The following is a 72,089-nucleotide window of genomic DNA, read 5'->3' as shown; positions in this document are numbered from 1 at the left end:
GTTTATAAAATTTATCTTCATAATAAAATTAAAGACTCTACTATGAAAATGTCATCAACATATACCAAGACTAGGTGAATGTTTCCCTCTTGCAGACTTTCTTTGTACTGCAACTCATAGCTCTTAAGTAGTTCTCTTTGGATATCGGGCAATACATGACTCTTAAGTAGTTCTTTTTGAATATCGATTAGGTATATGTCCATTTAATTTCAGGCTTTTGAAACTGAAATTTTATTTGATTTGTCAAATAATTTATCTTGCAAGTGCAAGAGGCATAAGTTGTTTAGGTGATGCGTTAATTGAAGAGAAAACTATAAATATTTATACACGGTGAGTTCCTCCATCTTTTCTCTTTATCACTCATTTTCTTGTCACTATCTTCCTTACTTTTGCTGAATAAATATTTGTAATAGTTATTTATAAATGCAGAGAAACAAGTTATTTTGAGCAAGTTTGATTTGTATTCGTTTCTGCTTCCTCTCATCATGCATAATGTTTTCATGACCATATTATATTTTTGTTTTTTTGTTTATTTCCAGCGCTCATTATATTTGCGTGTTTGTGAGTTGTTTGTGGACGTGCATATACAATAAATAGATTAATTCTTATTTATTTCAAGCTTGTATTTTTATTTTATTTTAAATTGTGTTATTCATCACACATTTTGTTATTATTTATGTTATTTTTAAAAGTTTATATTGAATAATATGGGATTCACGTGCAAAGCACGTGCCCAGAGACTAGTAGAATATATGCATGAATATTATGGAGGAATCAAGTTATAGGGAGAATAGTGTAGGATTTTTTGTTGAATATTTATTTTGACATATTACACATTTAATATAAAATATTTAATTTACATTATTTACTTATTTTTAGAAAAATAAAGGTTTCCTCACTATTGTGAGAGTTAATTTTGTAATTTAATGTTTCGTTGATGTAAAATTTAAGATCCGCATTTTTATTTAACATTCTACCATGTATAAAATAATATATAAGAAAATCATGGCAATCACCAACAATTAATCCTTAAAATTCATCTTTTCAGTAAAAATGAAATGTCATATGAATTTATTTCACCCATTTTTGTTCTGAAATCACTTGAGTGGACTAATGGGCGTTTGGTAGTTATTACAACTCTATGGAAAATGAAAAAAAATATACAATACAACCCTTATAACTAAGGGTGTTCACGGGCCGGTTTGGATCGGTTATTGGTCAAAATCAAAATCAAACCAACTTAATTGATTTTAAAATGATCAAAACCAAACCAAACTAAATATAATATACATTTATCAGTTTGGTGGTTATCGGTTTCATTTTGGTTTGGTTCGGTTATTCGGTTATTAACCATACACAAAAATAAAAGAAACAATTCATTCAAAATGTGAAAAAAGTGACAACAATCCATTCAAAACAAAAAATAGTTAGAATGACTTAAAAGTACCGAACTTTCTATCACTGAATTTACTATCAATAAAGCTTTAAAATTCACTATATTGGCCTAGAAGGAAGAGACAATAACATTTTCAGTCCCATAAAGAATTGTCATACACACTCATATACACAAAATCAATAAGAAAAATGTTTTCACCTTGGGCATCTTGCTTTCAATAAGTAAAGTTTAAAGAAATTTTAATGGAAACATATATAAGATCTTTAAAATTGTTTATAAAAATAATATATTAAGTATGTAAATTAATAAAATATATGTATATAATTCATCGGTTCGGTTCGATTACTTCTTTGGTTTTTTCGAATAAAATCATAACTAAACCAAATACTACCGGTTTTCAAAAATCCAAAACCAAACCCAAATAAAATCGATTTTATTTTATCGATTTGATTTAGTTTTTCGATTTGGATCGGTTTTTATGCAAACCGTGAACACCCCTACTTATAACCATAAAAGTGTGGGTTGATGGGAAGTTACTTATGGTGGAGATACCCTATTCAAGTGAGATAATGAACAAAGATATAACAAGGTAAAAAAATCATGTTATTACACAGAAACAGTTTCTGACTTGCAATGTAAATTATCTTTGGAAAAATCCAAGATGATGGATGGAACTAGGGGTGTTACTAGGCGGGCCAGGCTGAAATTGGAGAGGTTAAAATGGGCTGCATTAAAAAGTGGGTTGGGCTATTATGCACCCAAATTTACTTTGGGCTCAAATGAATCGGGCTCAAATTAGCTAAAAATCGAATTGGGTCATGACCCGCTTAATCTAAGAAAAATCTTAGAGTGATACAACACAATATTAAGTAGCAAGTAGAAATACAACACGATATTAAAAAACAATACAACACGATACTAAAAAGCAATACAACACGATATTAAGTAGCAATAATAACACGATATTAAGTAGCAATATAATACGATATTAAGTAGCAATAATAACAAGATATTAAATAGCAAATAAGTGCGGTATTATATGAACTTTAAAATCTCAGAGTGATACCATATTTGTTTGTGTATATGTGATGATAATAACACTTCCAAATAAAATGTATCAAAATCTGCAATTGGACCAGTTCTACGTATTTAGAAGACGGAACGAAACCTATTCTCTTCACCACGGAAAGGCTGGACACAGTGAAGAACACAACTGGACTAACTGAATGATATAACAAGAACAATCCTTTGATCCCATACAAAATGTATCAAAATCTACATATATCAGCACACTCCTTTTCAATTGAATTAGTGATAGCAGAACTTATAACAATCAAAAGTAGCTCATGAACAATACATACATTGAGAAAACTAAAACACAATCCATACACCTTGCAAACTTCAACTATATAAAATATGTCTAAACCATCGCAAGTAAAATTTTACAATCTTATATACATTTTCATATGTCTAAGCCTTGGTAAGTAAAATTTTACAATTTCGTACGTATTCACATCTATCTAAGCCTTGATAAGCAAAATTATCAAATATTTTCTTAGTAGACGGTAATAGAAACCCGAAAAAGTAATATTATTAAAACACAACATCTGAAAGATAATTGTTGATCTGTACTGTAACGCACCTGCCTTGCCATTAGCTTTTTTTGGCCTTAGTAAAGCTACTAGGAAAGTATAAACATTATTTGGTTGCCAGAAATGATTTCCCTCGCATATTCAGAAAGGAAAGTAAATAGAAGTATATATAAAGAACACAACTACGGGCAAATTCTATAGTTACTATTCACAAATCAGCAAAATCTAGAAAACGAGTTCTTCAAGATTCTATGTCTGAAATAGGACATTTGCCATTTATTCCGTTTAAAACACCTTATTCCCTACATGATAAACAGATAATCTAGTTCATAATGATCTAATATGAATTTAATCAATTATGAATATGATAGGAAGAAATAATTGAAAATAAAAAACCTGCATAAACAACAAACATGACTACATACATGCATGATGAAATGATAAAAAAAACTATGAAATTCTAATTTTATATATACTTAAAGATATAGAAATAGTTGAATTAAGAAGAATAATATGGAAAAAAATATTTAATAATAACGGATCAGAAGATATATTAAACCAACAATGGTATGAAATAGACCTACATGATTTAGACCTCGAAAGAATAGAATGGTATGATTTAGAAATAAATTCAGACTAAAACGAACTACGAATATTTACAATATTGGACAGAATCTATGGAAGATATAAAACTATTAGAACAATTAATGGAAGAAAATTTATATATGTACCTAAGAACCCAAGATATGTTATATCTAGAATATATCATAAATAATATTAAAGAGATATCAAGATTAAAACACTTAGCAAAAGAATATTCTAGTAAAATCTTTAAAATAGATTCCTCACCTACCAAAAATGGTACACCTACCAAAAAACTCATGAATTCCACACCTACTACACTACCAAAAATATCATAAAAATATCGTGAATCCCTCACCTACCAATAAGATGAATTCCGCCTCGAAAAATGGTATCAGAGGTATGGATGAAAAGAAATATAAGAAGAAACAAACTAGTAGAAAGTTAAGAAAAATGAGAAGAAAGAAATTTAAATAAATTATATCCGGAATATAAACAACTTAATATCACAAAAACTGATAACGACAAATTAGATCAATTAATAGATAATATATCTAAAATAGAATATAAATATATTCAATATTTAAAAATACAATGAATAACGAGAATAGCGAATATAGACAAAAACTTACTGAAATAATTATAGCGAAAAGACAAGAATTAGCACATAGACAAAGTAGACTTAACAGTAATATATTCGCAGAAATTTGTAAAAAATCTATAATAGCACAGAGAAAAATTATTCTATATCTACAAATACAAATAGAAAGTTTATAATATAAACTTCAACACAATCTATAAATGAATAAGGAAGAATATGCCATAGACGAAAAAATATATGAAAACTATGACAAATTAAAAATAAAGATAATATTTTCTAATCTAGGAAGAAGATACAAGAAAATATGTGACAATATAAGTTTAATGTTAGAAAAAGAAACGGTAAAACTAGAAGATAGTTTAACTGCTATGATAAGAATAACAAAAGAAAATAAAGAAATAGATAAAAAAACGAAAATTGAAAAAATAAAACAACAGGCAAAAAAGGAAGTACAACAATTAGAAGAAGTAAAAAATACTAAAATAATAGAGCTAGAAAAAGAGTTGGCAATATTAAAAGAAATGTATGAAATTAAACAAAAAGAAAAAGAACAAAAAACAAAATTAGCAAATGAGATAAATAAATTTAAAGAAAAATTGCAATTAGAAGAAGAACTAGAATAAAAAGAAGAAAATAACCAAGATAATCTACCTGAAATAAGAATTGATGAAATAAACGACGATGATCTAGATGGACAACATTCAGAAACAAGCGAAACATATACGGAACTTTTAGCAAACATAAATAACACAAAGAATTTAGAAATAAATACAGGAGACGTAGACATGGATGAAAAACCTAGCACATCAGGAGTAAAAAACCCAAAAAATTTAAATCCAAAATATTATAATAAAAACTATGAACAATATGATAGAGAAAAAACTATATGGGATAAAAGATTAAATAAAAAATTGACACCTAAACCGATAACTGAACAACATGATTTTTTAGATTTAGACTCTGTAGCAGATATAAATAAAACAATCCAATTATGGATAAGATATATATCAAAACAATTAATAGATAACAAAATAGGAATGACGGAAACACCAGGATATATAGAAAGAACACTTATAGGAACAGTAAAATTATGGCTACAAAATTTATCAGATGAAAGTTAAAAAACTTTAAGAAGTAATAAAAAATCTAATGGTGAATTAGCTACTACAACTATGAAAATATTATATAAATACGAAGTAGCTATAAGAAATGAATTTAGTAGTATGACAACAGAAGTAGAAGAACAAAATAAAGAAAAAATCATAAATCGGAATCTAATGACAAAATTAGCAATATGTAATATGTGTTATATAGATGAATATACATGTGCATTTAGAGAATATTATTATAAAGGAACATATAGCACAAATTTAAGTAAGGAAATAAGAAAATTATATTTTACAAAATTACCAGAACCTTTTAATTCAAAAGTAATAAAAAGTTGGAATGAAGCAAGATTAACAGATACCTTAGGAGCTAGAATAAAATACTTACAACGATGGTTCATAGAACTATGTGAAAAACATAAAGAAGAAATAAAAATGAAAAAAATACTAGTAAAAAACTTAGCATGTTGCAAAAATAAAACGGCACCCCAATTTGGTTGTACGGACAAATACTATAAAAAGAGATATAACAAAAAATATAAATATAAAAAACCAAGAAGAAGATACTATGTAAAAAACTACAAAACCGAAAGACCATATAGACCAAAAAGAAAACTAACGGAATGTACTTGTTATAATTGTGGAAAATTAGGACTTATAGCTAGAGATTGTAAATTACCTAAATATCCAAAGAAAAAACAACTATCAGAAATAATAATAAACAATGAAAAATATACGCAGATAGAGTACATAGATTATGAATTAGAAAGCAATGATAGTATATATGAATTATCGGAAAATGAAATGGAAAATAATTTAGTAACAGAATCAGATAATGAACACTATATAAATGACTGAAACAAATATACAAATAATAACTAAAGAAAAATATCAAGATGAAGAATCGGCAGAACAAAAAATAATATTTGATAATAATACATTTGAACAAATAAAAGGAAAAAAATTAGACCTAAGCGTAGAAAAAATATTCGAAATACCAATAATAAGAAACTGGTTTAAACGACAAAAAGAAGAATATTATGTAGTAAGTCAAAGAGAATATATCATAGATTGCAAATACACCAAAGGAAAGGCCAAAATACCAATAATAAACAAATGAACAATAAATAAAGAAATACAAGATATTAAGGCTAAAAATTCAATTAAATATGTACATTTAGGAGGAACATAAATACTAATAAAAACATGTTTTAGAGAAGGAATAGATACACCCATAGAAATATACTTAGCGGATGATAGAATTATACAACCCATAGAAAAAAGTATAATAAGCACAGTAAAAGGTAACCTCATATACCAAACATTTAAATTTATAATAAGTGCTAACTACTCAGTAGCAATAAATGACGAAACATAGATAAATCACTAGTATTATATTGGAAAATGTCAGGAATAGAACTAGCCCCAGGAAGTAAAATATTTATAGCTAGATGTAAAAACTTATATGTTTTAACAACAAAACATAAAATAACAGCAAAAAATAAAATAAAAAAAAGAAAAAAAGAAAATCCTTTTGAAAGAATAGTTACAGTCATAGATAATAATGATTATAGCTATAATGATATTGATATAGAGGAAGATTTAGAAATAGTAAAAGAAAGATTAAGCACTTCAAAAAGAATAAACTGTGAAATACCACAAATATCATAAAAAATGAGTACCTCAAGAAGAATAGATAAAACTCCACAAAAATCAATGGAAGAAGAAATAAAACCACATCATTACTATATAACGAGAGATAATGGAACAACGAAAATATTTAATATTAATAAATACAGGACAAGAAGAAAACTATATTACAAGAGAATTAGTGACGGAAGATGAAATAATAACTACTGAACAATCATGCCCCGAACTACCAAAAGCATTAATATATACCGAAGAAACTACAGAAAAGGAAATAATCATTGGAGGAGTACCAATAGTATTAAAGTTTAAAATATATCAAGGAAATGAAAATATCACTTTAGGAATAAAATGGTTAGAACAAGTAAAACCATATAATCTAGAAGACAAATAGTTAATAATAAATGATGAAAATAAAAGAGTAATAATAAAAAGGAATTTAGTATGATAAAAATATGAAAATATATATACTTGCAAAGATAATAATAGAGGGATATTACAACAGATATTATACACCAATGATAGATACAAGAGCGGAAGCTAATATATGTAAATACAATTGTTTACCAGAAGATAACTGAGAAAAATTAAAAACACTGATAGTAGTAACATGATTTAATAATGAAGGAATCATGATCACATATAAGGCAAAAAATATAAAAATACAAATATGAGATAAAATATTAACTATAGAAGAAATGTATAACTTCGAACTTACAACAAAATATATGCTATTAGGAATGCCATTTTTAGAAAAATTATACCCACATATAATAACAAAAACACACTGGTGGTTCACAACACCATGTAAACAAAAAATAGGAGCAAAAAGAGTAAATAACAAAAAACGAAAGACAACAGAATGGATAAAAGGAAGTGAAAAATTTACACAAAAATTAGAAAATATAAAAGAAGAAGACCCTAAAATAGAATTAATTATATTCTCTATAGATAAAGTAAAAATAATCCAAGATAAGTTAGAATTATTATATAGTGAAGATCCTTTACAAGGATGGGAAAAACATAAAACAAAAATAAAAATTGAGCTAATTGATAATAATAGTATAATAACCCAAAAACCATTAAAATATAATTTTAATGATTTAATAGAATTTAAGATACATATAAGTGAATTACTAGAAAAATGGTACATACAAGAAAGCAATAGCAAGCATACAAACCCATTATTTATAGTAAATAAACATAGTGAACAAAAAAGAGGAAAAAGTAGAATGATTATTGATTATAGAAATTTAAATGCAAAAACTAAAACATATAATTACCCAATACCAAATAAAATATTAAAAATAAGACAAATATAAGGATATAATTATTTTAGTAAATTTGACTGCAAATCAGGATTTTACCACTTAAAGTTAGAAGAGGAATCTAAAAAACTTACAGCATTTACAGTACCACAAGGATTTTATGAATGAAATGTATTACCATTTGGATATAAAAATGCACCAAGTAGATATCAACACTTTATGGATAACTATTTTAAACTACTAGAAAATTGTGTAGTATATATTGATGATATATTACTATATTCCAAAACACAAGATGAACATATAAGATTATTAGAAAAATTTATACATATTATAGAATATTCAGGCATAAGTCTAAGTAAAAAGAAAGTAGACATAATGAAAAAACAAATAGAATTCTTAGGAATACAAATAGATAAAAATGGAATAAAAATGCAAACACATATAATACAAAAAATAATTAACTCAAATGAACAACTAGATACGAAAAAGAAATTACAATCATTTCTAGGACTAGTAAACCAAGTAAGAGAATACATACCAAAATTAACAGAGAATTTAAAACCACTACAACAAAAATTAAAGAAAGACATAGAATACCAGTTTGATAAAAAAAACCAAACACAAATACAAAAAGTAAAACTATTGTGTAAGAACCTATCTAAACTATATTTTCCGGATGAAAACAAAAAAATTACTTATATAGTAGAATCAGACGCCAGTGAAAAATGTTATGGAGAAATCTTAAAATACGAGTATGATGGAGAAAAAATAGAACACCATTGTAGATATTATTTAGGAACATTTACTAATACATAAATAAAATGGGAAATAAACAGGAAAGAATTATATTCAGTATATAAATGTTTATTATCATTTGAACCATATATCGTATATAAAAAATTTATTATAAGGACAGATAACACACAAGTAAAATGGTGGCTAACAAGAAAAATACAAGATTCAGTAACGATAAAAGAAATAAGGAGATTGGTATTAAATATATTAAATTTTATATTTACTATTGAAGTAATAAAAACTGATAAGAATGTTATTGCAGATTACTTATCAAGACAAAGCTACTCAGACTGAGAAAGAAAATACAATTGAAGATATACTCAAAGCCATTACTACACTTTGTATCAAAGTGGATAGTATGGACAATGAGATACAAAAACTAAAGTCTAAAGCTATTGTTGACTAATTTACACTACACTTTCTTACAATAAGACTAATAATTTACAATAATAGTACTATATGTCCCTATCTTCTTTACATCTTTTCTTGTTCATCCTCGTGCTCTCTTATCTTCTTGTCTTTTGTCTTCTTATCTCTTTGTCTATCTTGTTGCCACTTGTTCATTCTTATCTTCTTGTCTTTGTCTCTTATCTCTTTGTCTATCTTGTTGCACTTTTTACTTACTTTAATAATGTACTACAAAATAATACATATTTTATTTGTCTTTTTGGCCATGCATTATCTTCTTTTTATCTTTTTGTCTTTTTCTTCTTTTCTTTATTCGATTATTCTAGCTGGACATCTGGTATCACATTATCTTCTCCGTTGCATTTTGAACATATATGATCTGGATATTTGTGTCTAATTAGCTTACAATATCTGGTTAATAGTTCATTTGAGATGAATCCCTTCTTTAATGCTCTGGTAATAGGCTGTTCTTCTGGTTTGAGTAGAGATAATATCCATTTTGTACTTCGTCCATATCTGCTTGCCTTAGCTCCCTTGAGTTTGAATATATCATAAGTTGGTCTCATGAATAATAACTCCATATTGCATTCCCATTTAGATAATTATTTGCTAGTTCTTGGATAATTGTTGGCATACCAATTATTCTCTTATTAACATAGAAACTTGGTATCTCAATTTCTTGTATCTCTGGTTGTTGTCTGATATCTTCTGGAATTATCATATCTCTGGTTAATCCTATTTTTACAACTTGTATTATTGGTTTTATTTCATCATATAGTATCTCTGTCGGGGCCGCATAAAACTTTACATAAAATAGATTGCCTTTGGTTACTCTTTTATAGGTTATGAATGCTCTGTGTATCTCTGGTATACCGCTTAGTTCTTCTCCATCGTATGTATAAACTGTGCTTAATAATTCATAGTTATAACAGGTTTTGACTAACTTTGCTTTAGTTTTTTGTTGAGCTATCAACCTATAGTACCCTTGTAATTTTTGGGTTAAATAATCTTGGGTTGGTTCTTTAGTGGTGGTAGATCTGGGATTAAGATTCAAATATGTTTGGATTTTATGTATATTCCTAATATAGGTTTGTGTGATATGGTTATAAATTTTTTTGTCTTTGTTTAGGCTTTCTGCATACGTTGAGGTTTGCGGTGATATAATCAATGGGTCTTTTGGTATTTTTGGTGTAAATGGTTTTTCAAATATTTTGTTTAGATTAGTGCTTGTATATTGTTTCCTAACTGTTTTGCTTGTACCTGCAGCTGCATTGAAACAATCATTATGGGTTTTTTGGAGTATCCCAACGTCTCCTTCTAGCTCTGGATGTTTAGTGTCTTCCGATTGACATATCTCTGCATGTTTATAGTCATGTGACTGACTTATAGCTTTAGACTTTAGTTTTTGTATCTCATTGTCCATACTATCCACTTTGATACAAAGTGTAGTAATGGCTTTGAGTATATCTTCAATTCTATTTTCTTTCTCAGTCTGAGTAGCTTTGTCTTGATAAGTAATCTGCAATAACATTCTTATCAGTTTTTATTACTTCAATAGTAAATGTAAAATTTAATATATTTAATACCAATCTCCTTATTTCTTTTGTCATTACTGAATCTTGTATTTTTCTTGTTAGCCACCCATCGACTATGTATACACATTTTTCCCGTAAACGTCAGTTTTAGCCAAGATATATGTGACTTGATCTCTTTCACTCAACGCGAACTATTAGTTTCATCCATGAATTATTGATAGCTTTAAACATACTCCTTTACTTGACTAGCTGATCTTAAATACACCTCCGATCTTGCAACATGAGTTAAATACGCCTTTAATTTCATGGGGAGTTTAAGAGGGTTTTCAACACTTTTGAAAAATTATCGTAACAGGAACTAAAATGTGTACCTCTTAACAACAACGAAATGATAATGAAGTCTTGTGAAATAGTAGCTCCAAGTCCAACTTTGAGTCTCAAAGAATCAAAGCTATATTTCACAAACTAAGCTTGTCACTTTTGTTTTGTTAATAAGATAGAAATTTCTTATTATGTTTTTCTGTTTTTGTGTTCCTCCCTCTTATCCTCTGAAAAGTATTCAATATTCATTTTAAAAAAAGGAAATCAGTATATGTTGGAACAGCTACAAAGTAACTACTTCCACCCTTTTTAAAATTGGTACTTATCTTTGTTTTAGAAAGAAAAAAATGGGTCGGGTCATATCGGGCCGGATCGATCCACATGAGCAACCGACGACCCAAACCTTACATCACCCACTTTGCACATTGTGGACAAGATCCAAATCAATATGATATCAACTAAACACACAATTCATACGACAAGTAGTTCGTGCAACTTGTGAGTACCAAGGCTTGCCTTCAAGGGTTTTACATGCCCTACATAGGAATTCAATCACATGTGGAAATAATTCACTACTAATTTAAGGATACTATTACTCACTATACCCAAAACTTCATTCACTACTTCCATAGTTACTTATTCATTCATTCATCCTCTTAAAGAGGTTAACTCGAGTTCATGTTTAACTTTATATATACAATTACGTACACTGAATACAATGTGGTTAGTGTAATAGCTGACATGTGCATACAAGTTTATTACTAAAGTAATCGTCTTTCCTTTCTACTCGAATCTATCTGTTCTAATTCAATTGTTTACCTAGACATGTACTGCATTACCGAATCATTCATGGCTATTAGTAGTACGCTAAAATAGCAACATCGATTAAGACTTCAGGAAACAACAACAAGGTCAAAGTGTATTTCATTGAGAAGTTATATTAACTTTTCGGGGTCTCACACAATGAAGAAACAGGGAACCATTCGTTCATTAACTCATTGATCGCTTGAAACATGTTGTAAGAAACACTGCTACGATGCTTTCACCTTATACTAGTGTATGTATCTCATTCTTTTGACTATGTAACATTGTACAGACCTTGGTCTAAACACCTCCAGATGTTTAACCCTGGTTTTTTTTTACTATTTAGTGATCCTTAAACTCATTTTCTTAGAGGAACACTTATATGGCTGTCATAATACAGTGGTGAAACTCATCTCTTCACGCTCCTCGACATAAGAGGTGATTGATTGTGTGAGAGAGTCGATCTCGCGACTTGTTCGACACACTTTATTTCTTATAAAATATTGCATGCATACTACATTTGAACATAAATTCAATAGTATTATATGGAAGAGAATATTATAACAATCAAGTTATTTTACAATACTGAAATATCATCAAATCCTATGCAAACCTAGAGCCTTAACATTTTTTTCAAACAAGTCTCTAGAGATGTCCTTCGTAAAAGGATGAGCTAGCATTTCATGCATAGGATCGTGTTGCAAAGTTTTTTTTTCCACTTTCCACTACATCTCTCACAAATTTATACTTGATGTAAATGTGTTTGGTTTTGATGTGATGCTTCGGATCCTTCGTGTATCCAATGGCCGCTTGACTATCACAATATAGAATCATGGGACCCTTAGAATTCTTTGCAACTTTTAAATGCTCAATGAATCTCTTTAACCAAACAACTTCTTGTACTGTAGACGTAGAAGCCACGAATTTAGATTCCATGGTTGAAAGAGTTGTGCAAGTTTTCTTCTTACTTTTCCATGAATTAGCACCACCATTTAGTAAGAAAGCATAACCAGACATTAATTTTCTATCATTCCGGTCACCAGCCCAATTAGCATCTGTATAACCTCTTATAAATAAATCAGATCCACTATAAGATAGTGTATGATCCCCAGTTCCTTTCAGTTATTGGAATATTCTCTTTACTGCTTTCCAAAGATCTCGATTGGATTGATATCTTCTAACTAGACTCAAGACATAACAAATGTCAGGGCGAGTACACATCATAGCATACATCAAACTTCTAACAACACTAGAATATGGAACTCGAGTCATGTATTCCTTTTTTTTCCCAATCTTTGGACACATTTCAAGGCTTAAAATTTCACCCTTTTCTACGGGAGTATCCATGGATTTTTTACTTTTCATTCGAAAACATTTCGATATTTTCTTTATATAAGTTTCCTGAGATAAACTTAAAAATTTCTTGGAACGATCTCTTTGGAGCTTTACCCCAATATATAGTATGTTTCACCCATATCTTTCATATCAAATGATTTTGAAAGCCATGACTTGATGGTTTTTACATACTCCAAATTATTTCAAGCTAATAAAATATCATCTAGGTAAAGAGAAAGAATTATAAAATTTTCATAGAACTTTTTCACATAGATGCAATTCTCTTCTTTGATCATGATAAAATCAAATGACATCACCTGCTAATTATGAAATCTCAGGTACCATTGCCTTGAAGATTGCTTTAGGCCTAAATTGATCTTTTCAATTTACAAACATTCTTTTCTTGGCCTTTGATAATGAAACCTACTAGTTGTTCCATGTAGATTTCCTTGTTCAATTCTCCATTGAGAAAAATGGTTTTTACATCCATTTGATGTAATTCTAGATCTAAACGCGCAACAATAGCTAAAAGTGTTGGAGACTAGAGTAAAAAGGCATAATTGTTATAGCATTAGGAGTATGTATTGCATTAGGAGTGTAAGTGTTGTTATGTAATACTAGTAAGAGTTAACTTACAAAGTAGAATTCAAGTAGAACTCTCCTATATTTTAACCTGCCAACAACCTATATAAGGAGGTACCGTGTAGTAGTTTTACACACAAAATATATCAATATTATCGAGCTCTTCTTTTCCTTTCTGTACTGTGTTTTCTACATGGTATCAGAGTAGTAAAAAAAAAATCAATACTGCGCAATCAAACCCACAAAAATCTCGTAACAATTGCCTTAAACACAACTTTCATGTCCGTATCAACTTCCTGCATCATCTTATTGCTGCTTATCCAGTCAAGCTTAAGCCTACTAACTACTTGATATGGATAACTCATATCATGCAGCTTATGCAGGTCATGAAAGTAACCAAATTGATCAAAGGAGAGAGACAATCAATTACCACAAATGGGAAGGAAAAAATTATTGAAGGCAAGGAGAAAGAAGATTTGGAGAGTCTTTGGGAAGAGAAAGATTTGTTGTTGAGTCTTCGGGAAGAGAAAGATGTGTTGTTGAGAACATGGATCTCAGGGACTATGACTGAGGAGAGCATGTATCTCATTGTCGGTTGTTCGAAAGCCCAAGAGATGTGGGAATGCTTAGAAGAAACATATCTTCAAGCAACTAAAGACAAGGAATTTCAACTCAAACAACAACTCCAGAACATCAAGTTGGGAGCCAAAAAACTTGATGAGTATCTGAAAGAGTTCAAAGAAATATGTGATGGCCTTGCATCCATTCATAAACCTCTTGATGAGGAAAGAAAAGGAATCAACTTTGCTCGAGGTGTAGACCTTAAATATAAGACCTTCAGGACTGTTATGCTTGGAAAGGCACCATATTCCACACTCAACCATTTTGCCAATGCTCTTAGAGGCTTTGACATGAGAGAAGATGATGAGGAAGTGCCATTGGAGAATCATAACATGGCGTTTTCTGCACAAAGAGGTAGAGGTAGAGGTAGAAGAGGCTATAATCACAATCAGAATAGAGGCAACTCTAACTATAACTCAAGAGGAAGAAGTTTCAAACCTGCTGGACAGGGAAACTATAGTCAAAATAATTAGAATATGCAGGCATCAAACCACGTGAAAGACAAGGACTTAGCCTCCAATGCTTGCCAAATCTGTGGAAAGAATAACCACACTACAATCAAGTGCTTCTATAGATGGGACAACTCATATCAAACTGTAGAAGACCTCCCACAAGCCTTAGCAACAGTCAATTTTCAAGATACACAGACTGAGGACAATGCTATGTATGTTAAATCTGGAGCAACCAACCACCTAACTAACAACAAAGGCAACTTATCTGATCTGAAGAGTTACAATGGAACAAATAATAATTATTGGTAATGGATCTCGTCTAAACATTACACATGTTGGGAATACAACAAGGTCAGGTATGAAGGTTAACGAGATACTAGTAGTTCCTGATATTAATAAAAAATTATTAACTATTAGCAAGCTAGCAAAAGACAATTGTTGCACCCTTGAGTTTGATGAATCTGATTTTGTTGTTAAGGACAAGAAGTCAGGGAAGCAACTGGCCAAAGGAACTAAGAAAGGAGGACTCTATGCACTTGAAGATAACAACATTTATGCTTTGATAGCAACCTTGGACTGGAGAAAGACAAATTGCATTTGGCATGCTAGATTAGGTCACCCTAGTTTGAATTCTTACTATTTTTAAATAGAAATAACCATATAGATGTTAAGAGTTGGAATAAAGTGCCTACCATTTGTACTTGCTGTCAGATAGGGAAAAGTTGTAAGCTTCCTTTTGCATTGAGAAATAAAATTGAGAAGGAACAATTATTCAAAATTCATTGTGCTCTTTGGGGTACAACCCCTATTGAATCTTCTCAACACATGAAGTACTATGTATTGTTTGTGGATGATAATACTAGATACACCTGGTTGTATCCAATAAAAAAGAAGTTTGAGTTTTTTGAGATTTTATGTACGTTTCAGAAAATGGTTGAAAAACAGTTTTCAAGATCAATTAAAATCTTTCAATGTGATGGAGGTGGTGAGTTCATCAACAATGAATTCATTAAACACTTTGAAAACTATGGAAATATAAGACAATTGTCATGTCCAAATACTCCTGAACAAAATGGAATCTTTGAAAGAAAACATAGGCATAGAGTAGAAACTGGTCTCACTTTACTCTTTCATGCAAAACTACCTATGTTCTTGGGGGTGGAAGCTTTTTTCACTGCTGTATTCTTGATAAACAGACTACTATCCTCGGTTCTGAAGAATGAGATACCTTTTGTCAAACTTCATGGAGCATCTCGAGATTACAATAGTTTGAAAGTTTTTGGATGCAGATGTTATCCACACCTGAAGGGATAATCAAAGTTTGCACCTAAACTTACCCATGTGTGTTTGTTGGCTATAGCAGTTTACACAAAGGCTATAGGTGCTACCAACCATCCACAAAAAAGGTTTTTATATCAATACATGTGATTTTTGATAAGCATTTGCTTCCTTATGTGCAACCTGCATAATCCTCCCTGAACACCTCTACTCACCTAACTACTTTTCTTGAGTTTTTCTTTACTATGCAGGATCACTCTCCAACAGATGGTGGTTCAACTTTAGGGGAAGTGTTGCCAAAACCTCCCAACATTGATGGTGTAGATTCAAATCATGTTGATCCTGATGATGTGCTACCAGATAGTACTCATGATCCAGAAAACATCTCTGATGGTGAAAGTGATAATTGTGTTGATGATCTAGAAAATGCATTGGCAAGTCAGGATGCAACTGAAGTTCTGGAACATAACCACATCCTAGTGCGTACTACACAAGGTATAAACCTGGAAGGTGACCTATTAGGTTAGTTTAATGAAGAGATACATCAAAATTTGGAATCTACAAGCAGGACTGCAGAGCCACAAACCTCTAGCACTACAGAAGAACATCATATGATGACTAGATTAAAGGCAAAAAATGTTTCAACCCCTCGCACAACTTTAGTAGGTATTGCTGAGCCAACAATTGTGGATCAAGCACTAAAGGTTCCACTGTGGTATGCAACTATGAAAGAAGATATTAATGTCTTACATGAAAATCAAACATGGACCTTGGTACCTAAAATAACAAAAATGAATGTGGTTGGATCAAGATGGGTATTCAAGACCGAGTTAAAATCAGATGGTAATATAGACAGACATAAAGCTAGGTTGGTTGTGAAAGGATACTCTCAGCTTGAAGGAATTGATTTTGAAGAAACTTTTAGTCCTGTAGTTAAGGTTACCACTATAAGGGTAGTGTTATCCGCTGCTGTTAGTCTAAAATGGCCTATTAGACAACTATTGATGTCAAAAATGCCTTTCTACATGGGCATCTACAGGAAGAAGTCTATATGGCACAACCTCCGGGTTTTGTTGATCCTCAGTATCCAAGCATGTTTGTTTTTTGAAGAAAGCACTATATGGCCTCAAGCAGGCACCTGAAAGGTTCAGCATGTTCCTTCTGCACCTTGGGTTCAAATGTAGTAGAGCAGACTCATCCTTATTTGTACTTCATTGCAAAAGTGGTAATATCCTGCTTCTTTTGTATGTAGATGATATACTGATTGCATGAAGCTCCCATGTTCATATTTAAGAAATAATTGTTTCTCTTGGGAAGGAGTTTGCAATGAAGGATCTTGGTCCTCTTCAATTCTTTCTTGGGATTGAGGTTACATACTTTGATGAAGGTATTCACCTAAATCAATGTAAATACGCCACTGAACTCCTCAAGAAAACTAATATGGCCATGGCTAGAGCAGTAAATACACCACTTGAACAAAAGCATGACCTATAGGAAACTCAAGGAAGTTCTGTAGATGCCTCAATTTATAGAAGTATTGTGGGTAGTCTGTAGTATCTCACACTAACTAGGCCTGATATAACTCATGCAGTAAATCTCACAAGTCAGTTCATGTAGAATCCAAACGGTGAGCACTTTCACACTGTAAAGAGGATTCTTAGATATGTGAGATAGACAGTTCAACTTGGACTTAGGCTAATTACAAAGTCACCTCTAAGGCTGTGTGGATACTCTGGTGCAGATTGGGGAGGTTGTTCTACAACAAGACGATCAACTACAAGTTATACAATATACTTAGGAGCTAACTGCATTTCATGGGCATCAAAGAAACAACATACAGTTTCCAGGTCAAGTGCTGAAGCTGAATATAGAGCACTAACCTCCACTACAGTCGAGATTACATGAATCACCTATATACTCAAAGATATTAGCGTCACACTTACCACAACTCCAATACTATTTTGTGATAATCTTAGTGCACTTTACATGACTGTGAATCCAGTATTGCATGCTAGGACTAAACATGTGGAGATGGACTATCACTTTGTTAGAGAAAAGGTGGCAAGGGGACAACTCATAACACATTTTGTTCGATCACAAGATCAGCTAGCTGACATACACACCAAGGCACTTACAAAGCAACAATTTGCAGCTTTTCGAAGCAAGCTAGGAGTGGTTAATCCACCTCTCACTAGCTTGAGGGGAAGTGTTGGAGACTAGCGTAAAAAAATAGAATTGTGATAGCATTAGGAGTATGTATTGCATTAGGAGTGTAAGTGTTGTTAAGTATTACTAGTAAGAGTTAACTTACAAAGTAGAATTCAAGTAGAACTCTCCTATATTGTAACCTTCCAACAACCTATATAAGGAGGTATTGTGCAGTAGTTTTACACACAAAATATATCGATATTATTGAGCTCTTCTTTTCCTTTCTGTATTGTGTTTTCTACAAAAAAGTACTCGTATGAAGGTAAACTTCTCAACGGTGAAAAAGTTTCCTCATAATCTATTCCAACTTCTTCGGTAAAACCTTTTGTCACCAATCGTGCTTTGTGTCTTTCTAATGACACATTTGATTTTCGTTTAACTTTGAGAATCCATTTATTCCCAATAGCTTTACGTTCCTTAGGAAGGTCAACTAGATTCATACTTTGTTGATTTTCATGGACTCTAATTCTTCTTTCATCGCTTTTAACTATTAATCCCTTTTAGGGCTTGATAAAGCCTCGGTTAGAAAATTAGGTTCATCTAATTCTTGTACCAATTTGGCACCTGTTTGGGCACTACTTGCATTGGATATTTGCTTATAACATCAAATGTAACTAATACAAAACTGTAAAAAAAAATGTTACTGAGATGTTTAAAAGAGTAAGATAAAATTGCATTGTAATGCTAAGCTAAATATTACTTTTAGTGGTTAAAAAAATATATTAAGAAGTCAAAAAGATTATGTGGGACAAGACGAAGCAAATTTATGCGCGGCAGAGTGGAATGAGTTGAAAATAACAATATGCTATGTGGAGCGAGACGGGCCGGGGCGGGCGAATTGAAATCTAGCCTTGCTTCACAATTATCACTACATCAAAAATGATCTTTATCGATAATTAATTAATGTCAATAGTTTAATTGCTGTTAAGTGTATTTTTTAGAGACATTTAGCGCTCTTTGTAAAGCATATATCGACATTGAATCCAGTGGCAATTAACTAATTATACAAATACAAATTTTGACATGTTTTATTAATATGCATTATTAATTGTTGCTAAAACTTATTCTTGTTATAATTCACCCATTTACTACCCCTAATTCGACTAATAAAATTTTACCAATTCTCTCACAACCATCACCACCGGGAAAAAAGAAGAAAAAAGAACAAAATGAGTATTTGCACATAGTGCAGTATGGACTATGGTTAAATATTACAAAAATTGTGTAAAAGCGTATTACCTATTTATTGGATTAATATAAATATTGAATATGAATAGTTTTTTATCGTTTTATCCTATTAATTATAAGACCGATCAATACTGACATAGTGCATTTAAAGGAAATTGTGGTTTGATGGAAATGCTGAGAGATAAGTGATTATCGCTCTCTTCGTCATTTCATATTATTTGATTCATGTTAACCTGACACTCTTATTTAAATTATTAAAGGTAGTATAAAGAAAAGTAATATAACTATTTTAATTTGTTAAAATGGAAAAGTAAAATAATTAAAATTTATTTATAATATAAAAAATAAGTAAAATAAAACAAAGTAATACATCAAAAAGACGTAAACATTTAAAAAAATGTGCTTCTTTGTTTTGTAATTATGAATATGAATTCTGGACATAGGCATGCAGTGCATGAATTAGTGATGGACAACTTGTAAAATTAATTTTCACACCCAACTTTCTATTTGCACTGAAAGTCAGAAAGTGAAATATCACGGAGTACAATACATGCTTCCCCATTTTATATCAACTGAATTTTTTAGATTCTTTTTATTGTTCAAAATTATTGAATTATTTAAGTTCAAGATGGATCTTTGAATTTTTTTTATATTTAGGATAACCTTTTTTTAGGAAGACAAAATAAAAAAGAAAAGATGTCACATAAAATAAGAAGGAGAAAGTACTAATTTTTACTACCCATCCCACTCCAAAAAAAAAGGAACAAAATGAGTATTTTGCCCGTATATTAGTACGAACTATGGTTAAATATTTAAAATACATGTGTAAACACACATTATATATTTAATATATTTATTAACTATGTATATATATATATTATTAGATTGGTCAATACAGGCAAAATGCATTTAAAGGGGAGTGTATTTTGCTGGGAATACGGGAGACGTAAGTAATTATTTTCTTCACCGTTTTATATTATTTGATTTATGTTAATTTGACATTTTCCTTAATTGGAGCTACACTCATATTTTCTATTTCATATTAATCGTTATATATTTTTTATACGTTATTTAAAAATCATGAATAAAAAATGATATTTTTAAAACTAATTTCCTTTAACTTTTTTTAATAAATTTTAAGATTAGATTTTCACTTTCAAGGACAATTCATTTTAAAGGGAAAACAGAAAAAAATTACTCCCTTCATCTACTTTTACCTTTCTACTATACTAAAAAGAGATCAATTTTAGAAAATCAAAAAATAATTTTGTAGGAAATTTCTATTCACCAAGTGAAAAGAAGTCTTTGGGTGAAAATCCAAGTGAAATGCAAATTATTAGCTTCTTTTAAGAAGAAAATGCAAAGAGAAGATTCAAAGCGAAAAGAATGAGTTTCTAAAGGAAAAAAGTATTTGAAATTCGGGGTGCGTTTGTAGACAATAAAATTTGCGTCGAGAAAATAATAATCAAGAATGGAAAATTATAGCAACAATCGTATTTATTATTTCAAAATGCGAGTGTTACAATCTCTATGATTCCTCTGAATTCGCTTTTTCAAATATGAATTCAAGCGCTTTAACGCTTGTTCGAATCTTCGATGGATTTGAAGTTTGAACTTTATCTGGATCTTGACTTTTACTTGAATTCAAGGCTTCAAGCTTGTTTTTGAATCCGATGGTCTTGATCTTGATCGTTCTTGAACTTGAATGCTTGAATTCTTAAACTTGTAGCTTTATAGAGAATTTTATGGCATTTGTACCACGGATTTTCTCTAACTTCTTGTTTAAAATTTTCTGTCTTCTTTCTGAATTATGAAGACTCCTATTTATAGTTTTAGAACAGAGGAGTTGCGATTGGAATAGGATTCCCTTCGGCCAATCAGATTTAAGTGACATGACATATGGGCTTTATGGAGCGGGCTTGTCATCTTTGACACATGTCATGATCCTATTCGCTTCCTGTTTGACTTGGCATGCCATGTCATTTGCCATGTGGCACCAAAAGAATGGGCCTCTTAGGATAAGATGACATTGGACTTAGTAAATTGGGCTCATCTATAGCTCAAATCAATTAATTTTGACTTTAATCAAATTCATATTTATTGGACTTGAATAATTAGCCCAATTATATTAATCTATAATTTATTTGGGCTAATATATTTATGAATTTAATATATTCCGAATCATTTTATAAATTTATATTTAATAAATTTTAAATGATTACAAATGTCCCCTGCTTCAAGTCTTGTCGAGACATTTTTTTTAAAAGACTAGGCTTGAAGTATTGACAGATTATTAAATCGTTTTTAATTAAATTATATCTATATTATTATCCGTGCCATGTACTGCTAGCACTCTCAATGTATATTTACCATTATTATATATGTATATATATATAATAAAATAAATGATTTGTACCATATCATATAAGGTGTTGCTAATGATCATTTGATCTCGTGCAAATATGTGGGACTCATATATACTCTCCCTATTTTACTCGAATTGGGAGCCACATATACATATTCCTTATCCTATTTGAATTGTGCCAAAGGCACCGCCTTGCTGTCAGCAGATATGAGGCAATTTACCGCAAATCCTTTTCTTACTTGACTTTAAGAATTGCCGCTTGGTAAAAAAAATAAATTATAATTGAATTAGGAATTCTGAACCAACTCAATTTTATATTCATATATCAAAAAAATTATAATTGAACTAGGAAAAAGATTTTAAATCCAAATGTACTTCAAATAGAATTCCAACTAAAGAGGAATTATACTTAACATAGGAAAAGGATTTCTCACACGACTTATCCTCTATAAATAGAGGCCTGTTATTATTGTCTTTTTCATTCTCAATATTCAACAATTGCATACTTCCCTTTTGCAGATCGTTGGAGCTTCCACGAGCAGGTATCAAGGTTCGTGTGTTTTTTTTTCTTTTTTTTCTTTATTCCATTTTTTTTGTGTTCTTCCTCTCTCTTTTTTTTCTGTCTTTTCAGAGACAAACATAAATAATATTTGTCTTTTGTGGAGGCTAAACAATGGAGGGCTCTATCACAACACAAGAGTTTGATCTTGAGGTGTGAAGGGATGCTTTTAACGTTCCCGTCTTGAAGATCACCAACTTGAGGCTTTACTAGAATATTGTGTTTAGTGTCCCCGTCTTGAAAAATAATCTCTCTGGGGACGCAAATATCTATACCTGTTCTGTAAGCCATAAGGAGAAAGTCTTCTTCAACGAGCCCTTCATCCCAAGTTCTGAGGTAAGGATCTCCTTCTTGCTATGGAGGAGCAACCCACATGTGTTAGAGATTCCTAAGCAATAAGACTCTCAAGGCGTTACAAGGTCCCGAATACTTAAGCATAAGGTGTGAAGGGATGTGTTTAACGTCTCTGCCTTGAAGATCACCGACTTGAGGTTTTACTAGAATACTGTGTTTAATGTCCCCGCCTTGAAAAAAAATACTACTCTCAAGGCGTTACAAGGTCTCGAATACTTAACCAACTTGAGGCTTTGCTAGAATACTGTGTTTAACGTCCCTGCCTTGAAAAAAAATACTACTCTCAAGGCGTTACAAGGTCCTGAATACTTAACCAACTTGAGGCTTTACTAGAATATTGTGTTTAACGTCCCCGCCTTGAAAAAAATACTACTCTCAAGGCGTTACAAGGTCCTGCATACTTAACCAACTTGAGGCTTTACTAGAATAATGTGTTTAACGTCCCCACCTTGAAAAAAAATACTACTCTCAAGGCGTTACAAGGTCCCGAATACTTAAGCATAAGGTGTGAAGGGATGTGTTTAATGTCCCCGCCTTGAAGATCACTAACTTAAGGCTTTTTCAAGGTCCCTAATGCTTAAATTATTCGCCCCTTCTTAACTACCCCTTTTTTTTCAAGTTTTATCTTCTTTCGTGCATCATCATAAGTAAATATTAACACTTTTTTTTTTGCAGTTTGAACAATGATTTTCTTCAAGGATTATACTTGCCCATCTTCTCAACTCAAATATCTCATCATTGGAACATAGGGTAGTACGGTGGAGACTAAGTTTTTGGTCCATGATTCTTTTGTTGGTCGTTATGTTGATCCATGGCCACAATTGAGGAACACGCTTCATATGAGAAGTTGGACATCCGAATACGATCACAAATCTAATAAAGCCTCAAAAGCGTGGTATCTTGAGAAACCAAATCCTCAACGTACATACATCGCGAGCACTCTTTCAAATTTAGGTCGCCACATGATTCTAGAGGAACTACGTTGGGGAGACAACATTGTGCTTGAAGGTGAATGTCACTGCATTCCGGGATACTGAGAATGGACATAAGATGTCTTAAGCAAAAATGGGCAAAGTCTAAACAATGCTTGTATTTCTGATGCTGTATTTTCTTCTCTTTTTACTTATGATCGAAACTCCAATATTATACAAGCCTTTTGTGAGGCTTGGTGCCCTCAGACAAATACATTACTTACATCTACCAGAGAAATATCCATATCTCTTTGGGACTTGCATATTCTAGGTGGTTTGCCAATTAGCGGAGTCCCTTACGAAGAAGTGATACCTAACTCCACGGAACTTACAGGTTTGGATGACAAGAGGGAAAGATTTCTTCCTCGAACTTGTGAGTGTATGTTTGCTGCCTTTCATCATCGTAAAGAGAAAAATAATGGTAATATGAGGGTCTCTTTTAATGAATGGATACAATTTTGGTGCAAGAAAGATCTCAAATATGAGCTAGCTCCTCCAAGGAAAGAGCAGAAATCTCGACGTCTGTCATCTACTCATAATCCAACAGGTGAGATACCTACTGAGATAAACACATGGTCAAGTACTCAAGAGATGGTAATTTCTAAGCTTGGAGCGAAACACCAAAAATATGAGACTTATCTGACGGCTTTTTTGTCATGTTGGTTATGTGCCTTTGTATTTCTGTCTGAAGAAGGGAATTTCATTCGGCCTGAAACTTTCAAGATAGCAAGCTTAATGGTGAGCGGTAAAAGGGTTAGTCTTGCGGTTCCGGTCTTAGCAAACATATATCATGGCTTAAATAAAATTTCAAATTCTTCACAGTTAGACCATATAAGAGTCTGTTTTCCCATCCACTATGTTTATTGTTGGCTTGCTTATTATCTCAAGACACACTATCTGCTTACTAGTGGACCTTCTCTTCTATGAATGGTGGTATATTCTGGGGAAGGTGCTGAAAAGTACTTTGACAAAGATGAGGCAACAAAGCGTGTTCATCAGGGGCAAAACATTGTAAGGAATGCCACCATGCTTAGTAAGTCTCACCCAACTTATTATATTGATGATGGAAAAGCACCAGAGTTGGAGCTAGCTTATTTTATGCTTATTTTATGAGCCTTCGTTTTAATTATCTTCCATTGAGGAAGGGAGGTTCCTTTGTCATTGAGCCATATAGTCCGCACCAATTTAGTCGCCAATTTGGTTTTCATCAAGATATTCCTGGCTATTTAGAAAATGATATTCGTGCTGAGTCGCTCGATGAAGGCCTTAGATATTGGCGCATTTGCGTATCACGTGAAACTATGTCTAAAGTGACATTTCCTCATGCGGTAACTTCCGCAAAGAAGCTTTATACTACCCAATATTCATCTTGGTGGGAGAGATCCTATGGAATGGTTCTTGAGGATAATTTGGATGTTATGGTGGAGAAAGTTGGGTCAGAATTTGTTACCCTTTTAGAAGACAAAAGTCAAGATATCGAGAAGACACTTTCAAAAGTCAAGACACCACTTGATCCCCAACATCAAGGTAAGAAGCTTAGCTCCTCTAAGGTATCTAAGAAAGAAGTAGTTCATACTTCTACTGATAAAGAAAAATGTCCCCAATTTCTCTTCTCTAGTAAACGGGACCTTCAAGAAACAAACAAAACTAGCAAGGATCGATGTTGGAAGAGGCAAAGGGTTAAACCATCCGGGGCTGAAGTTGTTGATTTAAGAGTCGTAGAAGTTCAGAGTGTCGATAGTCCTTCAAGATCAATGACAATTTAGAGTGACAAGGTTTACTTTTTTTTTTTTTGAATAAAATGACTTGGCTAACCCACCATTTTCACTTGTAGGTTAACGCTGCCAGACATCCACTAGGGTCGCCACATGAGATGCCACAAGTTAGCAATGAGTCTACTGCAATATCAAGACCTAAGGCAAAATCAATTTCAAATATTGAGCAAGAGCAAAAGATATCATCTACTTCTCGTGGCCAAACTTTAAAAGGGTTGACTCTTAATTCAAATGAGATTTCCTGAGTTCTTCCAAAGAGTAATGGAGCTATGTCTGTCTTCGAAGGAGAAGGTGTTGTGTTCAACCACAAAAGGAAGTACATCTTGGGTCTTTGGGAAGAGATTTGTGGAAAACTTTCCAGAACTTCTCTAGACAATATTTCATCTTACAAAGATGATATTTGTGAGATTTTCAAGGAGATGAGTAAGATGAATTTATTAGATCTTTCACCATTGAAGAGCTTGGTAGATTCTCTTTTTGATCATGCTACTTCTTATGATCAAGAACACTCTAATTTTGTTGACAAGGTGCATGAAGATAAGAAGATGGAGTTGATTTCCAATGCCAAAGAGCGTCTCGAATTGTTCAAAGTAGAAGAGGGTGAGAAGGCAAAACATGTTTCTTCTAACAAGAAATCACTAAAGAAGGTTAAGCGGAAGCTAGCAACTTTACAAGGAGAGCGATAGGGACTTGAAGCTGTTTTAGAAGCTGCTAAGAAGAAGGTTGAGGAGATTCAAGCCAAGATTTTAGCTACAGAAGATGAGATATCCTAGTATGAAAATATGAGTTTATTAACGCTTGAAGATTCAATTCGTTTGGAACAGAAAAGAGAGTGCTTGGAGGCTAGTCGTCAAGATTTGACTAACTACAAGTTACGCTTAGATTAGGCTTTTTCTTTGTGCTTCCCTTTTTTTGTTTTCTATAGCATTTGATTGATGTTTTAGACAATTTTATAGTAATGAAGTTCTTTCTTTTTCTTTTTTATATCATGCATTTTTATTGCATAATCCAATTTGAATTTGCTCTTTAATTCTTGATCCCAAGCTTTTAGTAATTCAAAGTCATTCCATATTTTGCATGCCAATAAGAATGAATATAGTGCAAGTTCCACATTGTTTTTTTTTAAAGTTTGCACATTCAAACTTGCCTTATCAATTTAGTGGAATTTAATTCCTCAACTTGTAACAAGTTTTAGGGCCTTAACTTGTAAATTCATAGAATTCGAAGATATTGACTTGTAACTTGGTTGATTTAAGAGTCTAACATGCAAACTTGTAGGACTTATCATATTACTTTGTCGGATTTGAAGACTTCAACTTGTATATATAGAGGATTCAAATACTTCAACTTGCATACTTGTCTGAATTTAAAGACTTCAAGCCTACTGTCAAAGAAGCTCATATTTCATAAGGGTTTGCCCCCATCTATTGACCATTCAATACTTCGTACAAGTCTACAATTTGATGAGACAAAAGATAAAACAAAATACTTATCGGTTTGACTGACATGTGACAGATCAAGTGGGAACATATGGTTTTTTGACACTCATGCAACTGAACTTAGGATATATTCTAAGCGCCTACGTACCTCGGTGAAGAGGATCAAGTCACAACGTAGTTCTGGGGGATTGAGTGATTTTTTGTTGTTGTTGTGTCGTACACATTTTATACTCTTGCGGGCTAGGAGTGACATGCATTTTAGGCTCGTACATTAAGGAGCATCATCTTACTTCAAGGGTAGTATCTCTTTAGGAATTTTGCATTAATAGGACCGATCCTTATGCCATCTGCATTAACAAGCTTGTAACCACCATGTGAATATGCTTCTTGTACAACATACGGTCCATCCCACTTTGAGGTAAATTTTCCCCTAGACTTGTGCAAAGTAATGATGGGTCTTCTTACTGCGAGAACTTGGTCTCCAACTTGGAAACACCTCAAGCGAACTTTCTTATTGAAAGCACGAGATAGACGAGCTTGATAACATTCAAGGTTTTGTTGGGCTTCTAGCCTCTTTTTGTCAAGTGCTTCTAACTCAGCAAGACACAGTCGAGCATTTTATTCTTCAGTGAGCCTTTCTTGAATAGCAAGTCTTAAGGAAGGTATTTGTGGCAGGACTGCTTCAACTCCGAAAGCAAGTGAATATGGTGTTGCTTGAGTTGGTGTGCGGTATATTGTCCTATATGCCCACAAAGCTTCTTCCATTCTTTCATGCCAATCCCGTTTGGACTTGGAGACAACTTTCTTCAGGAGGTTGCATAGAGTCTTATTGAATGCTTCAACAAGACCATTGGTGGCAACATGATACATAGAAGATTTATGCTGCTTGAAGCCAAGAGATCACAAATTTTGTTCATTAACTTGTTATCAAATGGCTTGCCATTGTCCGTTATTATGTAGCGAGGGATGCCAAAGTGATAGATAATATTCACTCGGATAAAATTTGCAAAATTCTCTTTCTTCACTTCTTTAAGAGCAACGACTTCAGTCCATTTTGGGAAGTAATCTGTTGCAACCAATATGTACAAGTGTCCAACATAAGATTTTGGTAGTGGTCCCACAACATCCAATCCCCAAGCGTCAAATGGCCAAGATGCGATAGTTGGGTGCAATACTTCAGGCGGCTGATGTATGAAATTTGCATGAAATTGACAAGCATCGCACCTCCGAGCATAATCTAAGCAATACTTCACCATGGTTGGCCAATAATACCCCATCCTCTTTATGTGAAAGTGGAGTTTCGGTCCAGATTGATGTGATCCACATACTCCTGAGTGTGCTTTTGCAGAGCTTGAATTGCTTCTTCCTCTCCCAAACATCGCAATAGTACACCCTCAAATGATCTTCTATATAATGTGTCCTTGTAGTAAAGGAAGCGAGTTGCACGACGACGAATGTCAGTCCTTCTCCTTGGATTTTCTGGAAGTATCCCATAACACATGTAGTCAATAATGGGTTGTCTCCAATCTTCCTTTACGGCTTGAGAAACGGCAACGAGATGCTCAAGCTCATTTTCTATATATTCTTCCTCATGTGACGGTGATACTATCCATCTTTGACAAATAGTAACTTGTGTTTGATCAGGAATGGTTAGCGTTGAAGCCAGGGCAGCCAATGCATCAACTTTCTTATTTTTCCATTCTACGCACATGTTGAAGGTTTACATCTCCAAGACATCCTATCAATTTTTGAGCATAGTAATGATAAGGACGCAATTCGGGCTTCTTCACCTCATAACTTCCCAAGAGTTGGTTGATCACCAACTGAGAGTCACCAAAGACTTGTAAGTGTAATTGCTTCATATCGACGTGCATCTCAAGTCCAAGTATCAATGTTTGGTATTCAATGACATTATTAGAGCAACATTGCTTCAAAGTAAAGGAGAATGGTAGAATCTCTTCTTGCGAAGTGATGAATAGTACGCCAGCGCCAGCTCCGCCACGACGTGCAGCCCCATCAAAGTGCATTTTCCAAGGATGTTGAATTTCAATAGACATCGCATTTTCATCAGGAAGATCATCAGTTAATTCCCAATTGTCGAGTATTGGATGGTCTGCCAAGAAATCCGCTAATGCTTGTCCCTTCACAGCTTTCTGAGGGATGTACACAATTTCAAACTGTTGGAATTGTAGGTACTATCTTGCTAGTCGATCACTAAGGATAGGTTTTGACATAACAAACTTGAGGGGATTTTCTCCAGAAATGAGGTGAACAACATGCGCTTGAAAATAATGCCTCATCTTTTGAATTGAGAAGACAAGTGCCAAGCACAACTTTTCAATTGGCGTATAGTTCAGCTCATTCGGTGTCATCGTTCTACTTAAGTAATAAAGAGCGTTTTCTTTGCCTTCACTATTCTCTTGAGCTAGTAGGGCTCCTACAGACCATTCTTGTGCCGCAATGTAGAGTATCAATGGCTTTCCAGGTATAGGGGCTGCCAAAATCGGAGGTTTCGCCAGATACAATTTGATACTTTTAAAGGCATCGCTACATGTTTGATCCCAATTAAAAGGAGCACCTTTCTTCATGAGATGACTGAATGGTTGGCATCTTCTCGCTAGATTTGAGATGAATCTCCTCAAGTAGGTTAACTTTCATTCAAGACTTTTTAACTCATGAATATTTCGAGGCTTAGGCATCTTCGATATTGCATCAACTTTGGCTTGATCAATTTCAATTCCTCGATGCCTCACAATAAAGCCAAGGAACTTGCTAGAAGTAACAATGAAGGCACATTTCAATGGGTTCATCCTTAGTTGATATCTTCGGAGTAACTCAAACACCATTCTAAAGTCTTTCAAATGATCACCCCTCTTTCTCGACTTTACCACCAAGTCATCAACATATCATTCAACATTTTTATGGAGCAAGTTATCAAATATATTTTGCATAGCCCTTTGATATGTGGCACCAACATTCTTTAAACCAAATGACATCACTTTGTAGCAATAAATACCCTTAGGCATGCCAAATGTGGTGAGTTCTTCATCCTTTGGAGCCATGCAATTCGATTATAGCCAGAAGAACCGTCCATGAATGACATTGCCTCATAACCAATGGTGGCATCAATCATCAGCTCCGAAATGGGAAGAGGAAACTCATCTTTAGGGCATGCATTAGTAAGATCTCTAAAGTCAACACATACTCGAATTTGACCATTCTTCTTCCTTACAGGAACAATACTTGAAATCCATGTAGGATACTCACGAATAAATCATGCCTCGATGAGTTTGTTAACTTCATTTTCTATCAATGGAACCACGTCTGACCTAAAGCGTCTTTGAGCTTGCTTAACAGGACGACCATTTTTTACTGCCAACTGATGGACCGCTACTTTAGGATTCAATCCAGACATTTCTTTATAACTCCAAGCGAAGACATCCCTATATTCTTTGAGTATATTCATATAAGTGATTTCTTCATAAACTTCTAGAAAGGCACTTAAGTAAGTTGGCCTTGGGTCTTCATCAGTGCCAAGGTTAACTTCTTTCAAAGGATCTATTGTGGTCTTTACTCCTTCTTCAAGTTCCGGTGGAGCATCTCCAATATCTTCCTCTTCTAAAGGATCATTGTCATTGACAGATATATGACAACACCAAACAATATCTTCTAACTCTTCATCAATTTTCATTTGAGGCAAAGAATCGTACTCATTTTGGATTGTAATATGATTTGAGGAGCCTACACTTTCTTCATCTTTCTCGCGCTCCTTAGTGTAAACCATAGTGTGAACCTTTGCCTTGAGTTCCTCTTTACATGAAACTACAAGTTCCACTCGTCGCCTCATTCTAGAAGGAATTGAACTTTTGAAATCCTTTCGAACCAAATGTGAAGCAGGCGTTGTAACTTTTAAATAACTTCTCAGATTCTTATTTTTCTTCGATGAACCTAACCTCTCAAATACAGAAGTTCTTGCAGTAGATTCTCCAAGTCGATCAAAGATGGGAGGCTTTTTGTTGGAAGTAGCGACATCATCTTCAAAAGTTATATGGTTGTTGCTTGCCCTTCTTATGGAAATGCGAATTGGCAGCGGTTGGCTATAGCCTAGGTCTTCACGTGCTTGCCTAGTTGTATCTTCTGATACAAGTTTCCCTAACATTGATGGCTCATTAGGGTTGTATCCAGCCTTCACAAATAACTTGTAAGCATTGGGGTCAAAACCTTCTCTTGTTCGTTTTGTAGGGAGCGCCACATCTCGCACTTGATTTTGAGAGATTGACTTTTCTGGCAGCTTTGAAGACAAGTTTATTGCATCAATCCATCTGATAGGAAAAGTTAGCCCTCTCAATACATTTTCCAGAAGGTTAGATGATTGAACTTCTTCTTTCTTCACTTTTGGAAGATAGCAAAGTCTAGAAGTCAACTTCTTCTTTGAAGACATGATCTTCCCTTCATTAAGAATGGGAGAAAGTTCTTTAGCGTCAACGTTTACCTTTTCGATTGCCGCATCGATTCTTTTTCTTATGACCTTATCAGACATGATTGGTTTTACATCATTAGATTTGGCCCCTTTAACAACATAACTTTTCAAATCGAATTTCACATCGGCAAAGTGTGTCTCAACTTCGGTGAAAGGATTATCATCTGCAACTATCTTCCTTTCAATACCGCCTTCAAGATACTTCAAACATTGATAGTAAGAAGATGAGACAATTCTATTCTCATGTACCCAAGGTCTGCCAAGTAATATATTGCATGACGTCTTTGCGTCGATCATATGCATCCATGCGCTTGATCGCAAATATTCCATGTGGATCTCTAATTTAATAGAGCTTATGGACCTCTGCCCCCTTGATTAAATCCTTGTATCAACAGACGACTTTCACTAAGTTCTCCAATCGTGATGCCGAGTTCCTTCAATGTGTGGATAGGCAGAATGTTGACTCCAGATCCTTTATCTATTAAGATTCTATTTATCTTCTTCTCTAGCACGTGACCCGCCATATACAAAGGACGATTGTGTAGTGTTTCACCGAATAAAAGATCATTATCTGCAAATGTGATTTTTGTATCACATGCATGTGCTTCTTGGGAAGAAGGTTCAATAGGTGTTTCAGAAGGTGAAAGAGACATCATTGACGAGATTTCCCTTATTGTCTTTACATCGTCATTAGGAGGCACGTTTGGTGAGGATTCACTCGTTGTTCCTTCTTTGTCAGTAGGAGGCACCTTTATTGTTTCTGCTTTATCAGCATTGAAATATGATGCCTCAATATTGTCTTGAGTAGACTTTATGTCGAACTAACTTGGTAAGAATTCCTCTAGAGTCACAGGATGTCGATGTTTTTGGTAGTGATGCACTTCTACCTTTGCCCTCTTTGGGCGCTTAATTGATTTCTGCTTCTCCAATTTCTCCACCATTTTCCCTCTAATCGGTTGCTCGGATGATTCTTTTCGTAAGCTTGACTTGTTGCGTATTCGCCTAGTTACAAGAATCCAGCCTTCGTCACCATCTATATCAACTTCCTGCTCCAATGACTCTTCGTCATGCTTTTCAGAGATATATATTTGGACCGGATGGAGTGAGCCGAACGTGATAGAGATCTGGTTAGAACTAGCCTTCTTATCATCAAGGACAATTTTCTTTTCGTTAACCAATCGCATCACTCTATCCTTGAAGACAAAACATTTTTCGAGAGGATGACTCACAAGTCTATGATACTTGCAATAATTTGGGTCATCAGCTTTTCCAGTTTCATCGGGTCGCTTCATCTCTGGCAAGTCAATGAGCTTTAACTCAAGCAACTCATCAAAAATCTCAGAAACGTCAGAATCCAAGAAGGGATAATTTTATCCTTGCATCTCCCTTAGTGTCGACTTTTGATTTGAACGTGCTTGGAAAGCTGTTCTCACATTTTGCTTCATGCCCTCATTCGTAGTGATCTTCGTAGGCGACACATTAACATTCATGGATTCTTTATTGTCATTTCTAGGCACAAATTCAATCCATCTCTTGGATTCCTGCTTGTTGCTTCCTTTGCGAGGGTCTCGGACATATGTCATATCTTTTCCAGCAGAGGACATGCTTAACTCCATATCATGAGCGCGAGTAGCTAGATCTTTGAAAGAGTTTGGTTTTATTCCTTGTAAGATGTAAAGAAGCTCCTAGTGCATTCCTTGAATACACATTTCGATTGCAGAAGCTTCACTAAGCCTATCCTTGCAATTTAGGCTCGTGTTCCTCCATCGATTTATGAAATCTATAACCGGTTCATCCTTACTTTGGCGAGTATTTGTGAGTTCTACCATGCTCACCGTACGCCTTGTGCTATAGAAGCGATTGAGAAATTCGTGCTCTAGTTGCTCCCAACTATTAATAGAATTAGGTTCGAGATTCGTGTACCAATCAAAGGCATTTCCTTTTAGAGAGCGGACAAACTGTTTGACGAGATGGTCTCCATAGGTTCCAACATTATTACATGTCTCCACGAAGTGTGAAACATGTTGTTTTGGATTTCCTTTACCCTCAAATTGTTGAAATTTGGGAGGTTGATAACCAGCAGGCATTTTGAAGTTATCAATTCTTGCAATGTATGGCTTGGCATACATGTGAGAAGACTTGGTGGAGACTTAATACTTATCTTTGATAGTGCCTTCAATAAACTCTTTCAAGTGATCAAGTGAGATCATTCCTTTAGAATAAACTAGCATCTCATTAACAAACGGTGCTTTCTTCGCAGGATCTCCGATCTCTTGAACTTCAACACCTTTCCAGGCGCATGACTCGCTTCTCCATCTAAAAGTCCTTCCATCCTATCCATCAACTTATCAATTCGATACTCTTGGTGTTGTACATGCTTTGTCAATCCTTCAACCAACTTTGTCAGATTTGTGAGTTGTTTCTCAGGAGAGGAAGCAACAGTTACCATCGTTTACATGATCATTGGAGATGTAGGAGAGTAGCATGGATTGTCGCGTAAGTTAATCTTCAGCGGACTCACGTTATGTGATGCATATGGAGATGATTCATTAGTTGAATCATAGTTCTCCCTTGTGGTAGAATTCTTGGAATCAGATTGCTCAAGTAGAGCCAATGTCTCCTTGATCTTTTCAGCAATACTGCTTCCTCCTTCCAAAGCATCTGTGGAGGAACTTGCTCTTTTTGGAGTTGAAGACCCAAAAACAGGAGTTGATGAGGATGACACTTGCAGTGTTTGTTGTCATAGCGTAGCAACTTTGTTTCTCGTAACAACTCCAAAACTTCCAAAGGTAACATCAATAACACTACAAAAAAACCCTAAATTGCCAACAGATTTTACTAACAACTTAAGTTGGTTAGTATTCTACTAACAAATTACCAACATATTTCTAACTGAATTATATTTTAAAACTTAACAACGAAATTCTAACAGATTACCAACCAAAATCTTACTAACTAAGTATTTTAGTTGAAAAATCCGGCGGGAAAAAATGGCGCTAAGTTTAGCAACATTTTATCAATGGATTACCAACTGAAATATTACTAACGCACACCTTTTGTTGGTAATATTACCAACAAAGTATATATCGATTGGTAAATATGACAAAAAATTGTTTATATAATTTATTAACATATTACTAATGAATTACTAACCAAACATTTACCAACGGCAAGATTGTGTTGCTAAATTTACCAACCAAATATAAATGTGTTGGTAAATTAGTAACAAAATGTAATTTGTTGGTAAACTTGCCAACCAATATCCAATTAGTTGAAAATTTTGCCGACGAATAAAGACTGTAGTTAGTAAATTACTAACATCATTAAAATAGTTGGTAATATACCAACCGATCATTAATCCATTGGTAAAATTTACCAACATATTAATTATTGGTTGGTAATATTACATATGAATGTTTAGTTGAATAGTAACTATTACAAACTGTGATAAAATTTATAGGTAAATTATTAATTACTAACTTATATTTGAATAGTTGGTAAATTTATCAATTGAAGTTAAACTTTTTGGTAAATCAGCGTCTAGTGTTGACTTTGGTCGATATTTTTGGTAAACGTGCTCAGATTAGAACTCTGTTAGTGTCATTAGCTTTGAAAGGTCATTTTTTATCTAACAAGAAGGTTGGTTCAAGTTTTGAGGCTTCCGTTTTTTGTTTGTGCCGTTAGGTGTTTTAAATCTTATGTTTTGGCCAAAATTTGACTTTGGTCAATTTTTTTGTGAACGTGCTCAAATGAGAATTCCGTCAGTGTAATTAACTCCAAAGGTCATTTTTTATCTAACAGGATGGTTGGTTCGGGTTTTGAGGCTTTCATTTTTAGTGTGTGCCGTTAGGTGTTTTAACTTATAAATTTTGGCCAAAATTTAACTTCGGTCAATATATTTGATAAACGTGCTCAGATGAGAATGTCGTCAATGCAGTTAGATGCGGAAGGTCAATTTTGATGTAATAAGATAGAGGGTTCGGATTTTGAGGCTTCCATTTTTAGTCTGTGCCGTTAGGTATTTTAACTTTTAAGTTTTGGCCAAAATTTCACTTTAGTCAATATTTTTGGTAATCGTGCTCGAATTGAAATTTTGTCACCGCGGTTAGCCATATAAGTTCAGTTTTGGTCTCATAGGATGGTTGGTTCGGGTTTTGAGACTTTTATTTTCAGTTTGTGTCTTTAAGCGTTTTAACTTTTAACTTTTGGCTAAAATTTGTTCATTTTTTTTTGGAAAACATGCTCAAATTTGAATTTCGTTAGCGCGGTCAGCTTTGAAAGGTCATTTTTTGTCTTATAGGATGGTTGATTTGGATTTTGAGGTTTTCATATTCAGTTTGTACCGTTAGGTGTTTTAACTTTTAACTTTTGGCCAAAATTTGACTTTGGTTACATTTTTTTTAAACGTGCTCTAATGAGAATTCTATCAGCGCGATTAGCTTTGAAAGGTCATTTTTATATCTAATAGGATGGTTGGTTCAGGTTTTGAGGCTTCCATTTTCAATTTGTGTTGTTAGGCGTTTTAACTTTTAAATTTTGGCCAAAATTTAGATTTGGTCAATATATTTGGTAAACGTGCTCAAATTAAAAAAATTGATATAATGATATGTGTCATATTGAGATTAATTTAACTTGTTATCATAGATTTTGCATTGTTTCATTCAAATATGATTTATAAAATTGATATTAATATTTTTGGATTTATATCTGTGCTCTTAAATTTTTAAATGCAATAAATTAATAAATATTTCACTATTGGATAATCATTCAGTTAATAATATTTTGAACATATTGTCAATCAATTACTAACCTAACATTGAACTTGAATGATATATTACCAACAAACTAACAATTAATTAGTAAATTTATTAGAAAAACAAATAATCATACTAGTATATTTAAAATTTATTACCAACATGGGTTGTGGTGGAGTGGTAAGTACTCCTACATTCTTAACCAAGAGGTCTCAGGTTCGATTCCCCTTGGGTACGGAGTCGCCTAGAATGATATATTACCAACAAACTAACAATCAATTAGTAAATTTATTAGTAAAACAAATAATCATACTAACGTATTTAAAATTTATTACCAACAAGGGTTGTGGTGGAGTGGTAAGTACTGTATCATCCTTAACCAAGAGGTCTCAGGTTCGATTCCCCTTGGGTACGGAGTCGCCTTTGTTAGGGAGCGCGTTACTCCCCAATGTGGGACTTCCCGGAAAGTATTTAAAATTTATTGGTAAATTACCAACAAAAATTTACTATAATTACCAACGGAATTGAATAATGAAGAAAACAATTTACTAACTCCTTTTCAATTCGTTAGTAAAGGTACTAACGGTATACTAATAAAAAATTAGTTGGTGAATTTACCAACTGAAATTTCAGGGCCATGTTTCAAAATTTTGTAACAACATCTTTGGGTGTTTACCAACTGATTTTTGGTTGGTAAGTTTACCAACAAATTAAAATTGGTTGGTAATATTTACCGACGAGCATTTTAGCAACATAATATAAGTTGGCATTTGGTTGGTAACTCAATTTGCCAACCAATTTGATCAATTTACCAACAAATTTTTTTGTTGGTAATTGGGGTTCCTTTTGTAGTGTAATGCCTTCAACTTCAGTAGAGAACTTGGAGCTAGTGGCCTTAGAGGCAGTTAATCGAGAGTTGTTCTTCATGGAAGTCATCTTGATGTTGTTTGATGCTTGAAAAGTTGAGATGAGAGGTAGAGATTGTCCCATTGGGTGTGCCAGGATTTGTAGACAATAAAATTCGCGTCGAAAAAACAATAATCAAGAACGGAAAATTATAGCATCAATCGTATTTATTATTTCAAAGTGCGAGTGTTACAATCTCTATGATTCCTCTGAATTCACCTTTTCAAATATGAATTCAAGGGCTTTAAAGCTTGTTCTTGAATCTTCGATGGATTTGAACTTTGAACTTTATCTTGATCTTGACTTTTACTTGAATTCAAGAGTTTGAGCTTGTTCTTGAATCTGATGGTTTTGATCTTGATCGTTCTTGAACTTGAATGCTTGAATTCTTAAACTTGTGGCTTTATAGAGAATATTATGGCGTTTGTACCACAGATTTTCTCTAGCTTCTTGTTTAGAGTTTTCTGTCTTCTTTATGAATTATGAAGACCCCTATTTATAGTTTTAGAATAGAGGAGTTGCGATTGGAACAGGATTCCCTTCGGCCAATCAGATTTAAGTGACATGGCATATGGGCTTTATGGAGCGGGCTTGTCATCTTTGACACATGTCATGATCCTATTCGCTTCTGTTTGACTTGGCATGCCATGTCATTTGCCACGTGACACCAAAAGAATGGGCCTCATAGGATAAGATGACATTGAACTTAGTAAATTGGGCTCATCTATAGCCCAAATCAATTAATTTTGACTTTAATCAAATTCATATTTATTGGACTTGAATAAATAGCCCAATTATATTAATCTATAATTTATTTGGGCTAATATATTTATGAATTTAATATATTCCGAATCATTTTATAAATTTATATTTAATAAATTTTAAATGATTACAGCGTTATTTAATTTTGAGCTTGTCATCTGTGTTTTTGTTAAAATTAAGGATACATTTGTTAAAAAGAGATATCAATTTTAGAAAATCAAAAAATAATTTTGTAGGAAATTTCTATTCACCAATGAAAAGAAGTCTTTGGGTGAAAATCCAAGTGAAATGCAAATTATTAGCTTCTTTTAGAAAGAAAATGCAAAGAAAAGATTCAAAGCAAGAGGAATGAGTTTCTAAAAGAAAAAAGTATTTGAAATTCGGGGTGTGTTATTTAATTTTGAGCTTGTCATCTGTTTTTTTGTTAAAATTAAGGATAAATTTGTGTCAAAGTATAATCAGAGGGGTATATTTGGATCCAAAGTATAACAGAAGGGGTATATTTGGACCTAAAGTATGACGAAGGATACATTTAAACTATTTCCAATTATACATTGGTTTATTTGACCCTTTACCTTTTTAATACACCAAATCAAACAATATATAAAAAATTATCTATGTATAATTACTACAAGAATTATTAATATAACCATTACTAATACAATACTCTATTTATTATTATTTATAAAGACTCTACCAAACACGTTGGATAAATTAAAATACATTATGATATTTTGTAAAATCCCAAAGATGTTTTTTCACTTATAAAAGTTGCTGCAACACCCATCTTTTCAAGAGTTCCCAAAGCAAAACAAATAATGATTTGCCGGAAAATTTATCACCAAAACTCCGGCCTCCGGCAGACAGTTTGCCGGTGGTCTCAGTCTTGTGTTGCTCCGGTGACACCTGTTACTGCTACTGTATGTAGTGGCAAGAGAATTCACTTTTTAAGAAACTATACGGCGTCGTTTTGCTCATATACTAAGGTGACAATGTTTCTTCTTTGCATAAAATTGTTTGTTTTTCCAAAAATAATTTAGTGTATTCATTTGCATCATGTGTTTGTGTGTTACTTTTGTTGATCTTGTCAAACTGAATAGAATCTTCTAGTCTTTTTGTTTGCTTTTTCCTTCATCCGCACATGCAGGGGCAGAGCCAGCACTATGTTAGGGGTTCACCCGATCCCCTTTGGTGGAAAATGTTATTATTATACATGATTAAAATTATTTTTTATGTATTATAATAGATGTCCAACCCTCTTCGATTAGTTCGTATGTTTACTTTTTCAGATTTTGAACCCCTTTATTAAAAATCTCAGCTCTGTCACTGCCCACAAATTGGATATGGGAATATCAAGGTTCTGGATTATTTGAAATCAGCTATGGGTGGGCTTAATAAATCTCCACAAATATTGTTACACTTATGTCGAATCTTCAAAAAGCACACTACTTATGAAGAATCTGACACATGTAGATATTTTCTAAAAATCCGTTTGACCATGTGATATGAAATTTGGTAAATATAATTGCTTGTTTATTGCATAGTTGCTTCTAAAAAATGTTTTGAAATTTCATGCTCTTTTTCATTAAGGGAGAAAAGGGTATCATTTAAACGACATAGAGGATAGAATTAATGAAATGAATAAGGATTTAGACAATTTGTCTATTAAATCACGTACTCTATTCAAAGTAAATGTGTCGCTACGTAAATCAAATCCATCGGCATATACACCAAAGATGGTCTCTATTGGTCCTTATCATAGAAAAAATCCTCAACTTGGTTCAATGGAAAATTGCAAATTATTGTACCTATGCCGGTTTCTTCAACGAAAAGAGGGGTTCAATATGAAAAGTTGCATCAGAGAATTGGAGAAACTGAAGGAGGAAGCACTGAAGTGTTACGATGATATAGAAGACCTTGGTAATGATAGTCAATTTTGTCAAATGTTGTTGCTTGATGGTTGTTTTGTGGTTGAGTTTATTCGAGAATGTTGTGAAATGTGTCCCGAAGGAGAAGAAGAAATTATCAGTTTTGCTAGTTACATATGTCATCAAATATTCCGAGACTTGATGTTACTAGAAAATCAACTTCCCTTCTTTGTCCTCAACAAGCTTCATGACATGACGAAACAAGCTGATGAATTACCATTGTTGTTACTGGTGAATGATTCAATTATCTTTTTTGTTGACTTGTCAAACATGATCAGTGAATCCTTTAAAAACACAAAAGATAGTATCAAACATTTACTTCATGCAGTTCACATTGCTTCATGTCATGGCCAACATCCCAAGAAAAATTTAAAATATGACATAAAGCGAAATAAGGCCATGCCAAATGCAACAGAGCTTTCCCAAGCTGGAGTTAGCTTTGTTAAAGCTGGATTACATGACAAACTTGGGGATAAAACAAGTTTATTTGATAGTATAAAATTTGAGAATGGATTAATGACAATCCCTTGTTTTCGAGTATATGATGGCACATAAACCATCCTGCGAAATCTCATTGCTTATGACCAACAATCATCTTATGTACAATATAAGTATTTCACTGATTTTGCAGCTTTCATGGATCATCTTATTGACTCAGAAAAAGATGTGAGTTTGCTTCGCCAGAAAGGAATTATAGAGAATTGGATGGGAGAGGACAAAGAAGTGGCTAGCCTCTTCAACAAAAACGGACATCACTGCGTATTCAAACTTCTATTACAAAGACGAATGCTTAAAAGCAGCTAAACATTATGAAAAACCATGGAATAGAATGAAGGCAAGTTTGAGGCACAATTATTTCAATAGTCCTTGGAAAGGAGCTTCAACAATAGCAGCCATCATACTCCTCATACTCATAGCTATACAGACTATTCTAGCTATCATAGATTTTAAAAGTAAATAGTAATTGTCTCAACTGTACTGTTGATGAGCTTACGAGTTTTTCATTAATTCTATTCTCTCTTTATAAGTTTGTCATTAATTGAATGCTAATTAGTTTATTTCAAGTATCTATTAATCTTGAGATTTATTAATTGTTGGTGAAAATACAATTACAGTTAAAAATAAAATTTATCTTCAAATTGAGGTCAGATTATCTCGCGCGTTCTCTTTAAAAAGATTCAAGCGCATTACAATATGTTAGTTTAATATGGCTTTTGAAGACTGACAAAACAAATGAGAAAAGGAACGAGTTCAAGCAGGAAGGCTAAGTAAATTCTAAGTCCAACGTGAAGTAGGAAGTGTAAAGAAAATAGGAAGCATAAACAAGCAAAGTAATTGTCAAAGCCAAGTCGAGAAAGGAAACTACAAAAAGAGAAGCTGTCAAATCATGTTCTAATCAGATAAGGAATTGAGGATGCTATGAAGTCAAGTTCGAGTAGGAGTCTGAGTTGAAATAGGTTTTGGATTCAAGTCCAAATCTATAAATAAGACAATAACTTCTTAAAGGAAGTTTGCGCACTTACATACAGAGTCAATCAAAACGTTGTCAAAGAGAATTTGAGAGAATTTTGTAATTTGCTTGGGGAGTACTGTGAGTTTGTGAGAAAAGTTGTAAGATTGTAGTTAAGAGTTTTTTTATTACAATCGAGTGGTGGATGTAAGATACGTCTAACAAGTTTGAGAAATTTGGAAGACGTTAGAAGACTTAAATCTGGGGTTTTTTGTCTTGGGTAGTTAGAAATTAGAGTTTATTCCTTAGATTACATAGGTTTGTAATCATTGTGTTGTTTGAAATTGACATAAATAATACAAAGTTGTGAACTAATTGTGATTTTACAAAATTATTTATCATAACTCTCAAGTAGTAAAGAACAAGTAGTAAGTACGTGTTCCTTTACAGAATTAAGAAAGTCATAATTCCAACACAATACATTTTACTAATCTATTGATAATCTTCTTGATTGTCCCCTCCAACAACATTGTATAATTAAATCATGGCAGTGAACTGAGAATCACCATGGCTTAGTTAAAATCATGGCTTTGAAAAAAGAAAAATAAATATAAAAAGGTAGTGAGAAAGATAATACTTTATGGGAATATATATATGTCAGAGAGGATGTGATTAATGACGGACAACTTGTTGTAAAATCAATTTCTACACCTAACATTCTAGTTGCACTGAAAGTGAGATATGTTTGGAGTATAATACATACTCCCCGTTTTATATTAATTGAATTTTGAGATTCATTTTTATTGTTTAAAATAATTGAATTATTTAAGTTTGAGATGAATTTTTTATTATATTTAGGATAACGTTCTTTTTGAAAGACAAAAAAAAGAAGAAAAAATGTCACATAAAATGAAATTGAAGAAAGTACCAAGTTTTACGACCTATCCCACCCCCAAAAAAGAACAAAATGAGTATTTTGCACGTATATTAGTACGAACTATGATTAAATATTTAAAATATATGTATAAATCCATATTATATATTTATTGAATATAACGAATAAACCTTTACCGATATGCCCTATTAATTGTTAGATTGATCAGTACTGACACAATGCATTTAAAGGGTAGTGTATTTTGCTGGGAACGCGAGAAACATGAGTGATTATTTTCTTGATCGTTTCATATTATTTGATTTATGTTAATTTGACAGTTTTTTAAAATTATTAAAAATAGTATTAGAAAAAGTAATTTTTTTTTTATAATTCATAAATAAATAATTTGGTTTTCGTATATATACAAATCATGTAAAATAAAACGAAGAGACTAATTGAAGAAGACGTAACCATTTAAAAAACGTGCTTAGCTTCTTTCATTTGTAATTATGTTCTAGACATAGACATGCATGTGCTCATGAACTGTGTATAGATATAATAGTACTAAATTATTAATGATGGACAACTTGTAAAATTATTTTTTGCACCTAACTTTCTATTTGCAGCGAAAGTAAATAGAAATGAACAAATATAACTAGACATTGAAATAAAGTGAAATAGAAAGCTTTAATATTTGGTTGACAATTTATAACTCTAAGTCGCCTAATTGGAGCTACACTAATATTTTCTATTTCATATTAATCTTTATATATTTTTTTACACGTCATTTAAAAAATCATGAATAAAAAATGATTTTTTAAAAACAAATTTTCCCTTAACTCTTTCAATAAAATTAAGATTAAATTTTCACTTTCTAAGACAATTCTTTTTAAAGGGAAAACAGAAAAAAAATTACTCCCTCTATCTACTTTTACCTATCTACTATACTATAAAGAGATATCTATTTTAGAAAATCAAAAAATAATTTTGTAGGAAATTTCTGTTCACCAAGTGAAAAGAAGTCTTTGGGTGAAAATCCAAGTGAAAATGAGTCAAAATCAATGATCAAATAGAGTAAAACCGAGTCAAACCCAAGTGAAAATGAGTCAAAATCTGTGTCATTTGAAATGTGGTTTAAAACGGGAAATTTTGGAAAACCTTTGTCATAATCAGTTTAACTACAATGTAAGGACCATAAATTCCCAATAGTCAATGAAAATCTTTCTAATCGACCTTCAAATCAATAATTTTTTATTTCTCTACTTTGGGGGTTTAAAATCTCCACTTTGTAGATAGAAATCATGAATTATGAAAAGGATATCTTTGGGAAACGAGATAAATAAAACTAGAAATATGTACACAACACAATAATTATGAGAGAAAAAGGCATAAAACAAATCACATCAAACTGATCTTTCTAGCTCCCAAAATGTCAAAAATATGAAATGAGTTCAAATAGATTCTTAAATCGGTAATTTCATCGCTAAAATTCTTTTCCGTTGCTAAAAGTGTGCACTAACAACTTTTAAAACATCTTTTTGACCCTCAAAATTCATCCGGAACATATAAACATAATCAATAGTGTAAATTCATCATAAACATGTTTCGGAACCAATGGAAACGCTGGATTTCAAAAAAATATATTATATGACAGAAATATCCCTTTGGACCCATTTAGGCCAAAAATTTAACTTTTTACTTAATTACCTAAATCACAATCTAAGGTCTCGAGAATTTAACCGACCACCCTGCTAACCAAACTTGATGTTTCGAACTCAGTGAAACTAACAACGACGCTCGGATCATGAAATGTTGACCAAAGTCAACCATTTCAATGTAATTCAATTCAAAAGCTTAAAATCACTAAAATCTCACTCGATCACATTGAAGATCGTGTTAACCATTTCCACAACACATAATAAGCATGATAACGCTCCTGAAAAAGAAAAAAAATGATTACTTCATTCTTTAAAACAATTTCTCATTAAATATGACATTACGAATTCTCAAAGTGGAAAATCAACTGCACAAAATGATTTATTCTCTCCGATCAAAAAGATTGATTCATCTAAAGATCTTGTTCTTTTTACAGCTGTTGATCATTCCTCCTACTCCTCTTAGAAGAAGAAGACGATGATTTTAATTCATGTAGACGTAGTGAAGCATGTGTTTTAAGTAGATTTGATTTGTAACACCCTGTATGCAAGAACTACCAAAATGCAGATTTCAGAAGTTATAAGTGGCATCAACGGGCACCACCCATGGACCTTAGGGTGACACACGGTCCATTTTGGTGGTCTGTGGTTCACCACCTGCGACCCTTACCCCAGAACTCTCAGAAAAATTGGCTAAGGGTAGACCCATGACAGGACCTACGGACCGTAGGTCAGACCACGGTCCGTGGTCCAGGGCTGTAGGTCAGACCCCTAGTTTTAGCTCCAAATCGCCAAATGACGGTTGACCAGCACAGACCGTCGGTCCAGCCACGGTCCGTCGGTGGCGCCAACGACTTTTAAGTCAAGGGTCGTTTGGTCTTTTCTTTATGCGCTGGACACCTAAACTATGTCGTTTAACCCCTAAACTATGTAGTTTTGGTCAGTTTTAGCCTAGCTACTTAATTAGAACTTGCCCTAGTCAATTCTTTCTTAAATAATCAATCAAACTTAGAACCAGAGAGGAGAAAGAGTCGACCAACGCTTTCCAAGAACACAACAAGGTTTCCTTCAGTTCCAGCCTAAAATTGAAAGATTTCTCCATGGAATTCTTTATCAGGTATGTGGGATTTCACTAGTGGATTCCTTTCATCCACTAGGTCCCTGGAATTCAGTCAGAATATTGGTTCCCCTAATATTATCAAAACCTAGGGTTTCTTGAATGTTAGAAATTGTTGGGTTTTAGTTGTTAGAATAATCCAAATCAGATTATCATGATTTTAGTAATGTTTTGTGTAGATTCTTTCATATATTCAGAACCCTAGCTATGCAATTCTTTTAGTTCATGAATTTCACATGCTAGGTCAACTATTTTAGATATACATGCATCAGATTTAAATGTTGCATTTTGAGTTAGCATGTCAGTATTTGAGCTATCCAGTATTACATAAATTCAGTCATAAATTTTAAATTACATAATCAATTGGGAGAAGCTTAATACCGAGTGGACTAGGGTCAATCACCCTAAAAGTCCCAGAACTATGTTCCCCGTAGGTTGTAAGTCCCCTATGTGGGCATTATTTTAGTGATCACGCCAATCATGCCTCTATACCTCTGGCAGGGTATATTGGGTCCTCTCGATGGGGCGTATACATCAGACTCCATATTTAGTTCATGTGGTTTTATATCGGTTATTAGTTGCTCCCACAGTCAGGTTCTATTTCATTGACCATGTCATCAGTTCTAGTCAGATTTCAGTTTAGCATGTTATAAACTTGGTCATTGCATTCAATTACTTCATGTTCAGTATTCTCAGTTTAGTATCATGCTTATATCTTATTATTGCTTAGATATATGCTTTGGTTCAGTTATGTTTATTGTTCAACTTTACTCTATCCTTCATGCTCAGTACCTTTCAAGTACTGACACATACTCTGTTCTACATCTTCTCGTGATGTAGGTTCAGGTTCTCAGCTTCTAGATCATACATAGATTGGTTCCCGATCTTCAGTTCAGCAACATCAGTGGTGAGTCCTCATTCTTTGAGGACGAGTGACATAATTACTTTCCTTTGCTTTAGTCTTTAGATTTTAGTAGTTGCTAGATCTAGCTGGGGAATGTCCCAGCATTTCTAGTCAGTAGAGGCTTTATTTCAAACATAGTTAGAATCAGCTTTAGTATTTGAGTTTGCCTTTTTAATTTTTGTTGAACTCTCAGTTTTTTATATATTCAAATTTAGTAAGCGTATTCCCCATCATTTTAGATTATTTTATGATTAGCTTCCGCACAATATTTATTGATTCAATTTATCTTTAGTATGCTTATGATATGCCAGTAGGGTTAGCTTGTGGTCACTCGTGATCCTAGGTCCTGTGTCCGTGTCCTGGGGGTAGCTTCGGGGTGTGACAAACTTGGTATCAGAATATTAGGTTTAAGAGTCCTAGGATGTCTAAAAAGCCACACTAAGTAGAGTCCTTTTCATGGGTGTGAAGTGCACCACATCTAATGAGAAGGAGGCTGCAAAGTGTTTTAGGAAAACTTCATTTTTTCTTGTTACTCTTATCGTGCGTAAGGTATGATCTAATTCCTCGTTCTAAACCTTTGTTATGCGCTTTCATATCATGCCTCCTCATAGACCTTATGGAAGGAATACAAATGCACAGAATGCTAATGCAACCCCTTCAGTCCCAGATCAGAAAGTTTCGAATGCTGAGTTTCGGAACGCCACTCAGTTTTTGGCTCAGAGTGCGACCAACCAGAACAACCTGCAGGCTCCAGTTCCTGCAAATGCTAGTGGTGGATCAGTGATAGCCAGGGTTCGTGATTTTGTTAGGATGACTCCGCCTGAGTTCTTAGGATCACAAATTGGTGAGGATCCCCAAAACTTCATAGATGAGGTCAAGAAGATCTTTGGAGTGATGCAAGTGACTGGTAATGATAGGGTAGAGTTGGCATCCTATCAGCTTAAGGATGTAACTTATATCTGGTATACTCAATGGAAAGAGAACATGGGTACAGTTGCAACTCCTATCACTTGGGAATGATTTAGTGAGACTTTTTTGGATAGATTCTTCCCAAGAGAGTTGAGGGAGGAAAAAGCACACGAGTTTATGAATTTGAGGCAGGGTTCCATTCCAGTCCAAGAGTATGGGCTCAAGTTCACCCAACTCTTCAAGTATACTCCTCATATGGTTGCCGATTCCAGGGCACAAATGAACAAGTTTTTGTATGGGGTATCCAACTTAGTGAATATAGAGTGTAAGAATGCTATGTTGTTGGAAAATATGAACATCTCTAGGCTCATGACTCATGCTCAGCAGATTGAGGGAAATAAGCTTAGGGAACATGCTAAGGAGAATAAGAAGGATAGAACTTGCAACTATGAGTATTCTCAACAGAAATCAGGTGGTGGAAATCTCTCGCAGTTTCAGCAGAAGTCTTTAGCTCTAGCACCTTCATTAGCTAGTGTTCCATCCTCCAAGTTCCGAAATGATTAGAAAGGTAGGGCATCAGGCTGCAAGTCTCAGGGGAGTACTTTAGGCACCAGAACCTACCCAACTTGTCCAAAGTTTTGTAATAACCATCCGGGCGAGTGTCTTGCATAAAACGAAAGATGTTTTGGGTGTGGTCAGTCTGGTCACAGGTTGAGAGATTGTCCTTTTGCTAAGCAGGGCCAAGGAGGTAATAATGGTAGAGCTCAGTCCACAACTTTAGCAGCACCAGCAGATCTCCCGACTCAGCAGGGAAACTCATGGTACAAGTGGCGGAAAGTGCCAAAACAGGTTGTATGTTATCCAAGCTCACCGGGATCATCAAGATTCTCCTGATGTAGTCACTGGTACGTTACACGTCTTTGACTTAGATGTTTATGCATTGTTAGATCCAGGGACACCTCTTTCCTTTGTAACTCCTTATATAACAACCAACTTTAGTGTTAGTCCAGATTCTCTCTCAGAACCCTTCTCAGTCCCTACTCTAGTCGGTGACCCAGTTATAGCTAGATGGATATACAAAAATTTCCCTATCATAGTCTCCCAGAAAGTCACCTCAGCGGATGCTGTAGAGTTAGAAATGGTAGACTTTGATATCATTCTAGGCATGGATTGACTACATTCCTGTTATGCCTCAGTCGATTGTAGAACTATGATTGTTTGTTTTCAGTTTCCAGATGAACCAATCTTAGAATGGAAGGGTAGTAGCTTATCGCCTATGTGTCGATTCATTTCTTACCTTAAGGCCAGAAAAATGATTTCTAAGGGTTATCTCTACCATCTAGTTCTGGTTAAGGATTCCATATCTGAAACCCAAACTCTTGAGTCAGTTCCTGTAGTTAATGAGTTCCCAGAAGTGTTTCCAGAAGATCTTCCCAGAGTTTCTCCTGAAAGGGAAATCGACTTTGGAATTGATCTCCTTCCAAATACCCAGCCTATTTCTATTCCTCCTTACAGAATGGCTCCAGCTGAGCTTAAGGAATTGAAAGAGCAGTTGAAAGACCTTCTGGATAAGGGCTTCATTAGACCCAGTATTTCCCTATGGGGTGCATCAATGTTATTCGTGAAAAAGAAAGATGGTTCTCTAAGAATATGTATTGACTATTGACAGTTGAACAAAGTCACAATCAATAATAAGTGCCCTATCCCCAGGATTGATGACTTGTTTGATCAATTTCAGGGTGCTAGTCATTTATCAAAGATAGACCTCAGATCCGGTTATCATCAGCTTAGAGTCAGAGATAGTGACATCCCAAAAACAGCCTTCAGAACTTGGTATGGTCATTATGAATTTGTAGTTATTTCATTTGGACTAACCAATGCTCCTGTAACTTTCATGGACTTGATGAACAAAGTGTTCAAGCAGTATTTGGACTTGTTTGTTATCGTCTTTATTGATGATATTCTCATTTACTCTAGGAATGAGGAAGAACATGCGAATCATTTGAGATTTGTCCTACAAACTCTTAAAGATCGCCAGTTATTCGCTAAATTAGCAAATGTGAGTTTTGGTTGCAATCCGTTACTTTCTTTGGGCATATTGTGTCTAGCAAAGGGATCCGAGTGGATTCTCAGAAAATAAAAGCAGTGAAACAATGGCCCAGACCTACCTCTCCTACATATATCAGAAGTTTCTTGGGTCTAGCGAGTTATTACAGAAGGTTCGTGGAAAGATTTTCATCCATAGCCTCTCCAGTGACTAAGTTGACTCAGAAAAAGGTCAAGTTTCAGTGGTTAGATGATTGTGAGAAAAGCTTCGCAGAACTAAAAACTAGGTTGACTACATCTCCTGTTTTGACTCTACCAGAGGGTTCAGACGGTTATGTTATCTATTGTGATGCATGCAAAGTCGGCCTAGGTTGTGTTGATGCAGCGAGTAATGTTATAACTTATGCTTCTAGACAACTTAAGGTGTATGAGAAGAATTATCTAACTCATGACCTCGAGCTTGCAGCAATAGGGTTTGCACTTAAGATTTGGAGACATTACATGTATGGTGTTCATGTAGATGTATTCACAAACCATAAGAGCCTTCAATATGTGTTCACCTAGAAAGAGCTGAATCTTCGCCAGAGAATATGGCTTGTTTTCCTCAAAGATTATGATATGAGTGTGCATTACCATCCTGGTAAGGCCAATGTAGTAGTAGATGCTCTTAGTAGACTATCTATGGGCAGTGTAGCACATGTCGAGGAAGAAAGAAAGGAACTAGAAAAGGATGTTTACAAACTTGCTCGCTTAGAAGTTCATCTTATGAGCGTATCAGATAGTGGTGTAACGGTTCAGAATCTTCATTAGTAGCGGAGGTTAAGGAAAAACAAGATAGTGATCTGATATTGCTCCAACTAAAGGGTGCAGTCCATCAGCAGAGAGTTGAGGTTTTCTCCCAAGGGGGAAATGGTGTGCTTCACCATCAGGGTCGATTATGTGTTCCTAAGGTAAGTGAGATGAGACAACAAATTCTTGTAGAAACCCATAATTCTAGATATTCTATTTATCCAAGCGCTACTAAAATGTATCGTGATCTACGGGAAGTCTTTTGCTGGAATGGTATGAAAAGGGATATAGCAGATTTTGTGGCTGGCTAAGTGCCCTAATTGCCAGCAAGTGAAGGTAGAACATCAAAAACCAGGAGGTATGACTCAAGAGATCAACATTCCTACTTGTAAGTGGGAAGTGATCAACATGGACTTCATCACAGGTTTACCTCGCACTCGCAGACAACATGACTCCATTTGGGTGATAGTTTATAGAGTCACTAAGTCTGCACGCTTTTTAGTTGTTAAGACTACAAATTCAGTTGAAGACTATGCCAAGCTTTACATTAATGAGATAGTCAGGTTGCATGGAGTTCCTTTATCTATCTTCTCAGATAGAGGTCCTCAGTTTACCTCTCATTTCTAGAAGTCATTTCAGAAAGGTCTTGGTACTCAAGTTAATCTTAGCACAACATTTTATCCATAGACGGATGACCTGGAAGAGCGTACCATTCAGACCTTAGAGGATATGTTGAGAGGTTGCGTGATCGATTTCAAGGGTAGTTGGGATGATCACCTTCCTCTTATAGAGTTCACCTACAATTATAGTTACCATTCCAGCATTCAGATGACCCCGTATGAGGCATTGTATGGGCGTAGATGTAGATCTCCAGTTGGTTGGTTTGAAGTAGGTGAAGCAGCCTTGATAGGGCCAGATTCAGTTCATGATGCTATGGAGGAAGTGCAACCCTTTAGAGATAGACTTAAGATAGCCCAGAGTTTCCAGAAGCCCTATGCAGACGTAAGAAGAAGAGAATTAGAGTTCCAAGTTGATGATTGGGTTTTCCTGAAAGTGTTACTTATGAAGGGGGTGATGAGATTTGGTAAGAAAGGGAAGCTCAGTCCTAGATATGTAGGCCCCTACAAAATCTTGAAAAGGGTTGGTAAAGTGGCATATGAGTTAGAGTTGCCAACAAAACTAGCAATAGTGCATCCAATTTTTCACATTTCATTTTTGAAGAAGTGTGTGGGTGATCCAGCATCTATTATTCCTTTAGAAATTGTGGCGGTGAAGGATACTCTCACTTATGAAGAGGTACCAGTGGAAATCCTTGATCGTCAGGTTCGAAGGTTGAGAAACAAAGAAGTCGCTTCAGTTAAAATTTTGTGGAGGAGTTAGTCTGTAGAGGGAGCCACTTGGGAAGCAGAAGTAGCCATGAAGGCCAAGTATCCTCATCTATTTCCTTCCGATTCCGTTCCAGCTTGAGGTATTAGTTCCTCTTCAGTTTTCCATTCATTCGTGTGTAGCTTCAGCCTTAGTATCATGTTCCTTCAGTTTGTACTTGCATTTTTAGCGTATTTACATGTTCTTGGAACTTAATTCAGTCAGAAATCAATCTCTAGCACTTAGTGGTAGGGTTCACAACTCTTTCCCTCCCTATTCAGCTAGTTTAGTCTTCATTCGAGGACGCATGTTCCCAAGGGGGAGAAAATGTAACACCTCGTATACTAGAACAACCAAAATACAGATTTCAAAAGTTGTAGGTGGCACCGACGGGCACCACCCACGGATTGTAGGGTGACCCACGGTCCATTATGGTTGTCCGTGGTTCACCACATTTGACCCTTCCCCCAAAACCCTCAGGAAAATTGGCTAAGGGTAGACCCACGCCAGGACATACGACCTTAGGTCAGGACACAGTCCGTGGTCCGGGGCCATAGGTTAGACCCTTAGTTTCAGCTCCTAATCGCCAAACGACAGTTGACTAGCACGGACCATCGGTCCAGCCACGGTCCGTCGGTGGCCCCAACAACTTTTAAGTCAGGGGTCATTTGGTATTTTGTTTATGCATTGGACACCCAAACTATGTCGTTTAACCCCTAAACTAGTTTGGTCAGTTTTAGCCTAGCAACTTAATTAGAACTTGCCCTAGTCAATTCTTTCTCAAATAATCGATCAAACTTAGAACTAGAGAGGAGAAAGAGTCGACCAAAGCTTTCCAAGAACACAACAAGGTTTCCTTCAGTTCCGGCCTGAAATTGAAAGATTTCTCCATGGAATTCTTCATCAGGTATATGGGATTTCACTAGTGGATTCCTTTCATCCACTAGGTCCCTAGAATTCAGTCAGAATCTTGGTTCCCTTAATATTATCAAAACCTAGGGTTTCTTGAATGTTAGAAATTGTTGGGTTTTATCTGTTACAATGATCCAAATAAGATTATCATGATTTTAGTATTATTTTGTGTAGATTCTTTCAAAAATTCAGAACCCTAGCTATGTAATTCTTTTAGTTCATGAATTACACATGCTAGGTCAGCTATTTCAGATATACATGCCTCAGATTTGAATGTTTCATTATCAGTACATTAATGTTGCATTTTCAATTAACATGTCAGTATTTGAGTTATCCGGTGTTACAAAAATTCAGTCATAAATTATTAATTACATAATCAATTTAGAGAAGCGTAATACCGAGTGGACTAGGGTCAGTCACCCTCAAGTCCCCGAACTACGTCCCTCGTAAGTTGTAAATCCCCTATGTGGGCATCATTTTAGTGATCACGTCAGTCATGCCTTTATACCTTTGACAGGGTATATTGGGTCCTCTCGATGGGGCATATACATTGGACTCCATATTTATCTCATGTGATTTTATGTTGGTTATTAGTAGCTCCAATAGTCAGGTTCTATTTCATTGACCATGTCATTAGTTCTAGTCAGATTTCAGTTTAGAATGTTATAAACTTGGTCATTGCATTCAGTAATTTCATGTTCAATATTCTCAGTTTAGTATCATGCTTATCTCTTATCATTGCTCAGATATATGCTTTGGGTCAGTTATGTTTATTGTTCAACTTTACTCTATTCTGCATTCTCAGTACCTTTCAGTACTGATGCATACTCTGCGATACATAGTCTCGTGATGTAGGTGCAGGTTCTTTACTTCCAGATCATGCATATATCGGTTCCCGATCTTCAATTCAGCAGCATAAGTGGTGAGTCCTCATTCTTCAAGGATGAGTGACACGATTATTTTCCTTTGCTTTAGTCTTTAGTTTTCAGTAGTTGCTAGACCTAGCAGGGGCATGTACTAACATTTTTCGTCAGTATAGGCTTTATTTCAAACATAGTTAGAATCAACTTTAGTATTTGAGTTTGACTTTTCAGTTCTTGTTAAACTCTTAGTTTTTTTATATATTCAGATTTAGTATAGGTATTCCCTATCATTTCAGATTATTTTATGATTAGCTTCCTCACAGTATTTGTTGATTCAATTTATCTTTAGTATGCTTAAGATATGCCAGCATGGTTAGCTTGGGGTCACTCGTGATCCTAGGTCCCGTGTCCATGTCCGGGGGTAGCTTCGGGGCGTTACATGATTTATGAGTTAATATCTCAAAAAATTCACTCAACTTTGGAAATTTATCTAACAAAGTCATTAAACTTTATTTTGTATCAATAACATCACTCAACTTAGACTTTTGTTTCGATAGAATTATTTAACTAAATGTATAATTAAATAATATTTGATATGGAAAAATAATTTTTTTTCTGTCATATAAATATTGTCACGCCCTGAGGTTACCTTCTTGACATAACACGGGACCTAGGATCATGAGTAACCCCAAGCTAACTCTGTTTCTGGAATATATCAAGCATACTAAGAATAACTGAATAAGACATGTACTATGTGGAAGCTAAAATAGTGGATAACTGAAAACGAGGAAAGACCCAACTAGTCTGAATATATAAAACATACGAAGAGTTTAGTGATAACTGGCAACCATATAACAACTCAAGATGAATCTATTGCTATGTCTGAAAAGCCTCTAACTGCGTTGAGTTGTTGTGACATACCCCCAGCTAACTCTAACAGAACTGTAAACTGAAAATAAAGACTAAAATGAAGGCATGTTTATTGTTCTCAGAATATGAGGACTCACCACTGAAGATGATGAATGCAGACCGATAATCGAGCTAAATGTGATCTGGATGCTGAGTACCTGAACCTACACCATGAAAGGATGTAGCGCAAAGTATGCATCAGTGCTTGGAATGTACTGAGCATGCATAATATAGATACTAAGTTGAACAAATATATATGAGCTGAACAAAGCATAAATGAGCAATGACATAGTCTGAGCAAGAATATAAATATTGAAACATAACTGAAAACTTGAGCTGAATGCAATGATGAAGTACTAATCACGAAGATAACATGCTGAATTGTATAGTGATATAAATGTTGAAAACCTAGTCAAATGCAATAAGAGTCTGACTATGGGAGCTACTATTAACTGACATAAACCACGTGAGCTAAACATGGAGTCCTATGTATAAGCCCCATCGAGAGGACCCAATATACCTTTCCAGGAGTATAAAGGCATGAATGGCGTGATCACTAAATCTGATGCCTAACAGAGGGGACTTATGATCCTACGGGGGCACGTAGTTTTGGGATTATGAAGGTACGTTTCCTAGACCAACTCGTCGCTAAGTCTACTCGCAACTGAATACATATGAAGCTAAAATGCACTAAATACTGAATAACTCAAAATATTGACATGCTAACGGAGAATACTACATTTATATACTGAGAATGTGACATTCAAAATCTGGAGCATGATTTATAGTTTAACTAACCTAGTAAGTATAATTCATGAACTAAGAGAATTTACACAAACTAGGGTTCTGAATTTAATACAAGAAATTATGCAACGTTTCCAAGAAATATGATATTTAGACCGTGGATTCTATAGCAACTGAAATCACAATAAATTCCCAAGATTTTACAAACCTTAGGTCTAAACAAGCTATGTAGAATCAAGGAACTGATTGAATTCTAGGGACCTACTGGATGGAAGGAATCCACTAGTGAAATCCCACATACCTGGTAACGAACTCTACGGAAAAATCCTTTGTATTTTGGGGCTGAACTCTGAAGAACACTGCTGCTTGTTCTTGAAAGAAACCGGTGCCTCTTTTTCTTCTTTTCGTTCTAACTTGGATGATTTTAGGAGAATGAGGGTTTTGGGTAGGTTCTGGCCAGATTATTAGGCTTATACTAAGTAAATCGACGTAGTTTACGGATTAAACGACGTAGTTCAATGCCTAATGCATAGGGAAAAAGACCAAAACAACCCTGACTTAAAGCTGGCGAAGTGCCACCCACGATGCCACTGACGGATCGTTATAGGGACCACAACCCGTCAAGTGGGTCGTGGTTCTTGGCCAGTTCTACTGTTTCTTAGTACTCCCATCCATGGTCCACTTCACGGACTGTGTGAAGTACCACGTGCTGTGAAGGCCATCGTGGTTTTTCACCTAGGGCGGGGGTCCACTGGTTCAAGTTGATGGACCATGCCACAACTGCGTATGGTGGGAAGGAGTTGCAATCCCTACCACTAAGTACTAGAAACTGATATCTAACTGAACTTAGTTCCATGAACATGCAAATATGATGAAATACAAGAATAACTGAGGGAACAAGATATTGAGATTGAATTACACATGAGTAAACTGAAAGACTGGGGAGGAACAAGTACCTCAAGATGAAACAAAATCGGAAGGAAAAAAGTGAGGATACTTGGCCATCATGACTGCTTCTGCTTCCTAAGTAGCTCTCTCTACGGACTGACTCCTCTACAAAACCTTCACTGAAGCGACTTCCTTATTTCTCAACCTACAAACCTGACGTTTAAGAATCTGACACTTCTTCATAAGTGAGACTATCCTTCACAGCCACACTCTCTAATGGTACTATCGATGCCGAATCACCTATACACTTCTTCAATAAGGAATGTAAAAGACTGGATGAACCGCTGCTAGTTATGGTGGTAACTATAACTCTTAACCAACATTGCTAATCCTTCTCATGACTTTATAAGGACCTAAATATTTGGGACTAAGCTTCTCTTTCTTGCGAAATCTCATCACCCCCATCATAGGTGTCACCTTATAGAAAACCCAATCATCGATTTCAAATTTTAAGTCCCGTCTTTAGTCTATTTCTGATGAGCTAAACTTTTTCCATCACCTCATAAGCCGAATCTGGTCCAATCAAAGTTTCTTCACCTACTTCAAACAAACCAATCAGGGACCTGCATCTATGCCCACATAGTGCCTCATACAGAGCCATCTAAATACTGGAATGAAAGCTATTATTATAGGAAAAATCTATGAGGGGTAGGTGATCATCCTAACTACCCTTGAAATCGATCACGTAAGCCCTCAACATGTCCTCTAAGGTCTGAATGGTACACTATGCCTGACCATCCGTCTACGGATGAAGTGCTGTACTGAGATTTACCTGTGTACCAAGACCCTTCTAAAAAAATTTCAAGAAATGAGAGGTAAACTGAGGACCTCTATCTGAGATGATAAACAAGGGAATCCATGCAACCTGACTATCTCATTGATGTAGAGTTTGGCGTGGTCCTCCGCTGAATCAGTAGTCTTGACAACCAAGAAGTGAGCGGACTTAGTGACTCTGTCCACTATCACCCAAATAGAGTCATGTTGTGTGCGAGGTTGTATGCGAGTACGAGGTAAACCCATTATAAAGTCCATGTTTTAGTGTTAGAATCCTCATTAGTGTCAGAAGTGAAGGAGAAGCACGATAAGGATCCTATTGTACTTGAAGGCAAATGTGTATAAGTAGAAAGTGATGGTATTTTCACAATGGGGAGATGGTGTGTTGAGGTATCAAGGTAAGATGTGTGTTCCAATGTGGATGAACTCATAAAGAGAATCATGGAAGAAGCCCATAGTTCTCTATATTCAATTCATCTGGGCTCCACTAAGATGTACCATGACATGAGAGAAGTCTATTGGTAGAGTGACATGAAGAGGTGCATTACCGAGTTTGTTGCTAAGTGCCTAAATTGCCAGCAAGTCAAGGCTGAGCATCAAAGGCCATGTGGTGTAGCTCAGAATATACACCTTCCCAAATGGAATTGGGAGATGATTAATAAGGATTTCATTACTAGTTTATCGCGATCTCGTAGATAACTTAATTCCATTTGGGTAATTGTGGATCAGATGACCACAACAACCCACTTCTTACCAGTAAAGACTACTAATATAGTAGAAGAGTATGCAAATTTATACGTTCGAGAGATATTTTGACTGTATGGAGTACCCTTGTCTATCATTTCAGATAGAGGTGCTAGTTTACCGCACAATTTTGGAATTCGTTTCAGAAAGGTTTATGTTCGAAGGTGAACCTTAGTACTACTTTTCATCCTCAGAATGATGGTCAAGCAGAGCGAACAATTCAGACCTTAGAGGACATGTTGAGAGCTTGTGTTTTGGATTTCGAAGGTAATTGGGATGACCACTTGCCTTTTATTGAGTTTGCATACAATAATAGTTACCATTCCAGCATTCAAATGGCTCTGTGTTAGGCTCTATATGAGCGTAGGTGTAGATCTCTTACTAGTTGGTTTGAGGTAGGCGAGGCTGAGTTGATAAGACTAGATTTGGTTCATCAAGCAATGGAGAAGGTGAAGATAATTTGTCACGACCCAGGGGTACCCCCTAGATGTAACATGGTGTACAAGACCCCGAGAGGTCTCATACAAGCCACTTAGCTTCCATAGTCAAGATATTAGAAAATCGATAAGATTTAAAACAGTATTTCAACATAACCAAAGTTTTAAAAAGCAAAGCGGAAGTCCAAAACAGTTGTCTCAAAACCATCTAATACGATAGAATCTCGGGGCGTAGTGCGTACATCAATGTTTAAAACTCATATGAAAAGAACATAAGAAAAGTAGTGGCCAAATCCTCGGATGAATTAGGACTCACCAATTTTCAACTCTTTCTTTACTATAGATCCTAGCCACATAGATTAGAATTGGGAACGCTGGACCTTAAATTTGGATTAGAAATGAAGGCAAGAGTATGCGTTAGTACAAAAATGTACTAAATATGATATCATGTATAAACATAACATAAGAGTTAAACAACATAAATCATAAAACATAATCAATGCACATAATAGATCAGCTCAACATGTAAGGAGTACTTCTTGAAGTAACCTTATTCATCCTTAGTCAAGACATATGTAACCACCTCTAGTCTTACACATCATGGAAGGTAAACTCAAGCAACAATCCAAGCTCATCATTCATCATAACATATAATAGATTATCTATTATAGACATGGGGAATCACTCTTTCCATATTATAAAGGATCATGGGTAATCGCCTTTTGTCCTTCTTGCATTATAGGAACATGGGTAATCACCTCTTATCCTACTCTAAGGAATATGGGTAGTTGCCTTTTATCACTTTCATTTTGGGTCATGAGTAATCGCCTCTTGCCCTCATCATTTTCATAGTTCCTTAGCTTAGATTCATTTTAGGTGAGGAATCCTTTCAACCTAGAATCATTCAATGTGAGAAAGTCTTTCACATTCATACACAAGAAATCATGAGGGAAAATCCCTTTCATAACAATCACATCAACAATAAACAAGTAATAACATAAGCTTTCCTCTCAAAACCATTCTTATCATAAATCATCACATATGCTTCAATCTCAAAGCAATTCTTATTGTATCTTATTTATCCTATAAGAATACACATAAATCCATAAATTCTCCTTTCATAGAGTAAAAGCCATCTTTAATCAATTCTTCCTTAGAAACATAGGTTAAGCATGGGTACATGGAATCTCATCATAAATGCATAGAATCCTCTCAATTAATACATAATCAATCATAATTCAAACAATTGATTCAACATTCATAAGAACCCATAACTTGGAAGAAAACCCTAACTTAAATTGGGGAATTTCTACTTTCCAGAATTTGGGGAAACTTGGGGCTCCATGGATGCAACGATTCCATAGATAAAAAGCTATCATACCTTGCTATCAAAGTGCAAAAGCAATTGAAGAATGGATACTTGACCTTGAACCCTAGCTTGAATCTTCTTCTTCAACCTTCTAGACAGATAATTATTTTAGGGAGAGAAAGACTGAACTTCAATTTGGTGAATTTTAAGAGAATGAAGTGAATGAACTAACTTGAGGTCAATATTACTTATATAGGGGTCCTAGGAATAGATAAAACGACATAGTATTAGGCTAGACTAATTAGGAAAAGACCCAACTACCCCTAAGAAAATAATTGTCACCTCTAACGACACCACGGACCATGGTTTGACCGACACTACATCTTGCACGTTCTTTTGTTCTGTGTCAGAAACTAAATTTTGGGGTCATGATGCACGGACCCTCAACCACGGACTATGGATCCAACGATGGTCCATTGGTCCAGGTTGTGGTCTTGGGTTTTGAGAAATCTTTGGATGACCAACCACGGATTAGACCTACGGTCCGTGGTCCTGTCCATGGGCCGTGGTTGGCCTCCGTCGGATGGCACCAGAAACTTCTAAAAACCAAGATTTTGTCGTTTCTCGAATCCTAGGTATTACACAATTTAGGAGAGGTTGAAAACAAGGCAGAGTCGGCAGAAAACCTATACTGATGTTAGAAGTTGAGATTTGGAGTTTGAAGTTGATGATTTAGTATATTAGAAAGTTTCATCCATGAAGGGTGTTATGAGGTTTGGTAAGAAAGGAAAACTTAGTTCATGATACATCGGTCCTTACAAGATATCCAAGATGGTTGGTAATGTAGTTTATGATTTGGAGCTACCATCTGAGTTAGCAATAGTTCATCCAGTGTTTCATATTTCTATGCTAAATAAGTGCTTGGGTGATCCCACACTTATGTGCCTACTGAGAGTATTGGAGTAAAATACAGTATGCCCTATGAGGAAATTCCAGTTCAGATCCTTGATTGCCAGGTTCGTAGGTTGACAACCAAAGAGGTTGGAGAGGTTCACAAGTTTATGACACCCTCTGTGATGAGTTGGGGAGTATTACGTATAGTCCCATAATTTTTACGGGATATTTTCGCATTTACGATCTCACTTTTAGAGTTACTTGACTTTCTTGGGTTTTCGTGTGTATTAGCCCAAAGATTTTGCACTTTTGGGCACCCAAAAATATTTTCTAATTTTTTTTATGTGGACCTCCGTAATGAGTTGGGGGAAGCATTACATATAGTCTCACCATTTTATGGCATATTTTAGAAGTTAAGAGCCAACTTTTAGAAATCACGCGACTTGCTTTATTTTTTCGCGTGTATTAGCCCATGAATTTGCATCCTTGGGGCACCTAAAATTATTTTCTTAAAACACTTTATGAGGAACTCTGTAATTATTTAGGGGAACATTTTGAATAGTCCCACCATTTTTATGGAATTTTTTTGCATTTACGAACCAACTTAGGAATCACACAACTTTATTGGTTTTTCGTGTATATTAGCCATGGATTTAGTGCCTTAGGGCACCCAAAAATATTTTTGATCTTTTTTTATGAGGACCTCCATAATGAGATGGGGGGGGGGGGGGAGCATTACGTATATTATTACCATTTTAAGGCATATTTTCACATTTATGAATTAACTTTTAGGAATTTTGCATCCTTTTTTTTGTTTTTCATAGGTATTACTCAAGGATTTAGCGCCTTGGGGCACCCTAATATTTTTTTTTTCAAAAAACTTCATGACGACTTTCGTAATGAGTTAGAAAAGCATTATGTATAGTTCCACCATTTTAAGGCATATTTTAGCATTTCCAAGCCAACTTTTAGGAATTGCGCGAGTTTATTTTGTTTTCGTGTCCTTGTGGCACCCATAAATTTTTTCTGAAAAAAGTTTATGAGAACCTCTGTAATGAATTGGGGGGGGGGGGTATTATGTATAGTCCCACTATTTTAAGACTTATTTTGCATTCATGAGCCAACTTTTAGGAAATACGCGACTCTCTTGGTTTCATGTGTTAGCTCATGGACTTGGCGTCTTGGGGCACCTGGAAAATTTTTCTGACAAAACTTTATGAGGATCTCCGTAATGAGTTTGGAAACAAATACGTATAGTCCCACCATTTTGTAAGGCATACTTTTGCATTTACGAATCAACTTTTAGGAATTACGCGACTTTCTTGATTTTTCGTGTGTATTAGCCCATTGATTTGGCACCTTGTGGCACTGATTTTTTTTCTGAAAAACATTATGAGGACCTCCGTAATGAGTTGGGGGAGCATTGCGTATAGTCCTGTTATTATAAAGCATATTTTCGCATTTAGGGGCCAACTTTTAGGAATTATTCCACTTCTTTGGTTTTTCTTGTGTAATGCCCATGGATTTGGCGTCTTGGGGTTCTAGAAAGTTTTCTCGGGAAAAAGTGTATGAGGACCCTTGTAATGCGTGGGAGCATTACACATAATCCCATAATTTTAAGGCACATTTTTGCATTAATGAGTCAACTTTTAGGAATTACGTGACTTTCTTGGTTTTTTGTGTGTACTAGTCCATGGATTTTGTGCCTTTGGGTATCCAAATTTTTTTCTTAAAAAACATTAAGAGGATCTCCATCATGAGTTGGGGTGTTCATTATGTATAGTCCCACCATTTTAAGCCATATTTTCACATTCACGAGCCAATTTTTAGGAACTACGTGACTTTCTAGGTTTTTTCGTGTGTAGCCCATGAATTTAGTGCCCTAGGGTACTTAAAATATTTTTCTGAAAAAAACTTTATGAGGACCTTAGTAATGAGTTGCGGGAGAATTACATACAATCCCACACTTTCTAAGGCATATATTTGCATTTACGAATCAATTTTTAGGTATAACGTTACTTTCTTGGTTTTCCATGTGTTTTAGTCAATGAATTTGCGCCTTGGGGAACCCTAAAAGTTTATTTGAAAAAATTTATGAGGACGTCCGTAATGAGTTTTGGAGCATTATGTTTAGTCCAACCATTAAAGGCATTTTCATATTTACGAGCTAACTTTAAGGAAATATGTGAATTTCTCAGTTTTCGTGTGTATTAGCCCATAAATTTTTCGCCTTAAATCACCTGAATTTTTTTTCTGAAGAACATTTATGAGGATATCCGTAATGAGTTGGGGGAACATTACGTATAGTCCCACCATTATTTAAAGCATATTTTAACATTTACGAGCTAACTTTTAGGAATTACGTGATTTTTTTATTTTTCGCGCATATTAGCCCTTGAAATTGGCGCCTTGGGGCACCCCATTTTTTTTCTTAAAAGACTTTATAAGGACTTTTCGACCAACTTCAGGATGCGTGTTGTTTCTAAGATAGACCTTCAGATCTGGCTATCATCAGTTCAAAGTGAGAGAAAAGGACATCCCAAAGACAATATTGAGGACCAGTTACAGTCATTATGAGTTCCTTGTTATGTCCTTTGGTTTGGCTAACGCTCCAGCAACATTTATGGATCTTACAGACATAGTATTTAAGTAGTATCTCGACATGTTTGTTATTGTATTTATTGATGACATATTGATATATTCAAAGAATGAGAAGGACCACGCTAGTCATCTAAAAATAGTCCTCTAAACTCTAAAGGATCGGGAGTGGTATCCCAAGATTTCTAAGTCACAGTTCTAGGAATCTATAGCGTTCTTAGGTCATATTGTGTCTAGCGAAGGAATTCTAGTTGACACTCAGAGGATTGGAGTAGTGCAGAATTGGCCTAGACCCACGTCTCCAACTAATATAAGAAGTTTCTTGGGATTGGCTGGTAACTACATAATTTTCGTTGAGGGGTTTCATCTATTTCGTCCATATTAACTAAGTTGACTCAAAAAACAACTAAGTTTCAATGGTCTGAAGCTTGTTAGAAAAACTCAGTTAACCACTACTCTAGTTTTGACCCTACCATAGGGTATATAGGGTTTTGTTGTTTATTGTGATGCGCCTAGATTTAGACTTGGTTGTGTATTGATGTAGAATGGTAAGGTTATAGCCTATGCCTCTGGACAACTTAAGATTCACGAAAAGAACTACCTGACTCATGACCTTGAGTTGGCAGCAATAGTTTTGCTATCAAGATATGGCGTCACTATCTCTATGGTGTTCACGTGGATGTATTCACCGACCATAAGAGTCTCCAGTATTTTTTCAGTCAGAAGGAGCTAAATCTTCAGCAAAGGAGATGGCTGGAACTACTCAAATATTATGATATGTGTATTCTATACCATCCAGGTAAGGGTAATGTTGTTGTTGATGCTTTGAGAAGGTTGTCCATGCAGAGTACTACTCATGTGGAGGAAGGTAAAACGAATTTTCTAAGGAAGTTCATAGACTTGCACGTCTAGGAGTCTTTTTGTTAGACTCCACTGAGGGCAGAATGGTCATTATTTGTTGGCTTCAGGTTGACAACGTTGAGTTTATAGGACCAGATTTGGTTCATCAAGTCATGGAGAAGGTGAAGGTAATTCAGGAGATGTTGAAAACAACACATTGTCGTCAAAAATCTTATAGTGATGTTAGAAGAAGACATTCGGAATTTGAAGTTGATGATTGAGTATATCTGAAAGTTTCACCCATGAAGGGTGTTATGAGGTTTGGTAAGAGAGGAAAGCTCAGTCCATGATACATTGGTCCTTACAGGATATCCAAGAGGGTTGGTAATGAAGCTTATGCGTTGGAGCTACAATTCGAGTTAGTAGCAGTCCATCCAGTGTTTCATATTTATATGTTAAAGAAGTGATTGGGTGATCCCGCACTTATTGTGCCTACTGAGAGTATTGGAGTAAAGGATAGTCTGTCCTATGAGGAGATTCGAGTTCAGATCCTTGATTGTAAGGTTTGCAAGTTGAGAACCAAAGAGGTTGCATCAGTCAAAGTCTTATGGAGGAACCAATTTGTTGAAAAAGCTACTTGGGATGCTGAGGATAATATGAAGAAGAGATACCCTCACCCTTTTTCCTATAAATAAATTCCATACCAAGGTACTTAGTCTTTGTAAAGTACTCTTTAAGTTGATATGTTGAAGTTTATGCTATTTTCATGCTTCTTGCTTTATGTTGGGCTGTTAGACCCTTTCCCACTCTTTCATTCTAGCTTGAATCCCATTCGAGGATGAATGGTCTCAAGGGGGAGATATTGTAACACCTCAGACTTCAATAAATGGCTAAAAAAGGTTAAACATGCAAGTCCACTAACCCAAAATGGACCGCCCTTCACAGCACCTTAGACGGCCCATTTAGGGGTCTACGACCTGTATTGGGTATCTTGAAACACTGTCCAAGGCTGCCAAGATGAAGGTCACGTAGCTCATAGTGATGGTTGTCGGTTATAGAATCTCCCAATAAAGTTAAACTGTATTTTTATATATCACTTAATATGTTAAAATTCAGAGAATGAGAAAATATTTTGTAAAGTTAAATGGTTTCATTCCTTTAATTCTTTCCATTTAGTTTAGTTCATTTTATACCTAATGTTGTCCTTTCTTTGAGTTGACTTTAATTACGTATTTAAAGCTTCTTTATGCTTGAGTAAGTTTTCACTGAATAGTGAGTCAGGCCAAGGGTTCTCTTGGAGATCATAAATGATTTTCGAGTGCAAGCTACATCCAGGTGTAGGCTCGGTGCATGACAAACTTGGTCTCAGAGCATAGAGTTCAAGAGTCCTAGGGTGTCTATGAAGCATAGTCCCAACACTTGATATGGGGGAGCATTATGTATAAATCCACCATTTGTAAGTCATATTTTTCTATTTACAAGCAAACTTTCAGAAATTACGTGACTTTCTTGGTTTTTCTTGTGTATTGGACCATGGATTTGATGCCTTGAGGCAACCAAAATTTCATTCTGAAGAAACTTTATGAGGACCTCCGTAATGAGTTGAGGGAGGATTTAGTTCCACCATTTTAAGGCATGTTTTCAGATTTACGAGCTAAGTTTTAGGAATTATGTGACTATATTGGGTTATCATGTGTATTAGCTGATGAATCTAGCACCTTGGGGCACCGAATTTGTTTTTGAATTTTTTGTATGAGAACCTCCGTAATGAGTTACGGGAGAACTACGTATAGTCCCATCATTTTTAAGGCATCTTTTCGCATTTACGAGCCAATTTTAGGAATTACATGACTTTTTTGGTTTTTCATGTATAGTAACCCATGGATTTGGTGCATTTGTCACCCAATTATTTTCTGAAAAACATTATGAGGACCTTCATAATGAGTTGGGGGAGCATTACACCTAGTCCCACCATTTTAAGGCATATTTTTACATTAAAGAGCCAACTTTTAGAAATTACGCTACTTTCTTGGTGTTTGTGTGTATTAACCCATGGTTTGGCACTTTGGGGCACTCAAAAAGTTTTTCTGGAAATTTTCTATTAGAACTTCTGTTATCTGTTGGGGGAGCATTACATATAGTTCCTCCATTTTAAGACATATTTTTCCATTTATGAGCCAACTTTTAGAAATTACGCGAATTTCTTAGTTTTTCCCTATGTATTAGCCTATGAATCTAGCGCCTTGGTGCACCCGAAGTTTATATTTTTGAAAAAACTTTATGTGGATGTCTATAAAGAGGGGGAGCATTACTTGTAGTCCCACAAATTTTTAAGGCATTTTTTCGCATTTACGAACGAACTTTAAGGAATTACACGACTTTCTTGATTTTCATGTGTATAGCATATCGATTTGGCCCCTTGGGTCACCTGAAAATTATTTCAATTTTTTTTTATGAGGACCTTCATAATGAGTTGGGGGAGCATTACATATAGTACCATAATTTTAAGGCATATTCTCGCATTTATGACTCAACTTTAGAAATTATGTAAATTTCTATGTTTTCGTGTGTATTAACCCATAGTTTGGCACCTTGGGGCACCTCAAAATTTTTTTCTGATAATTTTTATGAGAAGTTCTGTAATGAGTTGAAGGAGCATTACATATAGTTCCTCTATTTTAAGACAATTTTTTGCATGGACGAGCTAACTTCTAGAAATTACGCGACTTTCTTATTTTTTTTATATGTATTAGCCCATTGATTTGGTGTCATCGGGCTCCCAAAATTTATTTTTAAGAAAATTATGAGGACCTTAGGAATGAGATGATGGATAATTACGTGTAGTCCCACCATTTTAAGACTTATTTTTGCATTTACGAGCCAACTTTTAGGAATTACGCGACTACCTTAGTTTTTCGTGTGTATTAACCCATGGATTTGGCGCCTTGAGGCACAAAACAATCTTCTGAAAAAACTTTATGAGAACCTCCGTAGTGAGTTGGGGAGCATTACGTATAGTCCCACCATTTTAAGACATTTTTGCATTGACAAGCGAACTTTAGGAATTATGGGACTTTCTTGGTTTTTCATGTGTATTAGCACATGGATTTGGTGCCTTTGGGACCTAAAATCTTTTCTGAAAAAACTTTTTGAGGACCTCTGTAATTATTTACGAAAGGATTATGTATTGTCAACCATTTTTAAGACTTATATTTTATATTTACGAGCCAATATTTAAGAATTACGGGACTTCCTTATATTTTTGCGTGTATTAGCCCATGAATTTAGCGTCTTGGGGCACCCAAAAATCTTTTCAGAAAAAAAATTATAAGGACCTCCGTAATGAGTTAAGCATTACGTATATTCCCGCCATTTTAAGACATATTTTCATATTTATGAGCCAACATTTAGGAATTACGTGACTTTTTAGCTTTTAGTGTGTCAAGACCCAAAATTGATGAGTTTATAACGTTCATTTTTGGGTCATGACGATGCTTCTTCATCGTTGATATTATCGGAGTATATATATAATTTGATGGTATCTATGTACTCTAATGGTATCAAGCAGTAATTGAGTTTTCTTTTTACCGAAACAATGTCACTTCATCTTTGATACCATCAGAGTGTGTATATATATATATATATATAGTTTGTTCATTGACGTGAATTAGTTGTTAAAAACAGGGCGTATAAAAGTAAATAGATAACCACTTGTAAATAGTTTCTCTTTTGGGGTACAAATGTTCTTTTCCCTAAAATTTGTGGTGGTCCAAACAAGGCCCAGCTACAAGAAGCAAACAACTTCTATGGAGTTTAGGTGGGCTCCTTTTGTTAGTCTTATTGGCCCACCATTTTGGAGCTTTGCAGTTGATTGGTTGTATTGTAGCTTTTGTTGATGTTCTTTTTGTAGAGGGATATGATTAATGACATTATCTGACCATCTATTATTAGAAATTATTTTCTTAGAACACATTTGATTGATGTTTCGTGTGAATAAGTCAAGTTGGGTGATTTTGCTAGTCTTTAAAAATGGAGGGTATAAATGAAAATTAAATAAAATACATCCCAATTTTAAATAGTTTTTGTAAAAAGTATAGTGAAGACAATTTCAACAATAAAATTTTCAAATAAAGTTAATAATTTTAATTTTCATGGCCAAACTCCCACTTCGACTTCTTAGAATATGCATTTTTTTAAATAAATTTTTTTTCAAAAACACATTATTATAATTCCAAGTTATGTAATGACCCGGTTTGTCATTTTTGGAATCTTTGTTAAATTACTATTTTTTCCTCCTGATATCGACCCCGAGTCTTCTATGTTTGATTTTTGAAAGTTGGTTTCCAAGCTTTAACTAAAAGTTTATAATTTTGTAAGATTTGGTTTGGCAAAAGGCTAAAGTTGCTTAAAAGTGATCTTCAGAGTCTTTTGGAGTTTTAAATGATGGTCCACCGACAACAATTGCCATCCACGCACACACCCAAAATCGTCACGCCAGCTACTGGAGCAACTCATAAACTGTCACCCCTAACTTTTGGGGATTTTCTACCTCCGAAGTACCAGACGACAAAAAAGGAGAATGATACTAGTTGTTTAGAGTATGAAATTAAAGTAGGAGATGCGGATGGGAAGGACACACCGAAAAGATGATTGCAGTTTTCTAATGCTGGCACGTCCACACAACCTACTCCTGGTGCTCCAGAACATGTGAAAGAAAACCGCAGTAATGGTAAGACCCTTAACTTCATCCCTCTGTAATTAAGGAGGGTATACTTACAGTTCAGATTGAAGAGGAGGATATCCGATTACAGGTTAAGGAGTGGGAGTATGCACTAATAGGGTATGTTATTGGGGGAAATCCTTATGAAGCACATATGACATAATTTATCAAGAAGGTATGATATTTTGTTGAACTACCTAAGATTTTGTACCATGAAGATGGGTACTATGTTTTTAATTTCAAAATATCTTTGATAGAGAGAAAGTGATGCAAACAGGACCGTATTTCTATGGGAACGAACCTATGATTCTACGAATTTGGGAGTTGGACTTTGAGTTGAATGCTGATATGTATAATCAAATTCCAATTTGGGTGAGATTTCCTAGCTTACCTATGGGGTACTGGTCTATTAAAGCTTTGAGAAAACTTGCTAGTGCAATTGGGATATCATTATATACTGATGGGTTCACTGCAAATGTTGAAAAAATATACTATGCCAAGGTACTGATTGATTGTGGATTTGGCTAAAATCCTGCCTGATGTTATAGTAGTGGAAACACCTTCTGGACCATAGCATCAAAATATTGAGTATGAGTGGAAACCCAAGTTTTGTAATCAATGTATCAGATTGGGACATAACGAGACTGAATGTTGGTACAAACATTCCTCTAAAGAGAAGAACTTGGGAGGGGGAGTAAAAGTAGACCATGGGAAGGGGAAGATGAAAGATACTAATAGAAGACTAGTGGCCAAGTGGATGTCTGTTAAACCTCAATCTCAAATTGCAGCAAGTGAGGATATATAAGAGGTAAATCAGATGCCTACAAATCAACCAGAGATAGATCCTGGCCAGAGAGATGCTAAGCAACATGTGGATGAGATAGCAGCTGACACACTAATTGAAGAGGAATGAATGCAAGGCAACTGGAAGAGTGCTGCCAACTATATGCCATTCCTTCCAACATGATACTTTCTACTTGGAATATAAGGAGCCTTAATCAAGGCCATAAAAAAAAGATCTTAAACTCTTTCTGAATAAACATAGAGTAGATATGATGGAATGCTTAGAAACAAGGGTTAAAGAAAAGAGAGCTGCACAAATTATTAACAAATTAGCATATGGATGGTCTAGTGTAAATAATTACAAGGATGATGCAAACTGTAGAATTTGGCTATGTGGAAATAAACATTGAAGGTGCAAATACTTGATATTCAGGAGCAATTCATCCATTGCTTAGTTGAAGAACCAGGGCTCCAGTTGAGATTATATTATACTGTTGTTTATGCTAGAAATGAAGTGTAGAAGAAAGAAATATTATGGCAGAATCTTATGCAAATAACTTTGCAGAATCAACTTCCTTGGATTATAAGTTGGGACTTTAATAATGTTCTGAGCTTTGAGTCACTCAATAAGAGGTGCATGGACTTCAAAATACTATTGATCATTTACAACTAACACCAATAAAGGCAATGGGATGGCATTTTACTTGGTGCAACAAACAGGGAGGGAATAAGAGAGTATATAGTAAGATTGATTCGGCTTTTGGCAATTTGTTGTGGCTGCAACATTTTGGGCATATAGAGGCATAATATTTGAATCCTTCAGTATCCGACCATTCCCATCCTGATCAAATGCAAGCAGTATAACAACATTCATCCTAGGCCGTTTAGATTCTTCAATAATATGATGGAGCATCCTGACTTTGTTGAAAGACTGAGAAATGCTCGGGGTGATAGTGTGGAGGAAAATACTATGAAGCAGGTGTGGGAGAAACTCAAAAATGTTAAGCATCAAAGTAAGGACATAAATAAATATATGGCTTCATATAAGCAAAAGATGCAAGTACTAAGGGAAAAACTGGAGATAATTCAAGGAAAAATTTAGATAAGTAAAATCAATCAAGAGCTTATTGATTAGGAGAAACATACAATTTTTGAGCTAGAGAAATGGAGCAATATTGAAGAGGTTGCACTTAGACAAAAAGCTAGGGCAAATTGGATTGAACTTGGAGACTCCAACTCCAAATATTTCCATGCCTAGTGGAAGATAAGGTCTAGTCATAACACTATTACCTCCATATGCACAGAAACTGGTCTAAAGCTGACAAAACTTCTTCAAATTGAAGCTGAGTTTATATCAGTCTTCAAAGGGCTGATGGGAAAGCTTTTGAACTGAACTGTTTAAATACTGGAGTGGTTAGAGGTGGTCCATGCTTAACTATCATGTAACAAAGAGAACTCATAAATGAAGTAACTAAAGATGAGATAATGGAGACCATAAAGATCAAAGGACAAGGCCCCAGGAGTGGATGGTTTTCCCATTAAATTCTTTACAAAGAACTTGAAAGTGGTTGAAAAGGATGTTATATCAACTGTACTACCATTTTTTCAGACTGGTAGGCTTCATCATGCTATAAATGTTACAACAGTAACTTTAATTCTAAATTCAAAGCCCCAACAAAGGTTAGTGATTACACACCTATTGCTTGATGCACCACTTTATATAAAATCATAGCTAAAGTTTTAATTAATCGACTGAAGCTGGTGATTTATGGTCTTGTTGATAAAGCTCAATCAACTTTTGTGGAGGGTAGAAGTATAGTTGATAACATCTTGGTCAGGCATGAAATTTTCAAGAGCTATAACAAAAAATGGATTTCACCTAGATGTGTATTAAAGGTGGACCAAAGAAAGACCTATGACACTTTGGAATAGGGTTTCTTAGAGAAGTTGATGAATGATATGGGATTTCTAGCAAAGTTTATGCATTGGATCATGAAATGCATATCTACAGTATCATATTCTTTACTTTTGAATGGTGGGCTAACTGAACCTTTTCCAACATAGAGAGGCCTTAGATAGGGGGATCCCATGTCCCCTTACCTCTTTGTATTGGCTATGGAATACCTTGGAAGAGAACTCCAGCAAATGGCAACAAATATGGACTTTAATTATCATCCCAGGTGTGAAAGACTGCAGAGTATTCACATTAGTTTTGTTGATGACTTATTGATGTATTGTAGGGCTGATTTAATTTAAGTCAATTTGATGTATGTTGCCTTTAGGAAGTTTTCTGAGGCATCTGGTCTACAAGCAAATACAGAAAAGAGCTTCATATACACTGCTGGGGTGACTGATTACAGAAAGCAAAGTATAATTAATACCTTGGGATTCACTGAGGGGTCTATGCCATTCAGATACCTAGGAGTGCCATTAGCATCTCAAAAACTAAGCGTCAATGCATACCTCCCCTTAATTGAGAAGATAACTGCTAAAATCACTTATTAGTCAGCCAAACAACTTTCATATGTAGGGAGATTACAATTAATTAAAGCAGTCCTTTTTGGAGTTGCTTATTGGGCTCTGATCTTCCTTATATCCAAGAAAATAATCAAGGCAATTGAACAACTCTATAGAACCTTCTTATGGACTGGTGTTGTAACAGTCTCAAAGAAAGACTTAGTGTCTTGGGCAAACATCTGCCTACCAGGAGCAGCATGAGGACTAAATGTGATGAATCTATGCACTTGGAATGAAACAACTATTCTTAAACTTCTATGGGACATATGTAGGAAGAAAGATTCTTTATGGGTGCAATGGGTTCATAGATATTACATCAAAGCTAGGGACATGTACCAAGTAAGGATCCCCTGGAATGCATCTTGGGTGGTGAGGAATGTCCTGGAGGCTAGGGAGCAGATGAGGATTACATGTTATAGTCATGGGACAATAACACAACAATTGCAGGGTGTACAACTAGAGGGAAGTTCTCAATTCATAAGATATATATCTCATTACTATCAGACCATCCCAAAGTACCCTGAAAACACTTAACAATGCATCCAAGGTTACATCCTAGACATAGATTTATCCTATGGTTGGCCATATAAAAGATACTTGCAACAGTTAAAAGATTATTGAAGTTTGGAATCATTGTGCCCCCAGCTTGTGTGTTCTGTGGATTGCATATGGAAACATTTGCACACTTATTCTTTGAATGTCGAATTACCACAAACATCTGGAGACGTGTACTACAATGGTTGGGGGCATAGTAGACAAGCCATGAGATGGGAAGATGAAGTGCAATGGATGAGCCAAATAGCAAAGAAGAAAAATGGGATAGCCGAGATAACGTAGTGCTATCCCAATAGTGGTATACATGTTGAGGCAAGCTAGAAATTGTGCTTGATTTCAAAAGAAAACATTTCATCCAGAATTGTTGATAAAAAACATGGTGATCCATCTACATGTATGAGGCAGAAACAATGCATCA

General features: G+C 34.8%; 2 protein-coding genes and 2 pseudogenes across 2 annotated transcripts; 3 read left to right on the top strand and 1 right to left on the bottom strand.

Annotated features, from left to right (window-relative positions):
• The first annotated feature begins 16,940 nt into the window (after window positions 1–16,940).
• LOC125814917 (uncharacterized mitochondrial protein AtMg00820-like) lies at window positions 16,941–17,468 on the top strand. Its single transcript, XM_049494362.1, has one exon. The coding sequence runs from the start codon at window positions 16,941–16,943 to the stop codon at window positions 17,466–17,468; it is 528 nt and encodes a 175-aa protein (XP_049350319.1).
• Window positions 17,469–25,272: 7,804 nt separating this feature from the next.
• Window positions 25,273–26,432, top strand: LOC125814916 (uncharacterized; annotated as a pseudogene).
• A 1,371-nt stretch (window positions 26,433–27,803) lies between these two features.
• On the bottom strand, window positions 27,804–28,441 carry LOC125814915 (uncharacterized). The gene is made up of 2 exons (XM_049494361.1): window positions 28,178–28,441; window positions 27,804–28,067 (listed from the first exon to the last, which is right to left on the bottom strand). Exons 1-2 carry the CDS (start codon window positions 28,439–28,441, stop codon window positions 27,804–27,806), a joined length of 528 nt encoding a protein of 175 aa, XP_049350318.1.
• Window positions 28,442–38,905: 10,464 nt separating this feature from the next.
• LOC125814914 (putative UPF0481 protein At3g02645) lies at window positions 38,906–40,976 on the top strand (annotated as a pseudogene).
• The last annotated feature ends 31,113 nt before the right edge of the window (window positions 40,977–72,089 follow it).

This window comes from Solanum verrucosum, unplaced genomic scaffold (assembly GCF_900185275.1).
Source record: "Solanum verrucosum unplaced genomic scaffold, falcon-dt-bn FXZP01000265.1, whole genome shotgun sequence".
Lineage (NCBI taxonomy): Eukaryota > Viridiplantae > Streptophyta > Magnoliopsida > Solanales > Solanaceae > Solanum > Solanum verrucosum.
This window is presented reverse-complemented; position numbering and strand designations above follow the sequence as displayed.

Coding starts and splice junctions, on each gene's coding strand:
- LOC125814917 (XM_049494362.1), top strand. CDS start 16,941: ATGACTAGATTAAAGGCAAAAAATGTTTCAACCCCTCGCACAACTTTA.
- LOC125814915 (XM_049494361.1), bottom strand. CDS start 28,441: ATGGTGAAGTATTGCTTAGATTATGCTCGGAGGTGCGATGCTTGTCAA. Junction 28,068..28,177: donor ATTTTGCAAATTTTATCCGA/GTGAATATTATC, acceptor GGCTTCAAGCAG/CATAAATCTTCTATGTATCA.